Source organism: Ciconia boyciana, chromosome 8 (assembly GCF_034638445.1).
Source record: "Ciconia boyciana chromosome 8, ASM3463844v1, whole genome shotgun sequence".
In the NCBI taxonomy this organism is placed as follows: domain Eukaryota; kingdom Metazoa; phylum Chordata; class Aves; order Ciconiiformes; family Ciconiidae; genus Ciconia; species Ciconia boyciana.
In genome coordinates this window covers 5,973,889-6,045,315 of record NC_132941.1, presented here as the reverse complement: position 1 = coordinate 6,045,315, position 71,427 = coordinate 5,973,889, and the positions used below count along the sequence as shown (strand labels likewise).

The 71,427-nt window shown below is 43.3% G+C and overlaps 1 protein-coding gene and 1 long non-coding RNA gene across 8 annotated transcripts; one reads left to right on the top strand and one right to left on the bottom strand.

The window, feature by feature from the left end:
- Positions 1 to 15,256: 15,256 nt before the first annotated feature.
- Positions 15,257 to 48,548, bottom strand: LOC140656227 (uncharacterized). 4 transcript variants are annotated; one of them, XR_012044023.1, is made up of 9 exons: positions 48,406 to 48,548; positions 40,589 to 40,636; positions 34,070 to 34,318; positions 31,849 to 32,176; positions 28,782 to 29,080; positions 24,375 to 24,450; positions 23,663 to 23,836; positions 18,184 to 19,121; positions 15,257 to 15,569 (listed from the first exon to the last, which is right to left on the bottom strand). It is a non-coding gene; the product is annotated as an uncharacterized lncRNA (long non-coding RNA). The 4 variants fall into 4 exon arrangements; XR_012044024.1 differs by having other exon boundaries at positions 40,603 to 40,636; XR_012044025.1 differs by lacking the exon at positions 23,663 to 23,836.
- NR2F2 (nuclear receptor subfamily 2 group F member 2) lies at positions 47,584 to 59,753 on the top strand. 4 transcript variants are annotated; one of them, XM_072871697.1, is made up of 3 exons: positions 47,584 to 47,744; positions 55,669 to 56,196; positions 59,273 to 59,753. In XM_072871697.1, the coding sequence occupies exons 1-3, from the start codon at positions 47,702 to 47,704 to the stop codon at positions 59,545 to 59,547; spliced, it is 846 nt and encodes a 281-aa protein (XP_072727798.1). In that variant the 5' UTR covers positions 47,584 to 47,701; the 3' UTR covers positions 59,548 to 59,753. The 4 variants fall into 4 exon arrangements, with proteins under 4 accessions (XP_072727798.1, XP_072727794.1, XP_072727797.1 ...); XM_072871693.1 differs by lacking the exon at positions 47,584 to 47,744 and adding an exon at positions 52,108 to 53,838 and having other exon boundaries at positions 55,648 to 56,196; XM_072871696.1 differs by lacking the exon at positions 47,584 to 47,744 and adding an exon at positions 52,119 to 52,846.
- The last annotated feature ends 11,674 nt before the right edge of the window (positions 59,754 to 71,427 follow it).

Below are 71,427 nucleotides of genomic sequence, written 5' to 3'. Positions count from 1 at the left end.
GCAAATATTAACTCTTCCTTTTTTCTTTCCTCTTTTTTTCTGCTTCTATATAGAAAGCAGAGGCCAGGTTAAGCTTCTGTCCTAGATAAATAGGAAATGTATTGTTTAACTGCAGCAAACCTTTACTGCTTTTTTGCCTATATACTGTGAAGGAAAGTGGATGTTCAGGAAAGGACATATCCTACTGAAACATGTTTGGGGCTGGTGGAGGCAGGCTGGCTGTGCAAACAGATCTTTAGGGATTTATGATGATCAGTTTTTCAAGCATTATAAAAGCCTGAGAGCACATTATTTTTAAATGAGTTATATATTTAGCGCTATGCCCACCATTCTTTCAGTTCTAATTTTAGAGGGCAGGGGACAACTCTGGCACTATTGTAGCCTTGTCTAAATTTAATATAGTTGAGCAGCTGATGATTATCAGAGAGATTGCCTTTTTGCTCCTTCAGGAATTTTTCACTCAGGAAAAAAAGTCGCTGTGTAGTACTCTGCTTAGGGTATTGTACAAGCTGTTGTAGTACATGAGAAAAAAGTGTGCTCTGAAATAGTCTTTTAAGCCCTACCTCTTACTCCAGGTAGGGATTTCAGATACAGGAGAAGTGAATGAGGTTGTTTGGACAATATTTTCCTTTGCCTGCTGTAGAAAGAGTAGTAACTTGTTTTGGTGTATATCAGTAGACCAGTCCTATCCCATCTCCTTATGAGTACAGATGCCACTAGATAAAGAACAGAGCCAAGGATCTTCCAGTTCACCAGTTGCCTTGTGGAAGGGGTGAGGAGTGTTGTCCCCCTCTGCTTGCCCAATGCAAAGGTCAGGCAGTCCATCCAGAGCCATGGTTTGAAGACCAGAAGAGGAACTCTTCTGATCCTTCAGTTCAGTCTCTTACACGATAAAGCCCCCAGATGGTTCCCCCAGTTATGGTCATGGGTAAGTGTGACTTTTAACTCTTACATGAGCTTCAAGACAGTCTAGGCTTCAACGTGGTTTTTTTCTTATTATGGCCGTAGTGAGCAGTATCGTCTCAAGCAGCGTCTCTCTGAATTTGTCAAATGATATGCTATTCATATTTTATGGAAACAGGGACTTGTGACGCAGGGAGGTTTTTAAAGTGTTTTTAAGTGATTAAAGGTGACATACACAAACACTTTAGTATTAGAGGCAAGCTTAATCTGCCTGACTCTACACAGTGTCAAAGACTCATTCTAGACAAAGGGTGTTTAATGAAAAACTCTGTAAAAAGCGGCCTTGCAACTTCCTCTAAATATTAGGCTTTCTGCCTTCCTTCTGAAATGTATTAACAGCCTTGAGAGGGATTATTGATGCTGGCAAGTAAGTTTAAGCAGCCCTCAGAAGTTCCTGACACTGTGTACAGCATTAGATTTTTGCATATGGTTCCCCCCACATGCACTTAAGTTTTTTGAGGTTGGGGTGACTGCAGGTCTCTGAGAAAGCAAGATTGATAAAGCAAAGCAATCGGAGTTATTTCCTATGCATGAAATTGATTAAATGCTTCACTAAATGGCTTATAAATTTGGCTCTCATATTTCTGTCACCCACTGCAAAGATTACAGAAACTCCGTCTATAACCATGTTGTATACAATACCAAATTACAAAAGGTTGTAAAAACTAATGTTTTGTTTAAAGTTTTGAGCAGGACCATATGCCTTTGGTGACCTTGAGTAAGCTATTTTAATTCAAAACATTTTAAAGAGTAGAAGAGAAGGAAAAAAATCCATCTGCATAACAAAACTGAACTAACACAATTTAATACTTAGTATGCTGCATATCATTTTTTACTTCTTGCCAGAAAAAATGTTGAATCCCCTTCTACCAGAGTATTCTAATTTTATAGCTACTAAGTGTATGTGACATGAAACCTAGAAGCTCAGGTTTCCCCAGATTGAATTTGCTTTACTTATTTTATGAACTCTGTTATCAAATCTACCTGGGAACTTACATGGTCCCCTTTACTCTAGAACCCATGTACATCAGGCACTAGTGTTTTTTACCTCATCAGACCCTTTAAAGTGAAGCTTTATTGATTTCTGCCTTAGCATAGAGTTTCATTACCTCCCAAAAAAGGATGAGAAACTGAGGCACAGGGACACTGAGGATCTCAAGATGCCAAAAGCAAGTGTGAGCACAATTTGCACCCAGATCTGCTTGCTTCCCTTTCACATGGGACAGCCAAAGGACTTCCTACAGTTTGGGCACTGGGGTATAGCTGTATGAGCATAGTCAGCTGCTGGAGAGCTACTGGTACAATATTAATTTCCTGACTATGCTTAGTCACATGCAGTGTCCTGCTGCTGGTTACACCCAATTATGCTCTTGGTGTAACAGCAGCATAAACTTTAGACCAACTGAATCTTCTGTTATTTTAAAAACTTGTGTTGGCTTATGCCTTGGCTGTCCTGGTGTAAACACCTGACCTGGAAACTTGAGTTCACCCAAAGCTATCTAACTGTAGGAAAGGACATTACTTATAAAGTCACAGATATATAGTTAGCCATACTAACATAGGTGGATTGCTTCATAAATCCAATAAACACTGTTCTTCTGACAGTCATAAATAAAATTTTACAGGATCCTTTTTACATGCAGCTCCATTTTACAGATGGGAAAGCTAAAGTTCAGCAAGCAAACAGGCTTTGCCTGGTGTCAGAGAGTAAGTTCTCTGGCAAATCTTGAGGCTGAGCTCTGGCTCTCCTACTCCCCTGTGCTTTAAGAACTCAACCATACTCTCCTTAGCTATACAAATAAAGATCTTAAGCGATTAAATGTAAGGACTGAAGTGAAGCTCAGAGCGAGCAGGAGTGAATCGGCATGAAATGCAAACGTAAGCATGAGAAAATAATCCCTGTGTTTTAACCATAAATGCCTGTTTTCTACAGGAAAAGCTATGTTCTCCTATAACATTTACAAGCCATCTTGTCCCCAGCAAGGATTAACATTTGGCATCGAAGTACTGATCTGGCAAGGAGCTGCCAGTAATGTAATCTTTTTTACAACCAATGACATGCTTAAAGTCTTGACGGACTTGACCTCTGCCCATTGCTAATCCCTAACTTTCTTGCCCGTTCAGATGTACATCTTTAAAGAGATGGCACCGAATGTATAGCAAACAGCTAAACTTTAACTGCAGGTGAAACAAGAGCTGCCCCGAGAAAAGCATTAGGTGGAGGGAAATCTGAGCATTGCCCAGCCTCGTGCTGGGATTTTGTCCCCATCGTGGGGGAAGAGGTGCCTACTCAGTTATACATGGGCAGTGACTTTGTTTCTGCCCAGATGGGAGAACACACCTTCTGGCAACAGAGGATGTAATGTATTTGCTTGGATTACAGGAGCACTGAACAGCCCTAACTATAATCAGACTCTTTATGCTCAGACTGTCTGAACAGTCCTTGATCCCAAAGGATAAAGCTAAACAAAGTAGATGAAGCTCACACACAGAAAAAAATGAGGTATAAAAAGACCTTATATTTTACTGAATCAGTTTCTCAACTCCCAGTTCAGGCGTTCAGTTGAAAAACCAAAGTGAGAGATTTACACTATGTTCAGAGAAAATAACAGTCAATCCAAAAAGATTCCAGCTGTCTTTTCTTTCATTTGTGTGACAACCAGTCCTGGGACACACGCCAGCTCCTCAGATATTGCTGCTCCACAGTCTAGTTATTCTAACTTCTGGCAACTGGTTATTTGACCTCTCGGTGGCTTGTCGTTTTAATATCACTTTCTCTATGTGGATAATCTAGTGGGAATCCCTCCTTTATAATGCAACAGTCTACACATGCTAATTAGCCAGAACACTGAAGTATTGTGCTGTTAAGTCCAGTCTTGAGCTACAGCTGAGGAGCACTTATTGTGGTTGGGAAGCACAAAAATATGGTTTAGTCTCTTGTTCATGAATTAGTGGTCCCCAGGCTCTGGGAGAAAAGTCTAATCTTTTCTATGCCATGTGTTATATATCAGTTTTGGACCACTCTTTAAAGCCATGTGATAGCAATCTTCCCCTCCCAGATGAGCACAGCCCTGGCTCCAAAGGACATACAAAGAGGAGATCAGCTGAGTAGCATCAGCCCTCATAGCTTTCACTGACTTGTGGGTGATGAGTTACACCACTTTTGTGTGAGAAACCAGCCAGGTGTAAAAACTTATCTATATTCCTCTGTCGCATTACCAGTGATTACAAAGTGGCATAAAAACCAGCAGAGTGCTCTGTATCCCATAGAGATCCTCCAGTGAGTGGCCAGTGCTGTTGGATGAGGGTTGCTTTTCATTAATTTCGAAAGCAGCCTGAAAGCATCTCAGAAGAGCCCGGTGTCTCTAGACAGTCTAATCTTTTGATGCTGTACTCGGTGAAAAAGCATACAAGCAATCTAAATGAAAGAAGCAACCGTATATATTTAATTTAAGGTGATATTCCATTGTAAGCCCTTTGTCCACCTTGAGCAGTTAGAGCACAGCCATAGATTTTTCCAGTAGTCTGGGAATGGGATCTTAGAAAACAGTGTACTCAGTCTGATGTGGACTTAAATAGGTTTCAGAATAATCCATTATGCATCAAGTGTTTAATTGACATAATTAATATTTTTAAGGGGAGCCATTTACATTGTAAGTTCTATACACATTATTTACAATTTCAACAGTAACAGTTAATGCTCTGTGACAAACTATATTGTTTCCAGCTTGTTATCCATTCATAACAAGGTCAATCTATTACCATTATTTTTGTGAATGTAGCTGTTACCTTGAGGCAAAAAGTTAATTGTAAATTACAGGGGAGGGATTACTGAGTTGGTTTTTTGACTGTATTCACTGTAATGCATGGTAATGGTGCTATTTTATGAAACATTTACATTTAAAAGCATTTTGTTATTCATATCGGACGTGCTGGACAAATTCAGTTCCAAACTTTTCAAGAACTTACTCAATGGGAAGGGAAGAGCCATTTGAAAGGATCCAGCTGAACATTTCATAACCATTGCAGTTAAAACCAGATCTATTTTTCCCCTTTCTCTGAGACCAGTCCCTCTGCTATTACCGTCCAACACAAGTCTGAGAAGTGTTTAGTGCTCTGAGAAGCAGGAGTAGATTTGATTGTAATTTAGAATAACACTTTAGCCCTTACATCACAAAAGTGATCTGTAAGAGATGTATCTTAAGATTTTATTCAGTCCTTGATACACAGTAAGTACACAGTGCCAGTCTGATGTCAGAACTCTTCTATGTCCCTACTTTTGCACAATTTCTACAGCATTGGCTGATGCCCCAGCAAGCAAAGTTGAACTTTATATTTATGCCCTGCCTTGTTTGCTCCCACCTGAGCAAAAGTCAAAGGGTATGTGGCACCGCTGCTTCCCAGATTGCAGTAAAAGTTGACATTCATAGGCTACACAGAAAAGGATGGAGAACCATTATAAAATCTGTCTTTCCCACATCATTTTAATGATGCATTCAGGGCAAAACCCATGAGCTGTCCATTAGATCACGGACTTGTCCATCTTAATGGACAATGGAGAGCTGACACCATTTAACTTCACTCTAGACAATGCTTCTGCTATGCCCACAGATACAGCAGGTCTGCCTGCCACACTGATCTCCACCTTAGTTGTGTTCTATATTTGTACTTTGAATTAGGTGACTTATTTAACTGCATTTTATTCTGGCTTCAATTATAACACTGGCATTGAATCTTCACAATCACTTCCAGAATAACAGAAGACAAACTCATAAACACTGAATATTTTGAGCTGACTAAAGGAAGTAAGAGGATGATTACTGATCAGATGCAGAAATGCATTTCTAGTAGCACAGGAATAAGAAAAGTGTGTTAGAGTTTTATCTTCCTTTCTCTACTGCGGAATAGGCAGGTGAGAGCTATTGGGGTATGTGCCTAACCATCCTATAAAAGATATGTTCTAACTCCTTGGTGATGAAGTTTGTGTAGTATGCTAGTGGTGTTTGGGTGAAAAGAAATTGATTTCCTCTGAAATTTTATGGAGAACAATTTAAATTTGTTAGAATCCATTGTTCCAACACCCAACTGCTCACTTGAAAAATCTATTCCTTTCTTCATCAAGTCCTAATGAAAAAGAAATTTGTCAGACTTATGTCTTCTATTTGAAAGGCTTAATATGCTAAATCAGACCAAGTTTTCTTTTACTGCACGCTCTCAGAAACTTCAAGGCATCATCAGGTATTAGTGTATCTAGCTTGCAAAGGGTTAAGTACCATTATTTCTGTGGTCTCCATCGCTGGTAGTATGTTCAAAGTGCACAAAGCTCAAGATATGTGCATTCTTCGTCCAATAACTTGTCCAGTAATTGGTATATTGATTGCTAATGTCATCATGTTTTAGTATATATAAACCCTCTCACTCTATCATACAGCCGCCAACAATCCAAGAAGTCATTGTTTATTCATTGTAACTCCCAAACTGGCCGTGTCAGATTCTGCTTGAGGCCTTGCTGATAAAAATCAGCAGATGATTGGGCACACACATTCTTGACATGGCTGACCCATGACATCTTAGGGCCAGCAGGGAGCCTGTCATTATGTGTACAATACTCTTCTTTCTTTCCCCTTATCTATTCCCAGATGACTTTGAGATTTTTATTAACTCATTAATGACTGAAGATGTCATTAAAGAAAGTGGGGAGGAGGGGGAAGAAGGACATTTTGTTTGTTTGTTTAAAAGTGGGGAGCCGCAAGCCATTGGCTTCACAAAGAGAAAGGTGGAGGAAGCTTAAAGACAAAGCTGAAGTCTATCTAGAGAAAAAGATCATTAGTTCATTAGGATGACTAAAGCTAAACTTTGGAGGGAGAAAAAAATGTTAGGCCATATTTGAAACACAACTGAGGAAGGAAGGATGGATTTCTCCACAAAAAGAAACAGCAAAAAAAGACTGGTCAGGTTTATGTAGTACAACCAGTAGTCCTTGCAAGCACAGAAGGATATCTTCCTGGCTTTACCTAGGTGTTCACATACTTAAGTATTCACTCAGAATGAGTTTTGTGTTCAAGGTTAGCATTTTATCATGTCTTTAAAAGTGTGCTGTTTTATACGGGGAAATAGTACTGCTTGGTTTTAGTTTTTCTTGTAAATACGTCAATTGAACAGCATTGTATAGTAATCACACCTGCAGTTCTTTTCCAGTTGTTTTTTTTTTCCATCTTAAGTTTGCGAATTCTATCTGTAAATGTAGCAAAATACTGAATATAACTTTGCATATTTTTACTATGTGGTCAGGATTTGACTGCATTAAAATATACATTTGGAGCAGAATTTTCATGTGAGTTCGCTCATAGCCTGCTTCTGATCCCACAGCAGTCAGCCACTAAACTTCCCCTGAATTTGGGATAAACGACTAGTCCCACTTTATAGTCTTTTCTTCCATTTTAAAACCTCGCCTATATTTCTTAATTTCTCTTTGGAACTATCTCACAGTGGATATTTTTATTGGAAGCTGGATTCATGTGACAATGAAAGTCATCTTTTTCCTCCTGAAATTGGGTGTTTCCTATTATTAGAGGCCTGTTGGTTTAGAACCAAGGACTTAATATTTTGAGGATTGCAATTATTTTATTTTAATGATTGCCATTTGTGGATTGACTGAGGAATAGTGAATGCTTTTCTGTCTTAGGCAGCTGCCCTCCATATGGTTGTTGATCTCAGCCTAGAAATCTCTGACGTGATTTTAGTGGTACTGGACGTTAAAGTGACATAGAGCTAGATGTCATCAGCATTCGCTGGCCTTTAATAATCTTTGTTTCAACGTCTTTTTGATGAGGTGAGTGGAAGAAAGATGAGCCTGTTTCCCTGAGGGACCTGCAAGTATTGGTACAAAATAATAGAAGAAGCTCCCTGGATGGGACCTGTGAATTACTAAAACCGACTCAAACAGAAATCTGCTTATTCCATCACATAAACTGCAGGTAATGGCTTGGCAATCAAGCATATCAATCTGACCTTATAGACTGACTATAGTAAGTTTTAGAACTCCTAATAGGAGTTAAAAAAGAACAATTTAATTATGCCATACAGTTTCTGACAACTCTCCATTCTCTCGACTCAATAGATGATCCAGATCACCTGGGTCATAGGGCAAATATTTATTCTTAGGAATAATGATAATATTTGCTGTGTCCTGAGTCTCTGCGAAGGCAGTGGATGCTTTCTGCAGTATTAGCAGTCATTTCTGGTTTGCTTCTTTAAGAGAGATTTCTTTTCCTCTTTTGTCTCCTGATAATTAACAGAACATCGTTTGTATTGCAGTGGGAGCTGGGCCTCTCCATCAAAGATCAAGGACTTGTGCAAGGTGCTGTCTGGGGCTTTAAAAACCTACATATATATATTCCAAAGGAACATGGATGGGTTTGAAAAAGAAAAAAAATAAATGGCAAGAACACATCAGCATGTGCTGGCCTAATCAGCTATGCCCAGCTTAATCAAGGTGTGCCACTTACCTAACACACCTTTTTGAGAGGAACCTTTCCTTTCTCCTCACTTTCTAACATCCAGACTATCTTCCATCGTGTACCGAAGTGGGAACCTGTGATGAATCTTTGGATAATGGACTGTTGCTTTGACAAACTACTCCTCTAGTGAAACACATGCCTGTCTTGGCGACAATAATAGCAAAGCGCGGATTTTGTGGAAGAAATAGAGGCTTTGAGGGCTACAGCACCAGACTCTGAGTCTATAAATTGCTGGACTGGGATGTTAGATGCCTTTTAATATTTTCAAACATCCAGTAGAGTAATGAAAGAACTGTAGGACTATCCTGATGTAAGACCTCGGGAGAGTTGTTTTCAGAGATCATGGGAGCTCACAACTTGTTTAAGAACATGAAGTCCTATCCAAGTAATAGCTGGAAATAAGTTGCTTGATTTTTCTATCCCCAAAGACAAATTCTTGTAATAGCAAAAGTGTAAAATCCAACAAAGAGAGGCTTGATACTTTCAGATACTCCAGCCACTTCATAGTGGAAAAAAGGCATACTGACAGTGAAACTATTTGGGGTAAATAATGAGGACAGACTTCTCAGAAATAAACTGGCATGGATTTGGCCATGAGATGTCAGATTCATAACTTGGGAAATGAAAGCCTCTATATACTAGAGCGCAGGCCGTAGCCCAGCAGTGGCAATTCAGCCTTCTGAGCCACAGGGATTTCTTTATAAGCAGTGGTATATTAAATGTGGAATGGGGTAGGCCAAAGGGACAGCAGTAAAACAGAGACAACGTGCAGTGACCAAAAATGAGCTAAAGCCAGACACTAATTACTTTGCAGTAATTTTGTTTTCCTTTAGAGTTGACAAATACCTCTTGCTCCTGGAAGGTAAATGCTTTTCCTATCACTTAGGTTTTACATCTAGCACTTTTTTTTTTTTTTAGTTTAACTGAAGCTGGGGAGAAAGCAGGCTTTGTCTATTTCTCCGATTTAGTACCTTTATCAATGTGACGATGAGAGGTGGATTTTTATACTGTGCACATCGCTGGAGTGGGCTGAGGAAGAGCACTTTTAGACAGGCCTAGGTCAACAAAACAGATTCATCCGTCACATCTGCCAGAATGGAAAGATAGTTGTCTCGATGCTCGGTCAATCCGAGACCTTTCTGTTGAGTCAACTGACAAGATTGCAGATATTTGTGACAATGAGGACACTTATCCACTAGTAAGTGGACTGAAGACCACCTACACATTTGGCGGTGGGTCTTCAGCTTAGGAAGCTCTAAGCTTTTGAACACCAGCATATAGCTATTTGCAGTCCTCTTCTCCTTATCAGTTGAGAATCGTTACCAAAAACTAAGCTAGAATGAGATAAAATAACAAAAGAAAGGGATTCTGAGGTGATAATGGTGGAAGGTGCGAGAGTCAGTAGAAAGTACAGTAAAGAAACCCATGACAAGTCATGATAAATGGGTCGTTATAAAATTCATGTTTAGGCTGCACCAGTCTGGGGATAATGCCATTCGTCATGGCAACACTGGGGCACTAATGAGCCCTCATTGCATATTCATGGCTTTGGCGTCTCTCTTCTCTCTGCCTCCCTCCCACCCCGAACCAATGCCTGGTAAATATCTCCACCTCAAGCTGAAACTCGACTTAGGCTGCTTTTTTTTTATTTGTTATGTTGCAGCAATTACACTGTAAAAGTGCTGCACAAGATTGATTGCTCTGATCTGTAGTTCAATTGTAAATTAGAATACACATCCCCCTGGGGACACACGGCCCCTATTTGTGATTAAGAAAAAAGCCCCATAATAGACTAATAGCTAAAGTTCTCTCTCTTTTACTTTCAGGCAATTAGCTTGATGAAATGGCCTCTTTTTGTGTACCCTGGAAGTGTAAACCGATATCATAATGAAGTATATGATGTTTATTCTATTATTTTCACCTTGCCATGTATGCAGGAATGCATAAATAATGGCTGCTTTGTCTAGTACATTTACTGATTCAGAAGTAAACTATGTCTTAAAGATGCAGTGTATGATCCTGCAGCCTTATGTTAAGCTGGGCACTGTGACTAGTCCCTATAAAAACTAATGTTCTGCCTAAAGAAGTTGGACACCATTTTTAGTCAGGTGATTAAATACTGTTTGCAAGACACTTTCATTTATAAAGAACCTTAATTGGAAAATCCTCCTAATAACCTTGTGAGAAAAATAAGGTATCTCCATTTTACAGAAAGGAAAACTGATGGGGAGATGCTGAACATGTTGCACAAGCCCACACAGGACCTCAGTAAGTGCTTAAGAAATCCTAGCTCCTTGAACTTTTTTTCAGGCAATCAGAAGCTCCCTTTCCTCTCTCTTGTAAAGTGTTATTAATGTTGTCCTGGATGGTTCATGGAGTGGCTCTGACCTTAGCTTGCCTCAAAGACGTAAAGCTCCATGGTGTCACGGTTGCCTTCATTCCCATGTGACATACATGGCTAAAGCTCTTTCACCTGAATCCAAGGTGGATATGGTCATGCCCATACTCAATATCATGTGTAGGATGTTGGCTTTCCCAAGGCTCAATTTGAGCTGTCAGTCTGAGCAAATGAGTCATGTTGTGCAATAGCATTATAACACTGTGATGGTGTTCGTGCAGTTGAGCTCAAGATAAATATCTGGGAAGAAAACTGCCGTATGATGATAGCTCTGGGCATATCATCTGCTTTGTGACAAAAGGTGCCTCTGCATTAGCATTTCACTTTGGCCCAGGAGTGCCCTTTTGAAGTGAATCCTCCAAATGACCCTGCTTACCCCACAACGCAAGGCAGTCTTGGAGCACGCAAACTGAATTCTTTTGCGTGAAATTAAACCAGATTATGTGGTCTGGGAGCTCCAGCAGCTAATGGGAATTCAGTCCACAGGAGCATGTTAGAGCTAGTCCGAGTAAACTTCTGACATGCAGTGACCTGAGGCCAGTCCCTGCTCTTCAGCGCACAGTGTAGACGTACCTTTATTTGCCTATTTGTTAAGTGAAGTGGGGTTCCTATCCAAGGATTTATGAGAAGCTCAGATAGTAAGGGAGGACACGTGAAATAGCCTGCAAAACCTGCGTGAGAAAATACACTGGTTTATGTATAACCTGATCAGTTTATCTGCAGCAGAAATATTTTCATTTAGTTTAAATTCTGTGTGAGTGAGGTTCTGTAGGGGAATATAACAGAGTTTGGAAACATTTTGCTAAGAAGCACTACCAGTGCAAACCTTTAAAGGGTAACACTCTGTACATGGCTACAATACCATATTCTGTTTAAACTTGTTCATCATTGTCTTCTTGCATGACAGCCTTGGCATTTAAAATATGTTAGGGGTGACACAATACTTTCACCTGGTGCAGACATATATCACTGGAAGGATGTTCTCATAAACAAAGTGCTGCAGGCTATGATCTTATCATTCTCCTCTTCCTTCTTCTCAGTTCAGTTCAATGACAAACACGTATTTCTCTTCTTTGCTCCAGTTTCTGGTCTAGAGAAGCCTGGTGTTGGAGCAACAGATGATGTTGCAAATCAGGAATGACAAGCATTGGTGGTGGCAAGGAACCGAGGGGGCAGCAAGCATGCAACATAATTTATAATGCTTCAGCTGGTGCACGAATTCTATATGGCACTGCAATTTTATAGCATGAGCAAAAGTTTACTCACGTGCATGCCTGCACACGCATGTTTTTTTGAGAAAGACATAAAGCAAATTAGAGTGTTCACATGTAATTAGCTCACTATTAGTGTGGTTCAGCTGAGGCGATAGGTAGACAGTAAACTTTGAGATAGCTCGCAGATAAAAGGACTGAGGGTGTTCTGGAGAAAGCTGGAGGTAATAGTTCAGAAGAGAAATTCCTGACAAATTGAGCAGGCATCTAAGGATGTTCTTGCCCTACACCATTAGCACAGCACAGTGTAGCTACACAGGTCTTCCCTCTCTCCCCTGCAAAGCTTAACCCTTCCTGGCATCCAGGGCTCTTTCTCCTTGGATAGCCCACTTTTAAATTATTTAAGTATTAATCTTAATTTTCTGTTTAAACACATTTGTCTGGACTAAAGCTGTGAGAAATTCCCTGCTCATGCTTCCTGCCGTCCTTCTTGTAACAGCGTATGAAACAGGGACTATAACCCCTGTAGAGGCCAGAATACCTCCAGTTATTTATCTAAGTGTACATGACCAGGTCTAGTAAAAACATTATCAGATACCATACGTAAGCATCACACTTGGAAAGAAACTCAAAGTGTGTCCGAGTTCAAGTCTTTGCAACTTCTATGAAAATGTGGGTATTTTACTAAATCTTTGTGCTAAATGAAAATGTCATTATATTTTTCTCTCATTTTCTAGCTGGCAGGGAAGTGCTTTTTTCTGTCCTTTGGGAGTTTTCAAGACTTCATTTTTTTCAACTAATTCTCTGGCTAAACCAATAAGCTGCTAAAAAAATAAAAAATCAGATTGAGTCATTTGCTTCAGTAATTTCAAAATATTTCATTTTTTGCTTTCACTTATAAATTAAAAATTAAAACCAAAACATATTTCAAAGCAAATAAATGTTCATTAAGAAAAATATCTATGAGGACACTTGCAATGCTTTTGAAGCATCTTTAACATCTTTTTTTTTCAGTTGAGAAGCCTCATGAAAACCACATTTTTCCCTCTAAACCTTTTTGCCTGTTTGGCATTTTCCAATACAAAGTTTTCATGGAAAACCCCACACATAATCCACTTTTATCATCAATTTAGTATCTCAGGGTGTTCTTGTTTGGGATGGCTTCTGAGGAGGAATAATTGAGAACTTCATGCTCTGAGTTGATCCAGCACTGAAAATTTCAAATACTGATGAAATTATCTGTACTTCTGAGCATCTGTTCATGTAAAAGCTTACATTTCTCGAGACCTGTGTACCTCTGGCCTGTTGTTCCATCCATTACTCTCAAATAGGACTCATCTCAAGTGTTTCTGTGGAAGTAAAAATTTGTCATAGGTTTTGCACAACTTGTACTCTGTTTCTTTACCAGTGTGTAAACTCTGTAGCAAGTCTGTCAGGACTCCATCCTGCGAGGAAAACGCACACTTGATAGATCACAGGAAATTGTTTTCTTTTCTGTCATGCCAGACACAGAATTCACCAAACAGGCAGAACTAGCACTGCTGGAGTGGGTAAAGCCATATTCACTAAAGAACATGCTATTTTTTTGTAGACAAGGAATTGCTTCTCAGCGTACAATTAGCAACATTCAGTAAATAGTAATTCTTTAAGCCACAGAGAAAATTACCACTTCTAGTTTTAACGCTCATTTGTTCAAGGCTTATGTACGCATTTGTCATAAACAAAAGTTGGAGTAAATTCTCTACAGAAGAAATATTGAATCAAGAGTGCAAGATTGTGTTGATGTTTCGGTTCATCTTGAAGGAGGGAACCTTCTGCTGTAGATCTCAAGTGATGCTCAAGGGAAAGAACAGCACGTACGAGGAGGAGAGCCAGCATGCCAGTGGCCGAGAGCCTACCACTAGAGATAAAGCGTGGGGACTGTGACGAGGTAAGGGCCCTCACAAGCCACTCAGCAAATGCTTTCTTTGCAACTCTTGCTGCCCTTCTTCCCAAGGCCCATCCTGTTTGTTTTCCTCCTCCCACTCTGCAAAGTGACAAGAAAACCTGAGGCTTTTCACCGGTTTCTGGAGAGAGGAGCAAGCTCTCAAACAACAATTTGTCTTGCCTAGAAGTAGCTGTGCTGGGTTAGACCAAAGGTCCAGCTAGCCCCTCACCCTGGCTGTGGTAGAAACCCCTAGCAGATACACAGAAAAATGTCAAAAGTCAAACACAAAGTAATTCTTCTCCTGATGTATTTTCCTTGTTCCTATCACTTGGTGCATTACAGAGTCTGACGGTAGAAGCTGCATAAAACAAGAATGTTTAACGGTATCAAAGGAACTATCTTGCATGAATTTCTAGTCCTTTTTTAATCTGATTATATTTTTGGTATTCTGTGGCAGAAAGCCCCACAATTTAATTGTGCTACATAACAAATAGAAAATTTTGTTCACTTTAAATCTCTTTTGCTCCTTGTACTAAGATAGCTAATAAATATTCCCCTCTTCAGAAGATTCTTCATAACTTTTGTCATTGTATAAATCTCAGGCACCTTTTTTCAAAGAGTTTTAAATTTATCTAGTTTTTCCTCACACGGAAACAGATACATACAATTACCCACAAGACAACCACTATCAAACCCAACTGTTGTTACAGAGATTGAAACTCTTCCAAAAATTAATTTATTTAAAATAATCCTAACAGTGCAAATATCCAAAGATCAGGCAGATCTATAAAACCTGCCTGCAGCAAAATCATGCAATTAGAATCATGCTCATAAGTGTTGGAGTCTTAAAACATTAATAGATCATTTTAATGGAAGGAGTTATTAAAATTGTATTTGATTTGCATTATTACAACACTGAATGCACTATGGAAAACTGAGTTCATGAGAGAAGTGCAGCACAAAACAGATTCTTATTATCTGAGTCGGAACTTTAAAATAGACCATGCTTTACAGTTCTGCCTGAATTTTCTTTAGTTTTATTTCTCTTCTAAATTGATAAGAACTCCCATTTTTATATTAGAAATAGAAAATGAGGAGGAGGATAAGAAAATAGCTGGATTGAAATAAAGCCTCAGAAAAGTAATTTGAGGAGCAAAAAGTCCTTCCCAATGTAAGTAATTTTTATCATATATGAGATGTGTTGTTCTGATCATAACCACTATCAAAAGTCCCATGAATTGCAAGGTTTCTGTAGATGATTTAGGAAAAAGTTGCCCCAAATGTGGAAGCAATTATAAAGAAATTCATGACTCATTAGTAAGCATTCCTTGTTTTATTTCTGTTACAAGTAGACTGTAATTTCTGGATCTCTGACATATTTTCTATTTGGCACTTACCCTCCCTGATGTGTTTATAAAATCCCCCATTTCATTAGTGGGACATCACCAGCAAATCTGATGTACAAATGTCTTCCTTAATCCAGTAGAAAGCAGAGTTTGTTGGAGTCAATGGAATCACTTCCTTCATTTCCAACAGACTTAGGAATAAACCTGCAAGGGTTAAAAAAAAAAATATGCAACCATAATCACAAAGTGGAGGAAGGAGTACAGTGAATTTGCTCTGCCGCTGAGATATTTTTAGTTTTGTATTCTTTAGAATCCCTGTAAAGGTACATCCCTCATGCACAGTTGTCGAAAATAGCGTTTAGGCATTTAGACTTGAGTTGATTTAAGCCAGTACAGAAGTGTGCTCTAAATTTTTCAGGGCAGTGCAAATGTGCAAAAAGGGTGTCTTCATGTTCAAAAGCTCCGTATCATTTAGAAGAACTGTGCCAATAATTTTAAAAAAGGAGACTGTTTCTGTTAAAAACAGAAAGTGTCCTGTAGAAAAAATATTCTCCATCTTTTGAACATAAAATATGGTTTAAAATTCAATGATCAGACCCTTAGCAGGTGTAAATCATCATAGAAATGATGCTGTAACACTCTACATGATATTACCAAATTGTCTTGCTGGTAATTAAGAATATCCTCTATGGAATAAGGACCAATGACAAGAGAAAGTATAAGTTGATATTGTCTCAGCACACATAAGTGGTAGACAGAAATATTCATGTACATAATCTTACACCTAGCCTACATGATACCCAGTGGGCTAAAGTAATAGCAATAGTTATCCTGGAAAAGGCAATTCTCCACAGAAACTAAAAATCTTACGAGTTGTCTGTAAGTTCCTCATAATTATACATGACAAAAATGAGAATAAAACTAACAGGCATGCACTTGGAAAAGGTTTCTTTAAAAACATTTCTTTAAACTTTCTTTACAAATCCAGAGCATATTATACTCAAATGTTTTTCAAGCCAAATTTTCCTGTATTTCATCCCAAGAAAATCAGTATCTCCTCTTTTTCCCCATCTCTTTTCATGGGTTTATTATGTCTATATTCTACAGCCCAGGGAAACATATGTAATTTCTATTACTCAGGAAGGTAATGAAGTCAGTCTGATGAAACATGACAAACTTTTGCTCTGAATTCTGGTGTAAGTTTCAGGGGAAAAGGACACCTCTTAATTCAATAGCCACTTCCATGAAGAGCCATACAAGCCACACTGCCTGCTACAGTGCAGTTCCTTTAACATACCAACATAATGAGTCTTTTCCAGAATCAAACTTTTCTTTGAAAAGCAAGTGCTTCCCTTTCGCAGAATGAAAAGTACATCTCTTTTGATTCTTGTGAAAATTTCTAACAGCTTCCTTAAGGAGATGTCCATTTTGAGCGGTATAGTCTCAGGATCAGGATCTCAGATGTTCATGAAACCTACTCTGACCTATGTGTTCTGCTCATGGCTTTCCCCAGTATGCTATGGGGTTTTGAAATCACTTGTTTTGAATTCAAATTAAGTCACTATGGGGGTGGTAGGTCTAAATTCCATTTAACAAAACATATAGCTGATGATCAATTCCCTGTTTTCTCATTTTGGATATTAAGATCAGTTTTGGTTCCACTATCCCAAAAAGTTTTACAAATAGTCAACTGAGGGAGGAAAAGTGTAGTGCATAGTGGTGATGCTTGGATGCGTGGGTGATATGTCCTATAACTCCAGAATAACCAGATGACATTAAAAGGCCAAATATTTACCATATATGAAGATGAAAAAATAGTCTGTAGAGATTACTCGTGGGAATCTTTATTGCAGATATTGAAGGATATTTTAGGTTAGCAGAAATCAAGAAAGAATTAGGCATATATATATATGATTAGTCTTTGATCTCAGGTAAAATGTGGAAGGCAGAAAATACTGTGTATTAGAGGTCACTGAGCAAGAACCATTACCTAGGCATCAAGTGCAAACATATAACAATCGGAAGACTTTTTCTGAGGTATGAAAAAAATCCACTAACAGCAGGAAGTAGAAATATTTGAATGCTTCTCTTGAAGCCCTCAAAACCAAATCTGCATGCCTCTTTGTAAGGCAGGCTCCAGAACCATCATCCCTCCAGGAGATCTGATCAGCTCCTGATCTCAATATCTGCACAGTCCAAGCAGGGAGACATTGAATATTAGCATCTTTCTGAAGCTGCTTAATGTATTAGGCTCTTTTTTTACCTGTTGATATCCTGACTTCTCCTGTATCATGTAACATGGAGAAGTGTAGTCTTTTTCCTTATTAATATAGAACATAAAACTATCCACATATGAAGACTAGCAAAATGCTGCCTGTTGTAAAATACCAAATATTTTGTATAGAGGGAAAATTCTGTGACCTGTCTACTAAATGAGAAGCACAAACGTGTGTGGACCCCAGTGAACTCATCCCATTTTGTGCATATTGGAGCTTTGCAAATCTCCAGAGTTTTGTGTTTAGCAAAGCAGATGTGCAAATGGAGATCCTGGTGACCTCACCTCTGCGAATCAGGCCTTTGACATACATTACTCTCCTGCTGACAGCAAGAGAAGTTTAGATCAGTTGGCATTTCACACCTGCAACTAATGTAGACGTTGTAACGATATAAGTGAGCATTAGGAATAGAAACGACGCTTTGGATATGAACCAGCTATATTTAATGGGAAAGGTGCAAATCCACATTACGACTCAGGATATGTATTAGCTGCCGCCCTTCTTTAACCTGGAAAGAAAGAATTATATCGAAGGGAACTTACCTCAAAGAGTTTCTCTTTCCTCTGGCAGAAGTGATGATTAGGCTAAAATTGGCCATTGGTTTTATCTGTAGTTGGGGAATATATGATTTAAATTGTACAGCTTCAGCTGGTAGGCCAGTCTCAGCTCAAGGTCCTGATCTACTATAAATACCTCTTCACAATCAATAGAGGAATGAACTTAGAGTAGAGCTGAGGATCTTGCCCTGCTCCCTTGGCCTGGACTGAGCTGACCTGGTAAATATGCGGGAGGATGAGATCTCGCTGAACATCCCGAGTTCTCCGACCCCCCTCTGCCTTGGGAAGTCTGTGCCTCTAGACAGGCTCCTGGGGCCAGGAATTACAACAGCTTTTCACCCACTATTTTCTTGTTGGTAACAGATGCTCTGCACTGCTCCGTGGGCCATTTTGACTTCTACTAATGCTGCAGTATGTATTATCCTGTAATACTCATCACTGATCAGGCTTCTCTTCACTAAAGCACATCTACCAACTGCAGAGCATATGGGGTCGGATATGTTTGTCTGCTGCCTCATCTAGGAGTAACAAATCTTGTTTGGGTGGGTAGAAAGGCACCATCACCCTCTGTATCGGTTTGCTTTAGCCCTGGGAATTCATCTCCACTTGATGGGTTTTGGAGGTTTCTTTGTCAGTGTCTAACAGGTGGCTGCTCTGATGCCTCCCAGCCTACAGTCTGATGCCTCGTGCTTTCTTCCTGGCTGAGAAATGTCACAGATGGAAGTGAGCAGTTTTGTCTCCTCCTGCCAAGCACACGGGGTGGGAACGGGTCACACGGGCACATCTCTCCTTGAAAAGTCAAGGGATGCTACCGCCACCAAAACAGGCCCCTGGGCAGTTACGTGACATCTGGCTTGAGAAAGGAAACCGGTTTGTCACCTCATTGCTTAACAGTGTGATCTCAAGCCAGAGCTGCGGTGTACCTATGGGCGCAAGAGATAAGATTACATTATTAACACAATACTCATCATGTTCTGAAGATATTCTAGTTTCCGACCTCAGAATGTGACACAATATTAAAATGTGGTTACATGAATATTAATGTATAGGTCCTCCTACCAAAGAAAACAAAGCATCTGTCCCTACCCATCCTCCTGATTTCTGTTAGAAGACACAACAGCTCCAAAGTAGATGAGAGCTGTCATAATCCAGGAGCCCTTGGCCTGAAAACTGTATATACATGTAGGAAACACGTTCTTACCTAGAATAATGTAAGCTATAGATGAAGTATGTGTGAATATTGTTGTGTAACATGATTGTATGTATCTACTCTGCAAAATGTATTTTGGATGTAGTTGAGAATAGTAGTACATATGATTCAGAGTAATCGGGTACATTAAAGCATGTAGGAAGGGCATAGAAGAGACAAAGGGTGGTACAGATAAAGGCAGGGAAAAAGGAAAGAGAATCGATGTGGAGACAGCTAAAAGGATGACAGGTGCGACAGGCAGGGTCAGGTAGGACAATTCCAAATAGTTTGTAAGAAGATGGGAAAATGCCTCTCTGGCATTGTACCTTTGTGTTTCTCCACAATGATGTTATAATGCTTTTTCTACTCCTGATGCAAATGAAGCACTGAAGTTCTCTTGATTGTGTCCCCCCCTCCCGCTCCCGTAAGATGTCCTTTACGCTGTGGTGAGATCACTGATGTATTAGTCCATTTTAATCTTTTCAGAAAGAATCCAGGAACTGCGGTGAGATCATGACTGCAGTAATGTCTAAAAGGATGGTTTTATGGAGGAAAGGAGAAATTTTTCCTCTCATTTAGCAAAACTGTAACACAATTTGTGGCTCAAGTGTGTTGGACAAGTTAAGGTTTGTTTATTTTTCTGTTGCGTGTTTTTGCAAAAGGCAGTCTGCTTCACACTCTTTTTTCTAAGTATTGCATAAATGCAACAAAGCTTGCAGACAAAGCACCCCGCTAAAGCAGTTCTCTGTTTGAACAGTCATCTAGAAGCATCGTTACCCATGATACTTCCGCAGTCATACGGTCAAGAGGGAGGTAAAAAAATCAGGCTCCTGTGATGACCTGAACGTCCCCACGTTAGACCTTCTGCATCATCCAGAGGGCAGATGCCTCACTGAGAACGTCCCAGTTCCCATCTCTTTCAAGGAGAAAAATCCTTGGGGCATCCCCCAGGGCCATGGTATCACTGTCTAATATGATGTATTTGTGCCTCACTGATCAATGGAGTAATGCCAGGCATGAATTTGGACCATGACGTTTCAGGTAATGACAGTGATTCAGAAGTGCCAAACTTTCACTGTTACTCTGATTTTACCTCCAGTCTTTTCCACTCTGTTTGCTAAGTGAAGTGGCAAGACTTAATGATATAATTCTGAAAGGTCTCTGGATGGATTTAGTACTGGAAAGAAATATGTAGACAGATGGAATAATATGCCTTGCTTTACCGTGGCCAATGTATTCTATTTTAATGTGTTCTAATGAACTTAAAAATGACTCCCCAGTGTGCTTGCTGCCTGGGTCAGAGAGGTTATTTTGAGTTTGCCATCTTCCTGGATTCTTGAGATAATTCCCTCCGGATTTGTTGGGTCAACAACAAAGTGCTGATAACAAATACACTGTTGCTTTAATCCAGTGCTGTGCTTTCTCCCTCTTTGCAATGTGGATTTGTGCATACTAAAAGTTACACTGCTCCTAGTTTAACAACTTTAGGGCATTAGTGACATGCAGCATAAAACCAGTTCCCCTTTCCTACCTAGAGACCAAATATCCTGGATGATCTGTGTGACACAGCGGATGCCACAGGTTTAGCTTTGCTCAAAGAGTTTAAGAGCTTTAGTTACCCAGAGAGGAGTGGGAGATTAATGGCATTAATTGATAGTGATAGGGAACTGTGGGCTGTAAATCCCATTGCAAGCAAAGAAGAGCCCACCTCTACATACTACTAATATACATAACTATAGAAAGCCTTCCTATTTAAAAAGACTAATTAATAATGCTTAGTGGTCTGAATTTCTAAGTATGAATTGTCAGGGATTTCGGCGGGCTTAGAGAGGTGGGGAAATGGGTTAACATTGCATTGTTTAAAATTACAGGGGTTTAAATTGTTTAAAACGATAAGTAGATAGGGTTTCCATGCCAGATTTGAGACATTTGTTCTCTTTTATTTGTACTAAAACTTTGGCTTGAGCTCACATTGTCATTCTACCCAGACTGCTTCCCAGACGAGATAATTTGTCTACCTGTGTTCCATTTTAGGCCTTGGTTTTAATTTGAGGATGATTCCTGCTAATACCAAAGACTGGATAGGACATCCATTAAAAGTCTACACAGCAATTGAAATGGAAAATTCCAAAAGAAACCCTATTAGAGTTTTTCTCCATCAAATCAACATTACAGACTTCTTATGCATTTCTTAATTAGACATTGATATTAACTGGACTGTTGCATGATTTAAATCTAGCTCTTAATCTCAGCTATTCTATGCTGCTGTAGTTTTTATGACATCCAACTAGCGACTGCTTTATGCATTAATCTATCTGGAAAACCACCTTCACTTTTTTTTTTTGTCTTTTTTTAGAAGAATAAAGGCCCCAAGAAGGAAATGAAAGCTTTTGGGTTCAGCCATTAGTAATTTTCTGCTTAGTATTTGAAAAATTGCTTATTTTAATTGCTTCATAGAAGAAAAAGATATCAAAGCTAACGTTCTTTCTCTCCAAACTTTGTAATTATTTCTCTCAGACTCTTATTTGAAATGCCTTGAAAGGATTTTCATTGAAATGTAGATTTCTTCTCTTTCAAAAATACTTTTATTCCCCCATGCTTCTTTCCCTTTTTTTCTAGTGACTTCCTCTCTAGATTTAGAGCAAAATACATAGACTCCAATCTCTGGACACTGCAGCATGTGTCACACAGAAGTCCCTTAAGTGCCATCTTCTTTAAAACTAACCTTCCTGTGGCCTAGAGACTGTGCTGGCAATTGGCCATAGGTCTTAGACAGCCTGGTATCCTTGGGCTTCCTCCACGGACAGTAAAGAAGAGTCATAGGTGTTATAGGAGTTTGCTGTATCACAGTCCTACTCATTCTGACAATTGCTGTGCGATTTGCTTATTAATATCACTACCAAAATCAGGGAAGCCTAATGGAAAATTTTCATCAATGTTAGTGAGCATGTCAGTGAATCCAAGTTCGGGGCTTGTGATAAATTCTAGGGACAGGTAAGTTTTGTATAGTTTCAGGTTCAGTTTCCAGCAGTATAAATCCTAAAAATCCTAATCCAGGAAGGAATTTGCTCACCAAACGCTGTAGTTAGTTCTGTATTGTATTTAAATATCAGTAGCACAAAGCTTCAGGACCATGTTGGCCTCATCAGTAATCCTTGATACCAATATAGCAATAGTAGCAAGCAGTTCTTTATTTCTCCTATACATTTTCAGGGAACATTATTTACTAATAGATTATGATCTGGTCAAAATGATCTATACATTCATTACATCTAGAGTGGGCTTTCATAACTCACAGTATCTAAGAATGAGGCAAAACTCGCATTTGTTTATAGTGCAGCAATTCTGCTCAGCACAAAAAGGCACAGAGAAAATACTGTCCTAAGCACCTTGTGATCTGCTCCGAGTCCCAGGTGATTTCTCATGCCAGCTCAAAAACATCTTCAAGAGCCTCAGAAGAGTGGGGAGCTGGCTACCTCAGAGACCCTCAAAATATAGCTGTTCTCTCTGCAAATAAGTGGCCCCGCAAGCCTAGCGCGGTCATGGCTGAGGTTATCTCGTAGGGGCAATCTTCATAGTGGAACAAAACATTTTGAGAAGAGAAGATTGAAGTGAAGCTCAAGCATTCTCAGTATCAGATTTTACACACATTTTTTGTAATAACACAAAAGGAAGAAAGAGAACAAGAAAATGAGTTAGAGGAAGATGGAGAGAGAGGGGGTCTATTAAGAAAAGCTACTTTTTTACTCTCTGAATTTACAGTCCTGATAGACATCTTTATTCAAAAATACTCATTTTTTTATATTCAGATACTACAGTTTTCAATACTAGTTCCTAGATTTGTCTGGACAGATTACCCTCTTATTCCCACAATGAAACTTAATTATCCTTTTTATATCGTCAGATACTTTCAGTCATTTCCTGAGCTGTTTCTGGGGACAGAGAGCAGCTGATGGGTCAGTCAGTAAAGCAAGTACTGTGCATCCCTGTTGGCCACACATTTTTGAAGGCAGAAGCCCTTTGGCCCCAGGTCTCCTTAGAAAGATTTTGAGCACTAGTACAAGTATTTTGCTCGTATCTACTTTTGCTGAGCTTTTTTTGACTAGGCAGAGACTTGTAATTTTCTCAGCACCTTTCTGTGTATTACTTGGAAGCATCTAAATGTGAGTAACTCACCTGGAACCTGTAGAAGGATATTTGAATGATTCATCTCTGAGACAAGAATAACCCCTCATGAAATCCAGGATGGAAATGACTGCATGGTTTAAAACATACCTTCCCGTATCACTGCTGTTGCAGCAGGAAGGAATGGGTCCACGTAGTTAAAGTCCAAATGACTAAATAAATTGTTTCAAAGCAGCAGTAGTAGCACAGAGGGCTGTATAAGTTGCTGGTATTGAGTAGTTACTAGACTTCAGGACACTTCATTGATTTCGTCTGTAAAGAAACCTATAACACACATTATCTGTTATCACTACCTTCTATGTCTGAGCAAAACTACCAAAGAGTAAAGCACTAGTCAAAGTGGAAAAGTTGCATAAGGTAACCCAAGACTTGCAGGTACTAAAGAGAAAATTATAATGAGTGTCCGTTTGGTCTTTGAGAGTTATTTTTTAGCTCTTATATTTTTAAAAAATATTCTTTTTGTCTCAATTACTTGAATAAGAAAGTAGAGAAATATTACAATAAATTAAAATATAAATAGGCTTAAGAAAATCATCCATTTCATCAGAAAGTAGGGAGACAGCACAACTGATGTGTGTTATAGAATCCTTTATGAATGAAATGCTAAATCACAAAGGGCTGACCTGGTAAAATAATTTTAGTGTATAAATAGAGCAGGTGTTGCTATGACACACAGGTATGCTTTATTGGATTGAACAAGTAGTGGTCAAACACAGTTTCACAACTAGGCTGGGATTAACGACAAACTTTGTACAGACTTTATACATTGTATAAAACCCGAATTGAACAAAAATCCACTTACGCTGGAATAGTATTCATATTCCAGTCACATATCTGCGTGAAAGTTGCTTCTTCCAAATCCAACTTGTGACCCCAGCCTGAAAGCAGAGAACAGGATGCCACAGTATCACTGAGACCGCATAGTCTGTCATACCACAACCAGAGATTAAGATGGCATTGCGGAATAAAACACAAGTTTCTCCGTCACACCCAACCTACATTTTTTCCTGATGAGTTTATCGCTCTTAATAATCTCCACTAGCCTGAGAGAACAGATAATGTTTTCTATAAATACAATAAATAGTGCTTCAAAGGACATGGCATTTATTCAATTCGTCATTTCAGTGATTCAAAATAAATGTAAAAATAAAAGATGTCTAAAGCAACAGCAGCAGGATCCCAGGAGAGAGAGCCTCAGGCTGAGTCCCCATTTCTGCTGCTGATGGGTTCTGCCATCTTAGACCAGTCACTTCAACCTTCAGCCTGAGTGCATTTATGTGCCTCCATAAAGCAGATAGTTAGCACCTTTTATAGGGATTTTACAGTACAGTGTACTGTACAATCTGTACAGTGCATGGCAATAAACTAGGTCCTGATCTTAACTGTGCCCTCACTCCGTGTGACTGAAAAACGAGTGATAAAACATAATAATAAGCTCTGAATAATTATGCATTGTCTTTATAGTGAAGCAGGCCTTGAGCATTGTGAGCTCTCCACTGGGAGAAGTCCCATTTAAAAAATCTCCCTGGCATAAAAATGAATCAGATCCTGTCACATGAATGGCCTGCATTTACTATTCTTTCCATTTACCTTCTAGTCTTTCATTTTCTCAGTTGACTTGTGCCTGTTCCCTGGTTGTCAGCAGGAACTGGGTAACAAGAACTTGCTGGAGATGGAGTATTAAATAAATAAGCAAACAAACAGAAAGAACTGCTGACTCGGCAGATGCACTATTACAACCATGATGTAAAACTATCAAACAACAAATGCAACTTCTGAATGTCTCATGATTCACATCACAAACAGCAAGGGAGAAAAGCGAAAGAGGATTTTGCCCAGTGCTAATGAAATTGGAACAACACTGGATTTTGAGATCATAAGAAATTCAGGATGGGTCGAGGTTGAATTCTTGGTCTGTCTGAGCAGCAAATGTTCTCCTTCCTGTAACCGTTGCAACGTTAAGCACTGCATCCATCATCTGTAAAAAGGCAGCACTTGGCCTACCCTCATAGTAAGGACCACTCCACTATAGCCAGGAAAATCAGTCAGCATCTCAGGCCTAGGACATTGAAAATGTTTGGGAAGTTCAGGAGAACACTTCTCTCCTCCAGAGCTCCCGACAGGTCTAAGTGTGATACCCAGGCTGCCTATTTCATCTGGGAGACGGGGAAGGCACATGCTGCCTAGACTTTGAAGCTCTTGGAAAAGGTAACAGTTCATACCTGCTGCATTGGGCTTGCCCCAGGTATGGGACATCTCCCCCAGGGAGATGGAGCAAAACAGAACAGGGCAGAGGCAGAAACACCACAAGTAACCGAATGGATGTTTTGGTGGGAAGAAGGGGAGATTAATTATGGGAAAAATCTGCTGGCCATTAGGTGTCCTGGAGCAACTATTACGACACTGAAGCAGTGGGTTTCCATGTGGTTTTAAGACATCTGCCCTAAGGAAGCATTTGCAATTGAAACTGCGTCCTCTTTTTCTTAACTCTGATTCCCATGGGCCAGCAGTTGCCTTGCTAAATGAAATGTTTCTTTAGGGAGACCGGCTGGCCTCAGGGATCGGTAATGCAATATAGTGCCTTTCATCTCTCACCCATGAACCCAAGTCAAACAGAGTTTGGTAAACGGGCAATAACCCTTACCATCCCAGGGGCTGTTTGGTGACCTGTGCGAAATGAGGAGGGTCATCTCTCTGTCTGTTTACTAGAAGGCAAGTGTCAACTTCACCATAAAAAGGGACACCGTTACTACTCATTAGCACCCAATTTAACGTTTTTAAGCCAAGAGAATGAGCCCAAAAAACTCAACCAGCTTCTTACGCAACGGTGGTCCCAGTACTTCAGGGCTTGAAATACATTAATGAGGACAGTTGCATTGCAAACCAGGGTGTGCCTCTCCTGTGGACAAGAAATCCAAGTCTGAGCTACTCATAGCAGCGTGTGATTGCAGTTCTCCCCAGATCTACGTGGAAATCCCCAGGAAGAATGGTTCAGTTTTTCAGTGCAGCAGGCACCGAAGCATGGCCATGAAGTTACAGAAAGCTGCAGATTTCTGCAAATCTGCATAAATGCAGATTTAAATAGGTCTTAAATAGACACAGGTAACCTCCATCGGGACACAGCAACCAGCACTGATATAGTTAATGTGCTGAGAAATCCTTCACAGGAAGGCTCTGTTCCCTCACCCATCATGAATGTACTGTTCTGGTTACCAAAATAGCTGTATTTTGGAAGGGTTGAAGGCCAGAAACTCACTTTGGTACCAATTCTTGCCCTATGCACTGCTCATTTTAAGGTCAGACTTTTCACATCAGGAACCTGTTAGAAGAAAGAGGAATCACTTTAAAAGTTGTTGCCACTCTGGGGGTTACCCTGGAAGGTCTGAGAGGGGAAAGGGAAGGGCAGGGGCAGATGTGGCCAAACACTTGGCCACATGAAAAACCAGCTGCCCCTAAATTTCAATAGATCTGCATAAACCTCTGAAACCCACCCAAAACTCCAGCCAGCTTGTTCTTACTTACAGTGTTTCCCATCACCACTATCATTTTGTACCCCTTCGATGCCACAGCAATGATAACATTGTCGTTGTCAACTCTGAGTTACTGTTTAATCCCTACTATCTTGATTAATTGCATTGAATTGGTATACCTGTGTTAATTAAACAGAAGATGGCCGAGGCAGTTTTTACTTCCTATTCTTTTGTGTAGATCATTTCCCAGGGCTTCACAGGTTGTGGAAAAATAACAATACAGACACACCACACATCATATTTCAGCTCAGCTGATAAAGCTATTTTACTCATCCAGTAGCCCATGATTTTTTTTGCATATCACAGTATAGGCTTAATTACCATGCTGTTGCTGCATGGCAGCTCCCCTCACTTTTTTTTTTTTATTTGTATTACTTGCAAGTTGTAATCATGTTTTCCTGTCATCCCTGAGCAATGTGCATGCGTGCGTGTGTACGGGCAAATGCCAAGCCTGGAAAGGAAATTTGATGCGTGTCCATGAATTGGAGTTTTCAAACTTTGGCTGAAGATTAGTACATGTAAACATAGCTCTGCCCCCTTCATCTTGGATAATTGGTCACAAATGCTACTTGACACTTCTCAAATCAGACACTTTACATACTTCTGAGCATAGCTGAACTTTTTTGGCAGGAATTAATTTGCTTTGCAACTCAGCCGCTCATTCCTGGCCCGATGTCTACTCCAGTGATTTCAGTGCAATGTTCTGCCAGTGCGAGAAGCACAGAGGCAGGACCAGATCTGTTTGCTAGCGTTGACGAGCCTGGCTTTGTTGACTCCCTCAGAAATACAATTACTGCAGCTAACGTTCTGCCCTTTGCCAGCCTTGATTAACAGTGGGATTTTTACCTTCAGATCCCTCTCTCTATTCCAATTACTGTACAAGTTACATCGCATCAGGGGACATCTCAGAAAAATGAAGAAGGCAATGTAGCATCACCAGAAAATGCAACTTCTGACACACCAGGACCCTTCCACAGCAGCATCAGCTTTATGGGAGATGGCTACAGACACCATCCGCCCCCAAAGAGGTTGTCTCAATTTTCTCATACCTCTCCTGCAAACAGTGCATGCTCCAGCAGAGAAGGGGAATCCATTTCTGAAGTACTGATGAAGTTTGAAGTAGCTACAGAATTGCATGCTATTAAACAGCCTCCTGTTTGCTCTGACATTGCTGTGTGTTTACTCACTGTGCACCGGTACTGCAAGAGCTGAGCAGACCATATGCTCACTTAGAAGGGCTGCCAGGTCTCGGGGAGCATTACTGTGCCTATTCCAGGAGGGGTTTGGGGCAGGAACACGTTCCATAAAGGTTTTCACTAGGAATATTGTATTTTATCCGGTGATTTATTTCTGTCCAGCCTCTGGACTAAATGGCAGTTTATCAGCATATCCATGTACATCTATGAATAACCAATGGAAAATATCATTCACCCTTTATTCACTGGGATGTTGAGAAGCTGCAGCATATTAAAAATATTTGTCAGTTTGTTCTTTTTGGCTATCAAGTGGGATGTGTGCCAGCATGCCCTCCTCGTGCTGGCTGCTTCATCCAGAAAACAGAGAGAAAATGATGAAACAATGTCAGTTCTAGAAGAGGACAAAGGTTCGCATGGGTCATTTTAGCGTTATTGTCTTGCTCATCACTAACACTGAATTTGTAAATTAGATTAAGCTCCTACCTGCAGAAGCAAAGGATGAAACTTTGCGCTGTGCTTCAGGTATAGACCATGAGAGGAGCAAATGCCTGGTCATGCACTCATGTTGGCTTGGTTCTCAGGACTTTTTACAGCTGAAAGCACTATGAAGAGGAGCCAGGACAGGAACAGTCCATGCGATGTTTCTCCAGCCTCTGGTAGCTTGTGCCATGACTGAGAGCTGAACCACCGCCCAGTGGCAGTCAGGGAACCAGCTGCATCAACTGTCTCTCTGTGTGCTTGGTCCCCACACTTTCCAATCATGGTCTTGTGATGGTTCATCCCTAGAAAAGAAGGGTATCTGGTGTTACAAGAAATATGGCAGATTCACTGTGGAGAAGCAGATGCCCTTGTTGCCCCCAAATTATCCATGGAATAATGCAAGAGAAGACATTACATGCTAGTATGTCTTTAATTTAAGGTAAGAATCTATGAAAACGCAACAGACGGAGACCTATCTTGCTTCCTCCTGTTTAACACTGGTATTGGAACTATTATGGGAGTGGTGGATATGATATTTATAGGTGAACAAGGCACCAATTGGCAAAGAGATGCAACATAGCTCTAAAGCCTGAGCTAAGGAGGAGGCTTAGTTTCCGTTGCTATTATATATCACCATATAAATTTAGCTTTCAGGTCCTAGACATTTTAAAATAACATGTCTAGTGTTAGAATAGAAGAGTATCAGAAAAAGTGAATTACAGGTTACAGGCTTCTAGTATTTGCAGTAAAAGAACTGTTATCATAATTACACCTATAGAGTACTCATTTATGTTGTTATTAGGTGAAAAGGGTGGTAGAATTAGGATGTATGGAAAGAAAATCCTGCAGAAGGGGAGCCAAATAATTTAGCTGGGACAAAGAACTATGGTGGCTGCTCAACACACTTCTGTTTTCAGCACATGAGCTCACCGTGTGCGTGTGGATCTGCAGTGTCCAGTGATTTGGGAGAAACCACTATAGATCACTGATATCTGGTACAAATGGAAACAAACCACAACCCACAGAAAAGCCTGACCTCACACACAAACCACCCCCAGACTGAGAGCTGGGTGCCGCCTTGTGCCGTTGAACATCTCCATAGTCTTCGCTAGGTGAGAATGGAAATTGCCCAAATGATTCTGTGAGCTTGATACCTCGCAGACAAAAATCCTTCCCACCACCAAAAAAAACCAAAAATCAAACCCAGACTCTTGAACGTTTGAAATGAGACTAAAATTTAAAAAAATATTTTTTTCAGAGGAAAGGTGGACCTCCATTTTGAATCATTATTTTGTGGTTGGGGCTAACTGGCCATTATTAGTACATAGGTACCCGCTGTTGTAAATCCACTGCATTGCCTCCTGGATGTCATTACTGAAAGTAAGTGAACTGTTGCTTCAGTGGCTAAAGATTTACTTGCTTAATGCCTGGTGTCATCAACAAATTCAGGCTGGCAATGACATCCTACTTGTCTAAGCTAATATATAGCTTCGCACTCTCCTTGTTTTTCTTCCCATTCAAACTTATGGCTTAGTGTTAACGTCTACCACTAACCAACATCACAGCTGAGGTGAATGAAGTGATGAATGAACACAGTTTGCATGTAGGTAATTAGAAGTCCGGCTGAGTGGATCGCATTATTTAATGTATCATCTTTGTATTTAAAAAGCATCTAAACAATATTATCTCTTCTATAACTCCATCTCTCCAGTGCTCTGACACCAGGGATGAATTGTGCTATGCATTTTGGTAGAGATTTGTTTTCTAAAAAATGATGGAACCACTTGGAGCTTAAATCATTGCTATAATAAGTTAGTAAGTTGTCCCTACTTGAGAAAACTCTTGTGTCAGGAGTAAAACTCCTTGTTTGGCTGTGCTGCAAGAAATAGCATGATATTTAATTATGACAATTCAAACTCATCTGGTTTCTCCAAGTGCAGACTATATTGATTCACAGTACTAGTATAGAAAAGGTGGAATTAGAAAGCTGGTTTATTCAGAAACTTACTTACTCCTAAAAATGTCTGTTCAGCTCATTTTTAAATTTGATTTCTTATCCCACGTGAATTACACTGCATTTCTGAATCTTAAGAACTGCTTCTGCATGATAACAGCTGATCGAAGTACCAGCATAGTTCGGTTGTTTTGATTGTAAGATTTTTGTTTGTTGCTTTATTGGACAATGGTGTTTGCAAAGAGAGATTAGGAGCACCAGAGACAGAATTGCAGACCATGGTTAGTGTGTGAGACTTAATATTAGTATAAAACCACAGTCTGTAAGATCAGTGGCAAATGAAACCAGCTTTCAGGCAGAATCAATGTCTTGTTCTGAAAAAACAGTAAGGAAAATCCGCACCAGTGTTTCAGCATGACAAATGAACTGAGGCAAGTTGAAGATAATCATGATTATTTAATATTCCACAGCTTTACAACTCGATACTCTGTGGACAAAAGATCAGAAGGCTGCTGAGTCCAAAGTTTTGAATCTTTGGGTCAATATGCTTCTCATGTCTTCAGCATTTAGTTCAATTTAGGAGGAAACAGTTCTGAGCTAAGATAAGATCTCAGACAAAATTGACGTGGACTCACAACATGGCCTAACATAACAATTTAATCTATCCTGTGCTTCCCCTGAAAGAAGGCTTAATAACTGTGGTATGATTTCACCTGCTGCTTCTAACATTTACTCATTCTTTTTTCCTGAGTAAATTTGGATTATCAGATGGCGAGCAGCTTTGTTCATGGCAGACAAACTTGAATTCATTTAGGATTAATAACAATGGGTTCAATCCTGGATTTAATGGCAGTCTTAATGAATGGAGTCTTTGGAAGGCAAATATTTTTTTGTGTTAAAGAGAAATAATTAATTCCCAATTTTCCTGGGTATCAGGTGATTACAGCACATGTCACAAAATATTTTCCCTATGTATCTACCCTCGGGCATACGAACTGCAGGAACGTTCCCCAAGCCCTGGCACTGCAGATACAGGCCATTTTGACCGTGTCATTTCAAAATCTGAAGTTTCACAATGAATTATTTGGTGTGAGGAAAAACATGTCTCTTACTCACAGTATTTTCTCAGGCCCTCTTGGTGATCTGATGCCGGGGAGTAAGGAGAGAGAAAGGTCCATGTCACTGTGATCCATCGACAGTCGTAGGTCAAGATAGGACTACTCAGATGGAGGAACCCAGCCTGGATCTGGATTTTGGCCCGATCCTCACCATTGTCTTAGACGTGATCATCTTCCACATTCCTGTGGGAAATCCCACACTCTTCATTACTTTCCCTGTGTCTTGGGAAGCAACCGGAGCACACAGCACCACTGTGCCTGGCCAGGGAGCAGCTGGCTGAGCCGCCAGGCTGGGCTGCGCTGCCCAAAACTGCGTACCCGCTCACCTCGGTAAAAATTAGCAGACTTCAGTAAATTTACCCTGCAGGCAATTTTACCCTGGAAAAACATCGCCCACATTGCTAGAGTTTAGGACAACAAATTAGAGCTTTTCATACACACTGAAAGCTTTTTTCTTTTTTTCTACACCCCATCCCCCCCCCCCCCCAGTAACATCCAGTTGCTTAATTCCATTTGAAATCAGCCGGGGTAGGCACCTAAATACCTAAATAATCTTGTCCTTCATGCCTGTCAACATCTTGAGGCACCTAACCACCTTTAGAGATGTGGTGTGAAAGCTTGTGAACGATGCAATCGAGGAGGGAAACAAAAGACAAGTATCCCTATTTGCTGCCCAAGAATCCACAAAGAATGCTGCTTCAGCTCTGCTCTGATTTCTAATTAGATTATGAGTGATGTAGGACTCTGAAGCCAAGCTGGAGTTTGTGCTAGCACTTTGCATGTATGAATGACAAAGGGACACCACTTTCATATTGATTTAAGCAAGCCAGTGGAAGAATGTTTAAACATCAAGTGCTTGATGCCCCAGTTTGCCAGAGCACCTGGAAATATCAAATTAATTCCAGGTGTTCTTCCATTAAGACAGGCTTGCTGCTTTTACAGCCACACACACAAAACGTGGCTCCCAGTTCCACAAATAAAAACTGAGTGGTTTCTGCTCCTAATGCCTCGATAACTCTGACATATTGCAAGTTCTGGAAAGAATTTTAATCTACATAGTTTTTTAAATGGGGAGGGGAGCGAGGGGGGAGGGATTTTAAATATGCTGCATACAATTTGTGATGGTCATCTCTAAAATGCAGCTCCATTATCCTTTTCCATTTGGAATGAATGAGGCTAATTAATTTCAGGCCATACTTGATGAGGTCAGCACCATACGAAGGGTGCGTGCTAGACATTGCTAATCTCTTTCAGCTGAGAGTGATGAATTAAAGATGAAGCATTCCTTTGCAGGCCTAATTTAGAATGTATATCAAAAACCTACAGCAAATAATACTATACCCTACAACAAAGGAAAACTTGTTCTCTCAGGCTCCCATGTAGGGTTGATTTTAAAGGCATTTTCATTTCACTTTGGAATTCCAGCTGTGGATGGGTGAAACAGTTCAGAAAATTCAAGCTTTCTCTCTTTCTATTGCTTTTATGGACAAAAGTAGGCAAGGGGGGGCTAAGGGGAGAGAGAAACTAGTCGGTGTTTGATGCTGTATATACTGTGATTCTGACTGTACGCTCGACATTTAGGAAAGCTGCCAGGGTCTTGTGCTCCCCAAGTACCTGTGACGTGACACACACCCCGCCACGGTGCACGCAGAGATTTTACTGTTGGGTTTTTTAAGTTTAAGGGGAAAGCTATCAAGTGTCCCGTTTTGTTCAGCATCATCTCAAGGATGTTTTGTTGGACGTTGCAGGCTTTTCCCTGGGAAGCAGGACAGGTCCGGCAGTTCTGCTGGGTCACCCGATGAAGACACAAGAGCTTCCAAGCCAACATGGAGCTGTATTTCTCCATAGGGAAAAATACCTCCCTATGCAAAAAGGTCCCGTCACATCTAGGAGTGCAGGTAGCAAAATCCAACAGAAAAAGTCACCACGAAAGCAACCACACCAGGTCTGGAAGCAGTACGAATTGCTACAGAGCTCTTGAATTTGCTGGACTTGGGGCTCAGCCAAGCTTTGCCACCTTTCCCTTAGGCAAAGCCCCCCATAAAGTCCATAGGGTTTTCCCCCAAGTGAGGGACTGCAGGATTTGGCCCCGCGGACGGCGAGAAATTAACCTTAATTGTCGTTTCGGTAAAACAAGGACTATGAAATCCTAATCCAGCCTCTGAAGGAGACTGAAAACAACAGACCACCAGCTTCCCCACCACTTTGCTCTCTAATACCTGGCAGTTTCTTGAAATTCTTGACAGGTTGCTGCAGCGAGCCGAAGTTCCCAACTGGTGGCCATAAGCGGCTGCCGTCTTTGTATCCCAGTAGTCCTCATTAGAACAAAGCTGCTTCGAATTAAATCCAATCTACATGCCGAATCAATCTTTCAACCCTTTGATTGCTTCTGAAAATATTTATATTTCTTAATAATGCACATTTTGTCCCACAGCCTGTGATTAAACCCAGACAAGGTCCGGAGAAGCCTGAAGTATATGGAGAAGGGGTTATTTTGGACAGGAAAAGAAAGATAAAGAACACAGGTTTTTCCTATTGTGAAACCATTAGAGTGTATAAATCTAGCAATTGCAGTTGTATAAGCATCAGAGTGGGGTTGTAATAAATACAGATTGGAGTATTATAGTAACCAAATGGAGTTTATGGATTATGTTCACTAGTTCATATTTCTCAGCTACTACAATCTACCTAGCATCGTGCTGCACTCAGCTCTATTAATATTCCCTATTAATATTCTCTTTACATGTTTGCGAGGAAACAAAAGTTAGGAATCAACTGCTGCTCTGTGTAAAACAAACATGTTTAAAGAATCATGCCCTCCAAAGAAAAAAATAAACAAGGGGATGCTGTAAAGCGACTGTGTTAGAAGGGCACGGGCTGTGGCTGGCTGAAATCGGCTCCATTCTGCCTGAAGTTAATAACTTCCATCTGAGTGAGAATCTGGCCCTAATGCAGGGCATTTGCTGGGTGAAAATTAGGATGTAAAAATGAAGACAATAACTGCTACTATCCCTTACCCGGCTAAATTTTTAAAGTGGTAAATAATAAGCTTTGGCTGGAGATGAGAAACACACAAAGGCTTTGAAGCTGTGCTTTGTGGTAAATAGCATATTATTCCCTCCTCAAAAAGTAGCATACATCACAGGTAAGATCTGTGGAGTTGAAGGGAAGGATACATTCCTTGGCTGAGAAGTAGCCCAGATAGGGCCTGATCCTCCAGAGTGGGAATTTGCCGTCGATTAAGAAGGTGGCCGTGGCTGGGGACACAGATCAGATAAAGGCACTGTACCTGTCTCCCTCCCTAAACATAAATGACTGCCCTTGTCTATAATAAAAGGGAAAAACTGACTTCGGAAAACATACCACAATAAATCTCCTTGGATAAAGTAGTACGATGCCTGGGGGAGAGGGAAAGAAATCCTAGAAACTGAAAATATATAGTGCTTATTTAATATCATTGTCATCATCAGCATCACATGCTAAACACATCTAATATACTGGTAAATGCTTGTGATAGTTTTGCTTGTGACAGTATCCCCTTTTATAATGGAAAGAAGGAAATATTTTCAGTCAAAATATTATTCATTGATTCCTTCATCACATAGTTCATTATATTAAGCTGTAATTTCCTAAATATGTTGGGGCGGTGGTATTATTATTATACATATAACCTGAGTCTTGACAGCTATTTTGCATTAATATATGATTTGGATGCTCAGTCTTTAAGGTAGAGAGAAGTTTTTACTATCACCAAAAATAAGGGGAGAGGAGTGATGGAAAAAAGGTCTCATAAATAGGGACAGATCCAAACTCTAATGACATGCATGCAAATCCGTTTTGGATCAGGCCCCCAGCAGAACATTATATTGTGTAACCAGTATTTTCTGAATATCTTCTATTGTTTGACAACCCTGATTTCACACTAAACTTGGAGTTCGTTTCCGAACAGAAGCTTTTTGTATAGAAACTTTAAATCATATCCCTTCATGAACACACACATACCATAGAGGATATTGTCTTATTAAAGAGTTTAAGCCTAAAGGTGTATGCCTATTTTTAAAAGAAATTTTCTGATTGTAGATAACTGCTCAATTTGATTTAGTGTCCAATGATAGTGATGGGGTTGATAACTGAGCATTCATCGGTAATTCATCTTGTGCTAGTAGAAATTTACAGCAAAGCAGTGCTTTCCCAACACTGACAAGTCCTATTAATCTTCTTCAGACACATTTCAATAGGTGTCTCCATCTGTGCCCAACATCTAAACACTCTGGCATCACTGGGGACTCAGAGACACCTTCATTTCAGGTTACACTAGTGAAAATGTGATACTAGATTGTACTTTATTTTTAACCTAATTCTCTCTTTTCATTCAATTAGCCTTTCTTGCCTGCATTTTTCTACTCATGTGTAACATCCTTTTCCCAGGAAGAGCTTAAAAATGAGATTTAGTTACTTAAAGAGACAGAATCTGCCAGGGCAAGAGCAACCAAGAGCTTAATACATAAAAGCAGGATAATAAAGCTTACACATACAGTGTGGAGACTGAATTGCAGCCGCAAAACACGTCCTGCATTGCATGCCCACGATATTCCCCTCCTGATGCACCTCTTACAGGCATTGTTCAGCTAGGACAGGTCTGAAACTAAACACCCCACCTCCAACTTCCCAAATTTTAAAACAATTGCAGAGTATTTGGGGTTTGAAATCCAGTATGTACCAAAACATCTCTGTTTGTTCAGGCTGTACGGGGATCACCACCATACATCCCCACTTCGCTTTACATATACGGCTAATGCATGAACAAACACAGCACAGTCAAATTACAGCAATAACATTTATGGGTGGATTATGTTCCAACTTCCTCGCTTATTAAAAGCAAGTAAATTGCACAGCACATGGAAGAGGTACGGTGCAAATGCGGGCGAATTTCCACTCGGAACCAAATGTTGTTTTTTCACTTTCAAAGCTGCGATGAGTTTGCTAGCAGACGCAGCACAGCTTTAAAGCTTACTCATTCAAAAATGTGTGTTTGGGTTCTTTTCTTTCCTCCTCACTCCATTTACATTTGCCTTTCAAAGAAGAGCAGATGCACACCGTTTGGGTTTGGGTAGCTCCTCCTGCTCTGAACTTTCTTCCTGAAAAGAGCAAACCATGAGCCATGCGACTGCTCCACAACTCGGAGGCAGTTTCAAACTTTGTTTCTGGCTTTATGAAGTTCTCTTGTGAGTCTTATTATAGATCTAAATGACCTTATTGTAGGTGGCAAGTTTAAATGTGCCATATTAATAACTTGTTATCCAAGACAAATTAAGTCCTTATGTGTCAAAAGCACTCTGCTCTGGATTACCTACAAGACAAGTATTTATTGAATAAACGTTGGATCCAATTTCATTTTAACGTGACTGACTGTATGCTTCAGCCCCTTAGAATGAGATAAAAGCACTCAAACATATAACTGTGTTGCAACATTACACCTAACTTGTCTATTTCTATTATTGTCTTTTTAATGTGGGATATCAAAAGTGTTTGGGGTTTTTAAGGGTAGTATTATTATTATTATTATTACTATTATTACTATTATTATTATTACTATTATTATTATTACTATTATTATTCTGAAGAGCAAGGAGAGAGATAGAAAAAAAGACTGGCATTCAGCCTAAAGAGAAATCATTGAAACAAATTAATCCTATGCCGTTTAAATTGACATGGTAATCCATCATCAGCAAAGGGAAACTCTGAAAGCAATCTAGAATCTGCAGTGTTCTTTCACTGGCCCTCAGGCACAAAGACAGATAGTAAAAGAGGAAGAGAAAAAAAAAAAAATCATAAAAGTTAGCAGCGCCTTAGCAAAGGAAAGGGCTAGAGAGAGCAGCTTTCACTTTTTCCTGCTTTCAACCATCCAGTTCAGAAAGCAACGCTGATTAACCTTCAGCCGTTGCCTACTAACGTGTACTTCTGTATGTCAAATCATCTTCAGCTGCTGAGATATGAGTAATTTCAAATAGTGCAGAGCCCCCATCCTATATAAACTCTACCATTGAAAACTCCGCCAAACGTCAACTTGGGCATTTTTGCTTACAGAGGGCCTTTTATTAGCCTAAACTTGATCGTTCCAAATGGACAATAAATTCTATCTTCACAGCCCTGAAGAAAAGAGCTGTACTATCCTAGGGAGTTTAACAGCCAGGATATTCATACAGCTAGCATGAAAAATCGGGGGGGGGGGGGGGTTGGCTTTGGGGTATTTTTTTTTCCCTAACCCCTGCTCTCTCAGCAGGGCTGTCCACTATAACGTTTGTTTCCCAAGGGTTTTTTCAATCTAGTTTTAAATATCTAAAGTGATGAGCTTTTGCGCACCTTTAAAATTTTATTATACTTATGGTCAGAAGAAAATATAAACCTCTTGGGCCTTGAAAGCCCATTGCAATACAGCCATTATCCCTATAATGTCAGCAGAGCTACAAAACTCTCTAGAAATAAACCTTTTAAGAACAGCTTTCCCTGCCTCGTGTTTTCTTTAAAAGTCAGTGGTGCATCACTTTTTGGAAAACGTTTCCCCTCTCTGGCCAGGTTTAGCAATCTGAAACAGAATATATATCACTAAATGAATAGGTTTAATTTTAGATGCTGAAAAAATAAATAGAAGAAGAGAGCTAGGGCAGCAATAATACCTTTCAGTTAGAAACAGACATAGTAGAAAGAAAAAGTCAGAACTTTAGTGCCAGGGGCAAAGGGGTGAAAGGCTGGCTAATATGAACCATATCCAACATCTGCCCTATTTTAATTTAGCAGGGATAAAGTTTCTTCTTTTTTATTATTAAGAAAACTTTATGTGGCAGAGAAACCCATGAGCTGTGTTATCAAAACTGTTTTATTGTCACACTGAAACTTAGAACTATTAAGAGTTGGTGGGGCAAAGAGATAAAAACTCCCCTTCTCTCTCCTTTTATACTCTGTGACAAGCCTGGGCTCGGGTCCTGGTGTCTGGGATGTCCTTTTCATGTCTTTATGAAGTACTGCTCTTGGGGCCGTAATATAAAGGGGAGGTTAATTGTTCAGGATGGGTCCAAATGATTGATTCTCCAGGTTAAAATAAATAAATAAATAAATAAATAAATAAATCTGAAGCTTTAAAACAAAATACCGCTGCGAAGACGTTCGCGGTAGTCGCCCTCAGAGATGAGTGATGGTGGTGGTGTACAACAAGTGTAAAGAAGGGCCGGACTGGGGAGCTGTGTGAGGAACAGCCCAAATTGCCAGGCTGGAATAAGATCTCTCTCCATCTAAAAGCATTCCACCTCGATAGTGCAAATTCTACTATAAAATAACAAAGTTTACTAAAACACATGTGAGTAGCTGCAGGAGTAAAAGAGCAAATTGGTTTCTGACAAAAGAAGGATGAATACCTTCGGATAATCTAAAGTTAGAATTTGATTGAAAGCATAACATTCCTTTAAGCATCAATATGCTTAGGATCCAAAATATGGTTATTTTATTACCAGTTAATACTTAGATCAAAGCAAAACACTGTAGCTCGAAGGGATATTCTCTCTGGAAATAAAGTTCCATGTAATTATTTCCTATTAAAAACTAAAACTGGTCTTAGATTCAAAAATTTGTGCTTCCTTACATGTGATATAATGCAAGCTTGTCAAGAGAGAGCAGACGTGCCATTTTTCACTGTTCGCTGGTATCCCTTTGCTTTAAAGTTTTCAGTTTAGCTTTAACCCTTTGAATGTGAAAAATTCTCATCTGATTTACCTCAGCCAAACACAGGGGATTCTTTTGGATGATATTGACTAATTTCTTACAAACAGGAATTAGAATCTGATATAAATTAACAGAATTTTGAATGAAGTCTCCAAACATAAGGAGGTAAAATATAAAGAAAATGATATGACGATTGATAGGCAGTTGAAACTTAAACCTTAAATTGCAAACAAGTATTTTACTCTTGGGTAAAACAGCTCATCTTAATTCAATTCGGGACACGGAGTTTAAAATATGCACTCAAAATATTTCCAAGGAAGCTGCAACCTTTCAGAGGAGAGAGATAAGAATGTATTTTAATTATGAGGTTATAAATATGCGATCTATTTATTTTTTTTTACCATCCCCTACTGTGGTACGTAACGTTGTTCAGATGCAGTTATATATCTAACTGTCTGTCTCTATTCCTGTCCAGGGTTTTGTTTTTATTTTATTTTTTCACTTTTTTTCCCCCGATAGTTCAATCCCTATTTATGTCATCTCTGATGCAGGCCCTGGGAAAAAAGGGATCTATCTTTCTGTATTTATAAACCACCGCAGAATAAATAAGGAATGGTTCCTTTTTACGACTGGTGGGCTAGTATTAGAAGTAGCAATATGAAATATTTAGACACATTATTTCAAGCTTTCCAGCTGCTTCTGATTCTGCTAATTATTTTTGATCTGTCACTCAGAAATAAAAAAAAACTTTAAAGAGTTCATTAGGACTGCGGAAAGGAAGAGGAGTCAGATATAAGGCAGCAATTATAATTTGGTTTTAACATTTCTTTTTATTTTTTGCTGACTCCTCAACTATATTGTTTAGTAGAAGGATGGCTACAATATAATTCTATATTAAGATCTTGTTAAATAGGGAAGGAGCTGAGACATTCAGCTGGGATATTGTTTGCTAGCTCAATTAGTATCCAAAGAATTTGAAAGTACAATAAGTGTATCTGAAGATCATATCTAAACATACTTACCAAAAAGTACCCACCTCTCTCAGCAGTTCACATATTTCTGCCTTCTGTCTGGGAGAAAAAAAAAAAAAGCAGTTCAGATGTATAGGTTAAGATTGGCATATGGCAAGGTTTGTGTGAAATACAAAGAAACCTGTATTTCACTCAACAATTTCATTGCTTAAACATATAGTTTAGAAGCATCTTTTCCTTAAACATGTGGTTCAGTAGCATTTTCTTCAAAGGAACAATTCAATGTGTTAAAAGATTTAAGAACAAAGAATGTGCTGCAAAATGCAAATTCTTACAGTGTTATACTGTGTATGCAATTATGTATGTAGGCAGATAGATATAATTTGAGAGTTATTAACTTTCAACATCAATGATGTACCCTGAATCAATACAATGTAACTACCTATTAAAATATAAACCAGGTGTGTTACCAGGCAAATACAGTCTGAGAAGCTTTTCTAGATTTTTTTTTTCTTTAAAGATTACAGCTCTCCTATGGACAAGAAGCTCAAGAGATTGCTGCTGGTCTTAAAGATGGAGATTGCTTTGCTTTTTGCAATATCTGACGTTTCTAGAATGTTTCATTTCCTCCACGTTTGGGAAAAAAAATATTAAAAAAAAAAAAAAAAACACCAAACCTCTGCAACGGTGTAAAGGGAATGAATTGTCTCACAAATATCCGTACATTTGGGCACCTCCCGGTGCATGGGAAAGAGAAAAATTCCCTTTCCATTTTTCCTTTGGATCAAGGGAGAGGGATGAAGGCAGCAGAAATCATTTCAAGCCTTGCCCCCCCGTCGGATCGACCCCTCTTCCAAATGCCTTTCTTCTGCCCTCCCTCCCTCCTCCAAACACAGCCGAGCGCAGTTAACCTTGGAGCAGCGCTGGGGAAGGAAGGGTTAATGAAACCAAGCTCTTTACGACCTCCAGGGTCAGACTCTTCCTATCTGCAATCTAAGGAATTAGGTAAGGAGGTTATAAGATTATAGTGAAAGGAGTTATAGGCCCTCGTAGCCTCACACCTGAACATATTGGGCTAATCCACTGGGATTCTTAAAAATCGCTTCAGCTATGGAAAACTGTTAATTAGGCTGAGTCTATCCCGAGGTTTCCTGTTGCATTAGTGATCCAGCCGAGCTGCCTGCACTCTATAGGCTCACATGAAATGCGCTTAATATGCCTATATATTTTTTTTTTTCTCCCCCGCTTCTCCACCACTAAAACCAGCATCAGCCACTGATTTCGGGTGAAAGCAAAGTTTGGGTGAAATTCAGCCCGAGAGACGAACAAAAGTCATTCCCCCCCCCCCCCGGTCCCTGAGCCCCGAGTGCCTGGCAGGCTATTTGCAGCTGTTTCTAACTTCAGTGTTTGTTTACAGTAGCAAAATTAGCACTTGGAGGAGAAGTGAAAAGCTGTTTTCACATCAGTTTTACTCCTCGGTTCCTAGCTTTAGTTGTCTTTCCTCCCTCCCAGCAAATCAGCATCATTCAAAGTGCAGCTCGAACTTTCTCTCCCTGCTTTGACTTAGTTCTCTGCAGTCGCATCCTATTTTTCTGCTGAAGAAAAATACACAGAGAGAAGGGCGCGTTTGAGCACGGCCCAAACATCAGTGATTCCAGGCACAGAAAAAAAAAAAAAAAAAAAATCCCGAGCATCCCTAAAGAAGGTATTTTAACGTGGCTTGGCAGAGCCCTGCCCTGCTCCCAGCTTTCTGCCCCTTGGCACTGAGACATTTGCTGGTCTCCAGCAAAGTTTTCTGTAATCCGCCGAGGCACCCCAGGGCTGTACCTGAGCCACGGCCGAATTGCTCCCTGCGACCGGCACAACCCTGCAGCAGCAACTCCCCAACTTCGGTACTGAAAGCAGGGGCTGGTTTTAGCCATGTTGTCATTTGCAGAAATGCTGATTTTTTTTTTTATTTTTTTTTTCTTAATGCCACTTGTGGTCACCCTCGAATGGCAGTAATCTGTAGATTACATATTACGAGCCTTGTCATTACGTGGATAAAACGAGGTGGTTAAACGCTAAAATCCATTTTACTCACCACGTTTGCTTGGGGGGCGGGGGGTGGGGGGAAGGAGAGGGGAGAACAAACTTGTAGGAGAAGGATTTAAACCCCTCGCATCTGAGCTGGATGTGCCCTCGCTTCTGCTGCTAGAGACCTCCCTGCCTGGAGGACAGGCGGGGCTGGAGACCCCTCGACTTCACCTCCAAGGCAGGCGCCCGTTCACCCCAGCCCTCGCCTTCCCCTCGCTCCTGGGTCTTTTGTCCCCATTTTCGTGGTGTCTCAGCGTTGCTCTACAGAGGCGACTTTTCTCTGCCTCTCCTGGATTTGCTCTGTAGCGTTTCTAGGCTCCTGCTCGCCTGCTCTCCCCCCGTTTGCCTCTTTCATGTGTGTCCCTGATCCCTCTCCAGCTGATGTGATTCTTTAGCAATGCGGGTCTTATCCCGTCCCTACCTTTGCCGGGTCTGATTAGATATTATTTTTTCATTGGCTCTGCTACAATGGGTTCCTCCCTTTAATCTCTCGATATATTTTCCCCCTCCCGGTATAACCAAATCCATGAAATTCACAGCCTCTCTCTTTGACACGACTGGCTCGTCTAATCACTCCATATCGATTTCCCTAACTCTTTTCATCCAGCTGAAGACACATCTTAAAACACTCCAAGCCAGAGTGTGCTCTTTGCTTTATACACACTAATAAAATGATTTACCCTTCTCTCTCTGCTCTCCTCACAGGAGAAAATCGTTCAAGTCCCGGCTATTTGTGTGTGATCAGTAAATATTTAGTGTGGCGACATCTTCAGCTCCTCTCCTGATCAATACGCAACCCAACAGGAGGTGGACTATTGTCCGGGTAGTGACTTGCTGAGATCTCCTTTAGATGAATTCTTTGCCCCCCATACAGTCTGTTATGATTTATCCTCGAAGGTAACCGGCGAAGAGAAATTGAGGCTTTAAAAACGTCTGTCTCTAACCTGTTTACCGTGACATTAAAGCACCTAAGCAAGGAATGGCTCATTCTTCCCCGTCTCCCATCTCTCTCTGATGGGCTAACACATCCAAAGCGCTGCTAGAAAATGAATATCAGACCGGGCAGCCGTCGCACGGTTGCTTCGCATCCCCGTACCCCTCTGTCCCCTCTTCCCCGGCCCCTCCAGCAAAGACCCGTCCCGTCTCTGTGCTGCAATGTCGCGATAAAGGGGCGACTCCCCGGTCCCACTCTGCAGCATCTCCGGGCACTGGACTCGCTCCCACAGCTCTGCCTCGGCGGGTGGGTAACGAAGTGCCCAGGGACCGAGGGTGCCCCAGCAACTTCCAGCCCACCTCCCTCCTCCTCCTCATCGCATCCCGCAGCTCTGCCTGCCCCAGGTTCAGGCTGAGGCAGGGCTGGGGGCTGATTGCTTTTTGTTTGTTTGTTTGTCTGTGTAAGGGTTGTTGATTTTTGGGGGTTTTTTAACAACATGGAAAATCTGCAGTGAAAAAAAAAATATAGTGGAAATTGAGAAGAGCTTAAAGCCCAGTTCCTGTGGTTAACCATACACGAGAGCTTTCCCAGGGTGATAAAATGGACAGAAAGAGAAGTTCGTGTGTGTGTGTGTGTATGTTTTATCCTGATCTGTTATTTCACTCCTGGGAAAGCCCATGCCTCGAATAGGAAATATTTCCCCTTGTAATTACCCCAGGACTGCACGCCGTGTGCCCGGTGAGATGTCTGTGCAGCACACCCAGGCGAGACAGCTACGCCTTGTGTGCGTGTGTCTGCCTGGGATGCAGGGCTGGGTGCCTATACACAATAGATACACAGTTATATCTGCCGTGTGTGTGTGTGTGTGCTTACTCACATCATGTGCTGTAGCCTACAGAAGTGCCCAGCTATTTATTTTATTCCCGTGTGTGTGCATTCGCACCCGAGCTATAGGTCGAAGGCATTTATCGCTGTAAATGTACATTGCATGCATACGTGCTGCGTAAATATATGGCTGTGTATGAGATGTGCGACTGTTATTCAAATCTAAAACCAGCTACATCCACCTGTTAACTTTGCTTAGAAACCACTTTCACTAATGGCTTTTCGCTAACTTATTCAGTCCGTTACTCGAGTATAGGAGGCAATGGAGGGGAAAAATCCATATGAAACCCTGCTTACAGCCTCTCTTCGGGAGGACACTTTACACACCTTGCCTAGACAGGGCTCCTATAGAGCGCTTATCTCTCGAATATATCTTTATACTAATGCATACTTAATTGGTCTGTCTTGACTGTCCATATAAAACAATTTAATTAGGGTGCTTTCTGCTTTGGAAAGAAAGAAAAAAAATCTGCCCAGCATTTATTGTATTTAGCACCAATACAGGCAGAAAATGTTGCACAAGTTTTTGGTTGAAAGAGCACCTATGTGTCCATTGAAGGGCGTTGATCCGAAAAGACAGAGAGGACAAGTAAAATCGATTTGAAGCGACCCTCTCTGTCCCTTTCACACCATTCAGACACTCCATTCCTTCTAAGACAAAGACCCAGCGCCTTGGGAATGCTGGCAAGGGGGAAAAAAAGGAGGAAAAAAAAAAAAAAAGAAAAAAAAAAAGGCTTCAATCCCCCCAAGCCAAAGGGAGAGCTCTGAAATTCCTTCATATTGCTGTTATTTACCCCCCAAGATATGTTCAACTCCAGGATTTTCTTCAATTCGGCGTCTAACACTGCTGCTGCGAGGAATGTCCCTGGAAGGGGAGGAGGTAATTATGGCTATTAGTGCTGCGAGCCCAGCCTCAACCTTGGTCACTCACAGGCTTTTAGGGTTAAAATAGCCCTCACCTCTGACCCCTGCGGAGCAAAGTTGTAGCTATCGCCACAAGTTGGGCCAAAGTTTTCAAATCCAGGGCTGTGCAACACCGGAGGGGGGAAACTTCTCCCTGGAATTATTTTTGGTTGGGATTTAAATCATCTTTAGTCTACTTAATTGCCTTTCCCTCCTCCTTTTGCCCAACAATCCCTTTCGGGGGGCAGGGGGGGGATCTCGAAATGCCCTGCTCCCACTACCTTTTCCACTGCTCTTTCCTTTTAGGTTTAATTTGGCAGTTTGTTTTCAAGCATGAAAATGGTTATCATCAAACCGAGTTACTAGGTCATCCTTTCATCCACGGATCTCAAGAATAAACGGGGCGGGGGGGGGCAAGGGGGCTCCCCCCCTTTAGGCTTTCCCCACCACGACCCGTTCAGCTTTACAGAAAAGAAGGGTTTGGGAAAGGGGAGAAAGGATGAAAAGCTTGAATTTGTCTCCTGTGCTTTCTGCGCACCTTCACGATCCTCCTCTGCAAGGGGGGATTTTGGAGCTGGAGGGGGGGGGCAAAGTGAGGAGCGGGGAGAGTCCACAGATGCAAGTACCCCTCTGGCAATAATAAAAATTCATTCAAGTGGGCTATGTCTCCATCTTCCATGTACTGATTAGACTTAACAAGAGTGGAAACTTGTGTAGACCATATTTATGGTATTAACGAGCAGTTAAAAGATTTATCCTTCTGATCAATATTGTTGGTGCCCGGCCCCCCCCTCCCGCCCCGGCCCTCCCCGAAGGCTGCAGTGACAATCGCCTTCATACTTTTTCATCACCGATCGAGGTGGCAAAACCCTTTTGTAATTTTCATTAGCCCAGTAAACATGCAATTAACATGCAGCACTGTGGTTAACTTAATTCCTGTTTTAAGGCAAGGACAAGCAAGAAATGGAAGAGCGTTTGTTCCATTTGTCAAGTATGACACACTTCTTACCCTAACAGTTTCTTAAAATAAAAGCTCGGCTCCCCACCACCACGACCACCACCCCTCTTTCCAGAAACCCCCCACACTGATACACACACACACAAAAAGGAGCAGGAATCCATTAGTTGGAGAGTATTCTCCTGCCAAAGGCGGTATAATGTATTCCAAATTTTCCCAAGCCCTCACTGTACTGGGGTCCCGTTCCCCCCCCGGGGAAGGGGGCTGACGAGCTGATATTTCTCGTGGGTGAAAGATTCAGCCTCCTCCTAACCATATTTTTTTTAATAAAATAAAACTAAACGTGCTTCCCATGGCTAAAAGTTGCCATGTTTGTGAAGGGGGTGGGGAAAAATGTCTCCAAGGGTTTCAATTAGCAACAAATGATTATTGCAACGGATTTTTGGTAATGAAAAAATGTGGAGTACCTCTTTCGAGCTGGGATCTCAGGGGCAGTGAAAGAGAGAGAGAGGGGGAGAGGGAGAGAAGGAGAGAGAGAGAAAGAGATTGCTGATTAGCTCGGATTCTTTCCCAACTTGCTTTAGCGTGTGCTTGCGTTCCCTGCCGACCCTACACAGGACACTATATATTTTTTCCCCTTCGGTGCATGTGTTGATAGTTCAGCCTGTAGTTGTTTGCGGTTGGCTTTTTTTTTTTTCCCCTTTTTCTTTTTTTTTTTTTCTCCCTGCCGGGGAGGGGGGAGGGGGGAAAGGGGGGGGGGGGGGCTGAAATCGGTCGCATCCATCCTACCCCCACAGTCATTAAGTTAGGAGATTTCCCTCTCTTATTTTTTTTTTTCCTCCCCAATTGGAAGGGTGGGTTGTGAATATTTTTTTTTTTTTTTTTTTTTTTTAAGTCTCGCCTTTCCAGCTCCAAACAAGGTGTAGCGAGACGCTCTTCCTTCTAAGGAATGAAATGAGAGACAAGGATCACTCAAAGACATCTCCTACCTTGGGCTTGGGGATTTTTTCTTAAAGGCGAGGCGCACATTCCTAAGCAGCTATGTACAAAGCCCCCCCTGAAATCTTGTCTGTGTAAAGTTAGAGTGTGTTCAGGATTTTTTTTTTCCTCTCTCCCAAGGCTGATCGCTAATAATACATCGAAAGCACTTCCCTTTAGGTTGTGGGAAATCTATTCCCTTCACCTTGCCTCCTTTTTTTTTCCCCCTGAAGGCTGTAACTTTACTTTTTTTTTCCTTTCTTTTTTTTTTTTTTAATCAGTTTGCACAATCGCTTAGATAAACACCAAGAAGGAGACTTCTCTTTAATTACCCAACGCACATCTTTCTGGGGGGCAAACAGCGGTCTGATTATTTTTTTTTGTTTGTTTGTTTCACCTGCCAAACTAAAGGAGAGGTAGAAAAAGGAAGATGCAAGCGATTTGGGACCTTGAACAAGGCAAATATGGTTTTGGTATGTTTACTTATAGTTTTTTTTCTTCTTCTTTGACACTTTTTTCGGGCAATGTGTTGTGATTCTTGTGTTTCTCTTTTAAGGAAAACAAAAAATCCAAAAAAGCAAATGTTAGCTAACGTACGTCTTAAACGATCGTTTCTAAGGTTACGTGGGTTGCTCTAAGGAGGGGAAGAGGGGAGGGGGGGAGACCCAAGTATGTGTAATTGCAGCACCATCAGTTAGCACGTCCTTTAGCTAAATAAAGCAAGCAGCAAACAAACAAATAAGCGAACAAACCCAACGACCGGGATCGGCTTCCAGGTCCGAGGCAAGGCAAAGCGCCTCAAAGTCATTTCCAGAGCAGCGTGCGGGAGGCAGAGCCCGGCGGCAGCCTCCCCTGCCCGGCTCCCGGCTGCTCGGGGGGGAGCGGCGGACTGACCTGCTCGGGAGGGTGGGGAGGGGAGGACAAGTCTCTTAACTGAAGTGATAGGTATTAAACTGCACGGAATTGTGTCGCCGTGTGCAGCTGGCAGCATTTATTTAGGGGGGGGAAAAAAAAAAAAAAAGCCAACAACCAAACCCAAGAGGTCGGTGGTGAAGGTATAGCGCTGAGATCCCCTCTCCCCCTCCGGTTCTCTGGCTAAGCAAGTACAATGGAAAGAAGCTGGAATATACTCACCATCCGAAGGTGTGGTTGGCAGTTCGGCTGAGGCTTTAAGGCAATTATTTATCCTTTTTTTTTTTTTAATAAGTGTTATTGCAAAAGGCGTAGATCTGACTTTAAGCAGCAAAAGTGTTTTGCTCTGACAACAGCATGCGAGGCACGGTTCCTCGTTTTAAAAAAAAAAAAATCACAAAACAGGATTCCCCCCCCCCCCCCATCCCTTACCACTATCCCTTAAAAATACCTATTCGCTACAGCGCTCGCAGAAACCCTGATGCAGAAATCTTATCGTCCGGTCTAGGAGTGCCCAAGCCAATTAATTTTAAATCCTTAGGAATTAATCAGATTAAAACGTACAGAAGTTTCATTCTCGTATGCATACGTGAGCCAAAAGTCGTTTCCCTTTAAGAGATCCTTTTCTTTTAAAGTTGGGTTTTAGGCAGATGAGACTTACACTAGAGGGCAGCCGGATACTGTACTTGCTCCAATCTTCAGCAATTTTTCCCCCTCTCTCACAGCATATGCTCTGATTTAGCACTGTAAATTTTTCAGAGGACCCAACTCTGACAGCCCCTGGTGATTTTCAAAGTACCACAAGCCAGTGGTTAAAAATTGCATTGACTTGGAAGTTCAGAGGCACACAATAGGAGCCACTTTCCCTATTCATGGAACTTCAGTGTGGTGGAAGAGAAAAACACACACATACTACATTGAGGGAGAAGAGGAATTCATTGAATTCTGTTAGACGTAACTGCTTTCCACTGAGTTCAGAGCGAAACTCGGTATTTGTTCGATGCCGTATTCATATTGCGATTTAATCTAGAAAGAATTAGAGGACTGTTAGGCAGCTTTCTGCCAGGAAAGCAGCTTCCCCCTCCTTCCTCCTCTTTTCTAAAACCTCAAGATTTACACCGGCTCTATCCCCAACTCTATTTTAGCAAAATAAATCCTTCCGCTCCCTCTCATTAAAATAAATTTACATCTGCAGTAAAATGGCAGGAGGGATGCATTTGTTTATTTGGGAAACCAATACGGTCTTACTGTTAAAACAGAGCATTTCTATTGTCATTAGGCTCGGAGAAGGACAGTTGAGAATCTCCCCCTTCTTTGCGAGGCGCTCAGGTTTCGCGTATTATTTAGCGAAATTAGCTGCAGTTCATTTTTACATTCATCTGTTCTGCCTCAGCCCACTCGCAGGGGTGTTTTCAAATAAATAGCAAAGCATCTAATGGTGCTAATAGATAGTTATATTGCTGCATCCCTCGAAGAGCAAATAGTTAATCTGGGGCATTCTTCATTAATGCTTGAGCAATCAGCGTATACGGCGGCTTTTAAGCGTGTATCAATGGCTTTTCATTTTTACGATCATACGTTCAAACTATTAGTGTTGTACGTCCTGTTAAAACCGCTTTCTCTGCTGATTTCTGCATTTGTTAGGACGGCATTAACGTTTTTTCATATGGCGAATTAATCCTGTTTACTTTGTCAGATTCGAGACAGGAAAGGTTGGTGTTGGGTTGGTTTGGTTTGGGTTTGGTGTTGTGTTTTGTTTTGTTTTGTTTTGTTTTTCCTCAGGAAATTCAACATCAGCAACAATCTGTGACTATTCTGCATTTTGAACCCCCACCTTCTCCCACCCTCCCCGAAAGGTGACCGCCTCGGCTCTGGGTTATGTGGAAATCATAAAGCAGTTCCCCACATTTTAACGGGGAAAGATTCCTTTCCCCCCTTCTCTCTTTCCAGTCCCTCCTGGTCCCTGGTTCGGAGAAAGGTTATTTTCGCTCCGTCAGGATCAATGGGAAGGCTGCAGCCTTGTCTCTGCAGTTGAGCCGCAGTCCATCTTCCTTCGTGGGGTCTCTAAGCAGGACATTGTCAAGTCCAGGTGCTTTTTACAACTTTCCCATCCTCTCAGCACCTGCGGCTTTAGCCACATATATTATTTCTGCGGCAGAAAGGGGGGTGTGCATGTGGCAACATGAAAAAGTGCGTGTGAGGAGGTGAGGGGCAATTAATCCCTCGCAGAGTTGTGCACAGGTCTGTGTCCCCGCGTCCCTACTTGGTGACCAGCTCAAACGCGAGCGTACGCACACGCGTGTGTTTGCGGAGGAGGAATTGTCCGGCCGGGCATTTATCTGTCTATTTTAACATGTTTTCTTTTTAATCCCTCCGCCCCTTCGCCTGTTCGAGTGTCTTTTGGCCGTTTGTACCAGGAGATGAACTCGAAGTCCCCGTTCCGCTGCCCGGTAGCTGTATCCAGCGGGAAATAAACAGCTGTCCCCGCGTACTTAGATCGCTTACCTATTCCGCCGTGCTCCCACTGGAGCACAGAGGTTGCGTTACCGTCTCAGGGTACGCGTGATCCCCCCACAAAACCCCCCCGCGGAACCCCGAAATAAAGTTAAAGGGGTTGAGAGGAGCTGCGCTGTAGCGATGCCGCGGGGGTTGCGAGGGAGAAGACACGAGTGTCACACGCTGCGGGGCGGCGGGGCGGGTTTTTCCCTCCACCGCGCTGAGGGGAAGGAAGGGGCAGCTGGTGTCTTGCGGGAAACCGCGGTCCCCTCGGCCAGCCCGCCGGCTGCCCGGGGCGGCGGGGGAAGAGGCGCCCGCACGGGGAGGAGAGGGCGGGAGGAGCGGCCGTGCCCCGTTACCCCGCCGGGGACGGGGCTGTGCGAGCGGCCGGTGCCGGGGCACGCTCAGCCCCCCGCGGCTCCGCCGGCGGCCGGGGCACGGTGCGGCCGGGGCGAGCGCAGGTGCCGCCGCAGCTCCGTCTCCCGCCGGCCAGCGCGGAGCGAGGCCGAGGGGGCCGCGGGCAACGCCACCCCCGCCAGCGCCCGCCGGGACCTCGGGCGGGCGGGAACCCGCGTACCTGCGCAGCCCGACCCCTGACGGGGAGGCGGCGGCGGCGGCTGCCCTTCCCCAGGCGGCGGCGGGGCTCGGTTTTATTTTAGTCAGTGGAGTTTTGCCTCATTTTAGCGTCCATTTCCCGATTTCCACCCGCTGCCCCCCCCTCCTCACGACCCCCGGGGCCGTGCCCCGGCGGGCGGCCCCAGGTGAGGCGGCGGCGCTCCGCTCCCCTCGCCGGGCTGGCGTTAACCCCTCGCCCCGACGGCGCGGGGGGAGGGGGGGGGGGGGGCACGGCCCGGGGAAGCGGGGCGAGGAGTAAAGAGCGAGAGGAGCGCGGAGCCGGCGAGGGAGCGGCGTGCGCGGGCGGACGCCCCGGCCCCGGCTCCCGTAGCGGCGGCGGCAGCGGCGGCGGCGGGGCGGCGCCTGCCTCTAGGACCGCGCGGGCGGCGGCGGCGGCCATGGCAGGCCGCGCAGGGCGTCGCGGCCCAATGAGGGCCGAGGGGCGGGGCGCGAGCTTTTGACCAGTCAAACGCCGGTCGGGTTGCCTTATAAGGCGCGCGGTCGCCATGGCAACGTGCGCTAAGTTGCAGCAGTCGTGTCAAAGTTCACTCTCCCGCCAGCGGGGCGAGCGGCCGGCGGGGAGCGCGCTCGCCACTCGGCCCACACGCCGCCCGCCCGCGCCGCCGCGCCCCGCCCCGCCCCTCCCCTCGCCGCCGCCGGGGGGGGGAGCCCCCACTTTTTTTTTGGGGGGGGAGGGGCTGGCGCTCTCCCCCCCGCTCTCCCCGTGGTGATTTTCCCCTCTCCCCCCCCGGCTGAGGAGCGATGCTGCGCGCTGGGTTGTGATCCTTCCCTCTCTCTCCCTCCTCCTCCTCCTCCTCCTCCTCTCCTCCTCCTCCTCCTCCTCCCGCTCCCCTCTTTTATCATCCTGGCTGGCTGGGCGCTGCGCTGGCGAGTTGACTCCTTCCCTCCCCCCCCCCCCCCGGCCCCCCCCCCCCCGCCCGCGCCGTGAGCACCGGCGGCGCGGAGGCGAGAGCCCACTTGCGAGGCGGCAGAAGCAGCATAAGGCAGCGCGGCGGCGGCGGCGGCGGCGGCGGCGGCGGCAGCACCCGAGCGGCGGCGGCGGCGGCGGCGGCGGGAGCGGCGGCGGGAGCGGCGGCGGCGGCGGCGGGGACGCGGCGCGGCGGGAGCGGCGAAGCGGCTGAGCGGGGCAGAGCGGAGCGCAGCGCGGCGGGGACGGAGAGGAGGAACAAATAAACAATCACAATAATAATAATTAATAATAATAACAACAACAATAATAATAATAATAATAAAAAAGCGAGGAGAGGAGGAGGAAAAAAACCCAACAGCCAGCCCCCACCCCCGAGCCCAAAAGAGGGAGAGAGAGAGAGAAAGCGAGCAGCGCCCGGGCGGAGCGGCGGAGAGGAAGAATTAAAGCGAGCGAAGGAGGGAGGAGAGACAGAGGAGAGAGAGAGAGAGGAGGAAAGAGGAGGAAAAAAAAAAAAGCCCACAAAAACAAAGCGATCGCAGTTGATGTTGCTGCCGCAAGCTGGACTTCCAAAAACTACGGCGAGACCGTCCGCTCTCCGCGCCGAGAAAAGTCTCCTCAGCTGTGCGTGTTTTTTTCCGCTGTGTGTGTAATCTTTAACCTTTTATTCATTCTTATTTTGATGGCTTTCCTGAATGGCTGACTGCGAGCTTCCCTGGACCTGGCCCCCAGACACCCGCCTCTCCTCCTTCAACTACTCTGCTGCAGATCAGCTCTAAGAGAGAGAGAGGGAGATTTTTGAAGAGATTTTTTTTTTTTTCTCCTCTCTCTCTCTCTCTCTCCCTCTCTCCCCCACCCCCACCACCCCTTTACTTTGCTCTCCCGCAGCCCAGACAATCGACTCGCAACTCGCCCCCCCGCACACACACACACCTCCATCGCCCCGCGCTTCTGCACCTTCGCCGGTACCGGGAGATCCCCCCCACCCCGACCCTCCTAAAAAAAAAAAAAAAAAAAAAAAAAAAGAGGGGGGGGCAAAACAACAAAAGAGAGAGGGGGAAAGAGAGAGAGAGAGAGGGGAGAGAAAAAAAAAAAAAGACTGCTGCAAAGCTGATCTGAAAAGCAAAGCAAACAAACTTTGAAAATAAAGGGGGAACAGGAAGTTTGGCAACGGTGTCCAATAGATATGGCAATGGTAGTCGGTGCGTGGCGAGACCCCCAGGACGATGTGCCCGGAGCTCAGGGAACGCAGCCTTCGCAAGCCCCGCCGGTGCAGGGACCTCCGGCCGGGGCCCCGCACACCCCACAGACCCCGGGGCCCGGGGGCCCTCCCAGTACGCCAGCCCAGACCAACCCGCCAAGCCAGCAGAACCAAGGAGACAAACAGCAGCAGCAGCAGCACATTGAATGTGTGGTTTGTGGGGACAAGTCTAGTGGCAAACATTATGGCCAGTTTACCTGCGAGGGTTGCAAGAGTTTCTTCAAGCGGAGTGTAAGGAGGAATCTCAGCTACACTTGTCGTGCCAACAGGAACTGTCCCATTGACCAGCACCACCGCAATCAGTGTCAGTACTGCCGCCTCAAAAAATGCCTCAAAGTTGGCATGAGACGGGAAGGTATTGGGATTTCATTTGTTTTGCAATTTTTTTCACTCGCTGCGTTTTGGGGTTTGGTTTGGTTTGGTTTGGTTGGTGTTTTGGTTTTGTTTGGTTTTTTTTTTTTAACTATTCTTCTTATTTTTAACCTCCCTCCCCAAACCCCACCAGAACCTTTCCTCCCCCCCCTCCCTCCCACCCCCCGAATAAACAGAGAGAAACTTTCTCGGAATGAAGGAGAGAGGTGTTGGAGGGGGTGGGCAGGGGAGGCAGGGGCTCTTGCATGCTTTCTCCTGCACTCGTAATTGATTTGTGTTTGTTTTGATTTTGCTGATGGAGGTTTATTGGAAGTGGATTTTTAGTTTCACGCTGCTTAGGAGCCAGATGATTATCCTGACGTGCAGTTACTTTTCCTTCGTGTTTCCTCCCGCATGCTCAGCCTTCCCCCCCGTCCCCCGAGCAGCTCCGTGCGTGTCCGTGTCTCGGGGTGTCTCTGTGCGTGTACACACACACGGAGCCTCACGAGATGCTCGCACACACACACACAGAGGTCCCCCAGCACCCTGCCTTAGATTGCAATTTTACACAGGCGGTTCAAATTACTGTTACAATGGGACTCACCCTGCCGAGGCTCTACAGCACTCCACTGTGGATTCCCAGACGGATTTTTCCTCCTTTTAAAAATATATATACACACACATATCCGCGCGTGTGCGTGTGTATACATATATTGCCGTCTGCCTGCCTTTCCCGGTTGTTATTATCTCACTTTTCTCTTCTTCCTCTTATTTTCTTGTCCCTCCGGGAGAGACAGGAGGGGGGTAAGAAGGGACGAGGAGGAGGAGGGGGGGGGGGAGGAAGGAGCAGCCCAGAAGTAAGAGTGGGGTGCTCGGGTCTCTGCAAGTCGAGTCTTTGTGATATAAAATTAGACGAGAAATGTGAGCCTGCAGTTTTCCAGTGCGTGCTCTGTGTCTGGACGCGGCTATGTAGGTTAAGGGTTAGGGGGCTTGGGACTTGCTGGGCTCCTCTCTTTGTGTTTCTGCAAGAGTAACTAACCTTGTAATACGTGCGATAACAAATATAAATCAAGCATATTTTTAGGCGTTCTCCCTTCTTGCCGTCTCGCTGCCTCTCAGCCCTTTTTCTCTCTCCTTTTTTCTCTCGCTGTCACCGTGTAAATTTATTAACAAAATGAAAGGCCCACTTTCCATGGGCAGCTGAGGAAGGTGCCTTTGGATAATGCCCCCAGCCTCGCTGGGGGACCTGCCGGGGATGTTGTGGGGTGATCTGGCCTCCTTTGATATTTTTAATAAGGGGGGGGGGGAGGATATAATAACAGCAGCAACAATATATTCAGGGGGCGAGAAACGCGTGTGGGACCAGCGCCGGGGATTTTGAACTGAAGTGTTTCTTCCCTCTCCCCCGCTCCCTCCCCATCCTGCTCCCCCAGCCTCAAATCAATGAGCTGGCTTAGGTGTAATGAAGAAAAATACCCGGGCACACAAAGACGTATCCTGCATCTCTTGAAGGAGGGGTGGCGGTGGAGGGGGGGGGGGAAATAACTGAATTGTGGTGTGTTTGGGGAAGTGAGGACCTCGGGCTCCTTCAGGCAGTCCTGGCCGAGCGGCCAGCATTGCTCAGCTTTTATTGTTGCTTTTGCTTGACCCGGGAACTGCGGAGCCTTAAAAGCGGGTACGGGCCGAACTCTGGCTGGAAAAATGCATGTTCCCCCTTAAGCTGACTGGGTACGGTGTCACACACGCACGCACAAGCACACAAAGCAGGCTGTATTTGAACCGATGGTCGCAATTCAGATATTAATAGCTGTAGTTTCTTCTTTATTTACTGCAGCGGTCCAGAGGGGCAGAATGCCACCCACACAGCCAACTCATGGTCAGTTCGCCTTGACAAACGGGGACCCTCTCAACTGCCATTCCTACCTATCCGGATATATCTCCCTTCTTCTGAGAGCAGAGCCCTACCCCACCTCCCGCTTTGGCAGTCAGTGCATGCAACCCAACAACATCATGGGCATCGAGAACATTTGTGAACTGGCAGCTAGGATGCTCTTCAGCGCGGTGGAGTGGGCCAGGAATATCCCCTTCTTCCCAGACCTCCAGATCACAGACCAGGTGGCCCTCCTGAGGCTGACCTGGAGCGAGTTATTTGTCCTCAACGCTGCCCAGTGCTCCATGCCCCTCCACGTAGCTCCGCTCCTGGCAGCTGCTGGCCTCCACGCTTCGCCAATGTCTGCTGACCGAGTGGTCGCCTTTATGGACCACATACGAATCTTCCAAGAGCAAGTAGAAAAACTGAAAGCATTGCATGTCGACTCTGCAGAATATAGCTGTTTAAAGGCCATAGTCCTCTTCACCTCAGGTAGGCAGCGTTTCTTTGCTCTTCCTTTTTCCTCCCCCCGGCCCCCCCCTGAGAACTGTTTGCTCTTGCAAAGTGTTATTGCCTGCACCCCATCACCGCTCCCTGCCCCCCGAGAACCAGCGCGGTCTCTTTCCTTTTAGGAAACGGTGCCCTGTGGTCTCCCTTCAGGGCCTCGGATCTGAGCATCCCATCTTTGAGGGAGTGCAAAATTAAAAAAAAAAAAAAGAAATTAAATAAAACACACACACACACAAAAGGCAACCAAAGCACACCCCAACCCTAGTTGAATAATGCTGGGGATGGGGGAAGAGGGGGCTCGGGGAGAGGCACCCATTCGCCACGAGAGACTGCGCTTTTCCCATTGAAAAGAATATTTTATTTAACAGTATAGCTCTGGGTTGTTGCATTTAATGACACGCATCCGAACAGCAGCAAAATCTGTTTGATGTTGTTAAATACAAGTCGTCCTATCAGTGAAACCACTTTAAAAAGAGGATCATTTTATGGGCAGCCAGGAAGGGAAAAAAGCCCTGCAGGATTAAAAATTGAATTAAAAAAAAAAAAAGTTAAATGCGCAAAGCCGAGTTTAAAATATGTTCCCTGCCATCCCATAAAATAAAATAAATCAACTTTCCAAAGAGCTGTCTCTGATTTAAACAGAATGTGGCAGTGAGCAGTTCTGTGTCATTTAAGCTAAGGGGAAAAGTTTGCATTTGTACCCAGCAGGAACTGCATAGTCCAAAGCGAGTAGCGGGTGCGAAAAGATCATTACCATAAGTAGACAGGGATAGTATGGAAAAGTAAGAGGAGGCTGAAGCTGCCGCTCCGCAGTGTAATGCCGGGGTGGCACAACCATGCCTCTCCCCAGGAAAAGACCTCGAGGTGTTTCTTAGATAATCAAAGAGAGAGGGGGGAAAAATATGTGTCAACTTTTGCTGCCTAGAAATAGTGCATGAGTTATAAAGCAATAATTGAGTGCGTTGTGAAATCTAATTAGCTTGCACTAGAGTTTAACCTGGGTGAGTAATAAACCTGATATTAACTCTGGAGGCTAAATTTTTTTTTTTTTTGGAGGAAAAAAAAAATCTGCTTGCTAATTTGTGCAATACGTTATCTCAGATTGTTAACTTTAAGGCTGCATCGGCAACCCAATGTGCTGGAGCCCTAGAAGTTTTGGGATTAAGTTGAAAAATACATATATTTCTTCTGTAACTCATTTGAAAGCTTGGGAAAGTGGCCACGCGATAAACATATGAATGGAAGCAAGACCTGTAAAATAATTACTCATCGGAGTTTTTTAAGGCCTGATATCAGGAAACAGGAAAAAAATGTAGTTTATGTGGGAAAAGAAGGGCTCACAATCCGTTCCTTGTTGTGTTAAAGGGGGTCTGGGGAACGAAGTCATTTTCTGGACTTTGTCCAGGTTCTGGGTCGTGACCTAAACTTCCTTTTATATATTATTGCTTTACACATTAAAAACTTCTCTTTTTTTTTTTTTCTACTCCCCCCCCCCCAAATTACTCGTGCTAAAGTCCTAAGGTGATCAATGAGCAGGGCGCATCTAGCCACAGGGAGACAGGGATCCCGAGTGGGAAGGGGTGTACGTGGGCTGCTTATTTTATTTTTCTATCGTTTTCTAGGATGCATTTTCCTCTCCCTCGCTCAAACGCTCAGCAAGGATCCCACACACGCTCACATCCCTCCCCAGCCCCTGGCCAGCTCACACCCACACCGAGGAGTTTATTTCCAATCCTGCCTTTTCTCCCAAATCACTTTTTTTTTTTTTTTTTTTTTTTTTTAGCCTTCTGAGAAAACAATCGTCCGATCCTGTCGTAACTGTTTAATTTATTACTATTTTCAAAATGTGAGGCCTGGCGTGTAAATTGCCTCCCAACTAGATAAACGTTTCTTGTTATCTGATTCTGGGGAAGATAGCCGTATGCAAAAAAATAGGGTGATGCATGCAGCTTCTGCAGCACCCCAATAACACTCCCTGATGTAAAGCAGACGCACGTAGATGCATATAATGTTTGCTGCAGCCTCTTTTAAGAGGGGAAAAAAAAAAAAATAAATCTGGGTTCTAATGACTCGCAGAATATGCATGTGTTAGCCCTGTGCCTAGGAAAGCCACAGGGAGGTCAGGTCACAACCTGTGCTCTTTCAGCACAGACGTCTCTGATTTAAAGGGAACTTATTGTATTTTAGCGTATCAGGCAAAAAAAGGAAAAAAAATGTCCAGACCCTATCAGGGAGTTTTCTTCTTGTAAGGGCCTTTAGGTTTAAAAAGAAGAAGAAGAGGAAAAAAAAGAGGGGGGAGTGGAGGGGGGGGAAGAAAGAAAGAGAAAAGAAAAGAGGGGGGAAAAGAAACAGCTCAAATGAACAGAGAGATCACAGTTTGCATGGCTGCCTCTGAATAGGCTAAACTGACAAGATCAGTTTTAAAGGGCCACTTAAATCAGTTTCAAAGACTGAAGAAAAACGCGTTGTCTTCTTTGGGGGAGAATCTGTTGCTGGATCCGGGGCGCCATTATCTTTGGCTGGGCCAGTTTTTTATTATTATTAGGATTTCTATCACTATTATTAGTATTCCTTCTCATCACATGGTTAGGCTCTCCCCAGTTATTTTCCAAGGGGGGGCGGGGGGGGAGAAATAGTGGCTCCCTTTCCCCCCTTTCGCCTCAAGCCTTCCCCGCCCCCCCAGCCTTTCCCCCTAAAAATACAGAGATACGAAATTACGCTTGGCCAGCACCTCCTTGTCAACCCCTCAGGTCTGTCGTGCCATTAGAAATCTCGACTCTTGGAGATTCTCAATCCTAAAGGAGACCCTCCAGAAGAAAGAGAAATACAAACACACACACATCCACAGAAAGAGAGAGATTGTCCCTTTTGGTAAAACCTACTTAAACTCGGGGGGGGCAAGGTGATGGCGCACTATCTACACTTAATTCTAGCAATAAAAAAAGATCAAATTAAAAATTAAAAAAAAAAAACAACCAACTTTTTAATCTGATGATTGTTTTCTTTTTTTCTTTTCTTTCTTTTTCTTTTTTTTTTTTTTTAATACACTTTCTTCTAGATGCCTGTGGTCTCTCTGATGTAGCCCATGTTGAAAGTTTACAGGAGAAGTCACAGTGTGCTTTGGAAGAGTATGTTAGGAGCCAGTATCCCAACCAGCCAACACGATTCGGGAAGCTATTACTACGTCTCCCCTCCCTTCGCACTGTCTCCTCTTCTGTCATAGAGCAATTGTTTTTCGTCCGTTTGGTAGGTAAAACCCCCATAGAAACCCTAATCAGGGATATGTTACTGTCTGGCAGCAGTTTTAACTGGCCTTATATGTCCATTCAATAAAATATTCGAGAGAGAGAAAAAAAAAGTAAAAAAAAAAAAATTAAAAATTGAGAAGGGAGATGAAAGAGGGTGAAAGGAAAGCAAATGACATTTGGGTTCTGGTTGTTTCTTAAATTTCCTTCTGCTAAGAAAGGATGTAAAAGGATGTTACAAGTTTGCTAAGAGAAGACAGGAAAAAATTAATGGACTGTGAATTAAAAAAAGAGACTGTCAAATGAACTTTTACAGAATGCATTAAAAACTCCCGTGTCGTTCAGAAAAAAAAACTTGCTACTTATCATTTTTTGTAAAAAATAAAAAAGAGAGAAAGAAAAAAAGAAAGAAAGAAAAAAGAGAAAGAAGAAGAAAAGAAACGATGGTGGGCTTTTTCTTTTTTCTTCTTTTTTTTCTTTTTTTGGGGGGTAAACTTTTTAAAAAATCTCGCTTAAAGTGCATTTAAAGGAAATTTGGAGAAAATTAGCAGAACGGAAGAAAGTAAGTCTTTTTTTTCCAAATTATTAATTGTCCTATGTGTCTATGTACCTATAGCTGTTCTTTTTTGTATTTTTCTGGTTTCAAACCAGTTTATTCTGTGGTTCTATAATAATTTTTGATATAACCTTGGCTTCTTTAAAAAAAAAAAAAACTGTGTATCCTTAAAATATATGTTCTGAAAGAATTAAAACTGAGTCCACGAAAGTATCATAGGAAGAAAGGAAAAGAGACAAAACCCCCTCAACAACACAATGATGGAAGCGCACTTAAGGTGGTGACCCAAAATCTAGCTTGAAGCTGAGAGAGCTATAATTATATAGACCCGAATGAACCACACGTGTCACATAACTACCCCCAAATCTAGGTTTTTTGGTATTTCGGACAGAAAATGAACTGTGGGGATTTATTATAGGTAGAAGGAATTTGTGTCCAAGACACACTACGGTTTTGATTTAAAAAACAAACAAACAAGCAAAGTGAACTTTTGTAATTTGAATTGGGTTCCGCATAGTTCATCATGAATTGTTATTAAACTCCTCTATCTGTTTGTATATTTGCAAGCCCTTTGTATTATAATAATTGTTGATATTTTCCCTTTTTAAAAAATACCATTGAAATCAGCATGACAAAATAACACTGTTGGCACTTATAGATAACGTGATTGATTCAGTATCTTAGAGTTTACAGTTTTGTGTTTAAAAAAACTGAAGGTTTTTTTTTTTTAAGTGCAACATTTCTGTATACTGTAAAAGTTATAATAACTGAACTGTTTGGTCGAGTCTTTGTGTGTTATATTCCAAGGAAAATTGAAAGTATTCAGAAATTAAAATATTATTTGATATCTGAAACTTGTTTGGCTGTCATAAATGTCTTTCAGAAACCACGTTACTTCTCTATAGTTTGCAGTCATTTCAGTCCATAGGCGATTGATTTGTTTACTTGTCACAGTAAGTTTGTAGCAGATGTATTGTAGTGTATTTACCTGTTTAATTCCGGGATGGGGGTGGAGGACTTAAGTTCCTGGTTTATCTCTGGTTTTAGGAAGTACTATGCTGAAATGGTAAACCATCAACCCCCATTCATCTAATCCTCCTGTTAATTAAAAATGGATTTTCTGGAAAAAAAAGGCCCTTATTTTTGTCACACTTAAGTGCCTGCGTAGGAAAGGTATTGTTGTGAAAAAGTATTAGAAATCTGGAGATCAGTATCTATTTTATGATCAGAATGGGGCGAAAAATCTTTTGTAAATGTCTGACATACGCGCACAAGATCATTCAAGCAAGGTAATAGCAGTATTGTAAATATAGGTCAGTTGTTTGCAATGAGTTTTCTTTAAGTATGTGTGATTTTTTTATAATACTCCGTAGTTGCCATCTATCGTTGTCATTGAGAGGTCTTCAAATGGAGTGGCTTTAGCTTCTAGCACTGAGGAGTCGGGTTTTCGTGTATATATACTCTCAAGTGGATTTTTTTTTTTTTTACCTTAGACTGTGAAAGCATGACCACAGGTCATCTCTGTATTTTACATATGGGATATATGTCTGTATGTATACTGGCATACATACACGCGTAGGCGTACATGCATCTTTCCTGTGGAGCCACAGGGCCCTCTCTTGCAGCCCTGGCACAGGCACAGCTCCCACGGATGCGGTGGGGACCTGCCCGGGCCAGTGGCATAGGGTCGGACACCCCGTTTGTGAATCTAGTGCTATCCTGAGCAGGCAAAAAACCCCACAACCTGAAGGCAGGCAAGATGATGTGGTTTTGCAAGGGGTTGATATTTTGTTTTGTGTGTGTGCGTGTCATTTTTTTCCCTCTCTCCCCCCCCCCCCCGCCCTCCCCTTGGTCTGTAGCAGATGCTTTGTACGTGAAAGCTTGCAATTTTGTTCTTGTCTGAGGCTTCCCCCTCTCCCTTTTTACCACACGTAACTACACCATGTTGTGGTTTCACAAAAAGGGAGAGAGGGAGGGAGAGAGATCATTCTGTAAAGTCGATTAAACCCTGATCTTTAGTGTGTTCCAGTTAGACACATCTGTACTGGGGGCTGAGGGGCGTGTGACTGTGAATTTGAGCAGAGTTTTACATCTGAATCATGGCTCCTTTTCTATAAATATATAAATATATATAAATATATAAATATACTATTATTGCAGGGGATTGCTGACCTCTAGATTTAGCTTTTTCTATTGCAAGTGCTATCCATGTGAGTGTGTGTGTGTGAAGTTTTTATGCTTACTAAGAACACAGGATCTTGACTTGTTTGTTTTGTGTTAGTTTATTGTAAACAACCATTTGTTGTAAATTGTTATTGGCATTAAATTATAATTTATGATTTTCAAATCCAAAACATTCTCTGCTTTTTATGTTTTAAAGCCTGTAAGCTATCTCTGTATTTATAAGTTTCTCGCAGCGAGCTTTGGTTCACAGAGAATAATAGTAAACAGAAAATGCACCAGGGTTAAATAAAAACACACACACACACGCACACGCACGCACACACACACACACACACACAAGCCCCGTGTATATATGTTTGGAATGCTCAGAGGAGGATTTGTTTAGGGACTTCAGTTAGTTTTAAGTTTATAGCATTTAAAGAAAGTTTTTCTTTTCATGCTGAGTTAGAACAAAAGATCTATCCAAAGATTGAATTGGACAAAAGAGGAGGGTTGGGATCGAGAAGCTTGTTCTATGTGGAATTGAGGAGATTTTTTTTTTAAGGGGGAAAAAAAAAAAAAAGCTGCTAAACATGGCGACTCTTTCCCTTTAAGTCTCTAATTTATTTTTTTTCCTTGCGGTTCCCCCCCCCCCTTCCCAACCCTCCCTTTTATTTTTCCTTTAATCTGATCTCAGTTCGCTTCGTTCCTTCCCCACCGCCCCTGCCACCGGCGCGGGGACTGGCGGGGAAAGACCCACAGGCGACCCGGAACGACAGCGAAAGCTGCAGAGCCGCCCGCGGTGCAAACCACATCTCGGGAAAGGTCTTCTTCACCCCCCGCTTCCTCCTCCTCCTCCTCCTCCTCCTCCTCCTCCTCCTCCTCTTCCCTCCCCGCCGCCGCTCTCCCAAACCTTCCCCGACCCCGCCGGGAGAGCGGCGGCGGGGGGCGGGGGGGTCCGCCCGCGCTCTGCCTGCGCGGGGCGCGGAGGGGGCGCGGAGAGGAGGCGGCTCTCCCAAGTTCAGACAAAAGCGGAGGGCTGGGGCGAGAGGAGGCGCTTGGCGGGCGGTGCCAGCCCGCGTGTGGGGCTGGCGGGGCCGGGCAGCGCCCGCAGCCCGCGGGGCTCGCCCGTGGGGCCGCGCCGCCGGCGGCCGGGGAAGGGGCGGGGGAGGGAGGGAGGGCGGGAGGCAGGGAGGGGAGGGGGGCGCGGAGCGCTGCGCGGCCGCGGGGGCGACGCGTGGGAAAGTCCGCGGCGGGGTCCGATGAGCTCAGCCAACATGGCGGCCCGGCCCTGCTCGCTCGCTCCGCGCGGCGCGGAGCCGGGGGGGGGGGACCGGCGTCCCCCCTCTCCGCGCAGGGTCCCCGCGGCGGGAAGCGGCCGGGGGGTTGCCGGGCCGGGCGGCGGGAAGAGTTGCCGGGCCGGCGGCCGGGGCCGGCGGGCGTATCTTCCCCCGGAGCTCGTATCCCATCTGCATGTAAATGACCTGTGGCAGCATCTCCCCCGTGCGAGCGCGGCGCGGCGGCCGCCGGAGCGGAGTCGGGGCTGCCCCGGGGTGTCACGTCCCGGGCTTGCGCCCGCAGAGCCGGCGGGGTCCCGGGGACGGTGCCTTGAAGAGAAAAAAAGCCCCGGGAGAGAGGGGAAGGGAGGAAGGGGGAAGGAGAAGGGGACGCTTCCAGGCGCTCCGTGACCGCCGCCGCCGATCGCGGTGTGGAAAGGGAGATGGGTTTTCTTTTTCTTTCTCTGTTTTGGCTTTTTTTTTTTTTTTTTTTTAATTAAAACTTTAGTGGGTCCCGGGGATCGCGCTCGCTTCGCTTTGCTTTGTAGCATGGAAAGAGATACACGGAGAAAATCGGGCCTTGTCAGGATTTATTGAAGTTGGGTTTAAAAAACGTGCTTCAGATGATTTTTCCCATTTTCTCAGATTTCAAAGGCTCCCCGCAGTGCGGCTGCCTAATTAATGGTGAAATTCAACTAAATCTAATTATGCAGTAATTTTAAAGCAGTTAGTCCTGGGCGCTGCTTTGTAATAGGAACCCAGTTTTTAAAGTTTGCTTAATGTGTTGGTTTAGGGAGCCGGGGAGGAGAGGGGTGTAAGAGGCAGAGCTGTGGGGTTTGGGGATTTTTTTTTTTCCCCCTCTCCCCTCCCCCCTTTTTTTTCCTTTTGTAAAGCAAAGAAATGCAAAATATAAACCCAAAACACCCGGCGAAAGGCGAGGAGAGAGGCTGCCTTATCCATCGCATGTGATACGGGCATTGAGTGAGAAGCCCCAGCGAAAGTGTAAATAACACGGTAGTTAATGGGGTCCATAAAGGTATTCCTGGCCTGTGGATTTCCAAGTGCCAAGCTGTTTTAGAGAGGATCTTGAATCCTGCGGTAATGAAGGGGCAACGGAGACACACAGCGTCTCTTCTTGGAAAATAGAAACCAGATTTCTGCTATTGAACATCTATTGTCATTAAGAGGAGAGGCTTGTGCTCACGAAGTTATAAATCTTATCACCCTTTTGATAACACAGTTGTAATCAGTTAGCATCGCATTCAAACCCAATTGTAAAACTGCCTAATTTAATATGTCATACATGTCATTAAAACTTTATTTTTCCCCTTCTCTCTTCTTCCCCCCCCCCCATCCCTCTCCCCATCCCCTCCCCACCCCCACCCCCAAGTAAAATGTCAACAGCTCCGGCGGGGTAACGTGCCGCTGCCGTGCTGATGAAGAGGGGTTGCCTTCTTCCCGCCTAGGTAATCGGAAGCGTTTGTAGCAGATGAGAAGAAGTTGGAGAAAAAAATAATAATAAAAAGAGAAGGGGGGGGGCGACCAGGGAGAGGAAGGTGAAATCCTTCTCCTTCCTCCACAATTGCAAGCGCTCAATGAAGTTCTTTGAAAGAAACTTGTCTTATGATTAGCTAAGCAAACACATCTGCTTTCCTAGTTTGGGCTTAGCTAATTATCAAAACAAAGGGGCCGTTTCTTCTTCTACCTTGCTGGAAAGAAGATGTTATTTCAGGAGTGCTGTCCCTCCTCCCCCCCATCCCCATCCCAGCCCTTCCCAGCGAAGCACCACGCTCCTTTTCTTGGGATTACCGATGGGGAAAGGAGCTTGCGCACTGCTCTTCCTAACGTTAAGCTTTATCATTACCTTCCCTGGAACAATATTTTTCCAAGCCAAGGTCCCTGCGGCAGGGTGGAGGTGGGGTGGGAAGGGGAAGGGAGGAGGGGGAAGGTGGTTTTGAATCGCGGACCAACTTCGCAGCTATTTGAATCAAGCCTGCACTCGGTTGATTTTAGTTGACAGAGCGTGTGTTGAAGCTGAACTCTATAATTTGCACTTCTGTTCTTTTATTAGAGTTGGACAACGAACTAATGAGCTTTCCCCCAGCACAGTGTCACTTGTATTTATTTTCTTTTGGAAACTTTGAGATAGAAGAAGTGTTCTTGGAAAAGGGCAGAGGTGGGGGGAAGGTTTCGCGTGGTATTTCTTTTTTTTTTTTTTTACCCCTGGAGGTGCGGGGATCCGCTCTGTGTTTGTGTGGATGCGTGCGTGTGTCCCTGTCCCCCCGCGAAAGGCGACCCACGGGGTATTAGAGGAGGATAAGCTCCCAGCTAGATGTGAAATCCGGGCGATGCTGTCCTTGGGTGGTGGGAAGAGAACGCAGAGGCGATCCTCGCCAGACACCCGAAAAGAAAAAAAAGAAAATAAACCCTTGCTGCTCGGGCGGAGGCTGCGGGGTGCGGAGCGATGGGCGGTGAGCGGCGTGAACCCCAGTTTGGTCAGGTCTCTGCAGGAGCCGGTTCACTTCAGAAAAGCAAGAGGTGGCTGTAAAGACGTACCTGAGAGACAGTGGAAGAAGGGATTTTTTTAATTTTTTTTTTCCAGAAAAATGAGGGTTTTAAAAATAAATAAATAAAAGAGAGGGAGAAAAAGCCCAAAGGAAGGATTTCCACGCAGACAGAAAGCAGGGCGAAATGTTTGTCACTACGTGCCCACCAAGGCGTGAAACTGCATACATTGCTCCGAGCCTGCTCTACCCCTGTGAGTCGTGAGATATTTTGAATTTTGATTCCAGTGTGTTCTCTTTGAACTGGGCCTTTCGGTTTATTAAGGCAGGAAGAGGAACTCAGCAATCCTCTTTGAAACACGCTTGGTTTAACTATTTTACACAAGTTTGCCCAGGTCCCTGGAGATTCTCCAGTTGAAGAAGATTGAAATTAGAGTTAAAAGCTGGCGGGGGGGGGGGGGGGGTAAGGGGGTGGAGAGCGAGTGTGAAAGAGGGTGATGAATCTATTGTAAATGCTCTCCTGTATTCTGATGTGGTGGTGAACGGAACAGAACCGTGCCTCGCCTTGTTTGATCCATACGCACGCATCTGCATGTATGCGGGTGTATGTCATATACTCTCTATATGTGTACACGCACACAGATGTATAGGCCACGATTAATATTCTGAGAAATGCCGGAGAAAAAGCTGTTATTTAGCGGCCATACAGAAAGGCGCACGCTGACTGTTTCCCAGCAGCTTTACTCCCAAACTTTGCCTTTTCTTTTGTTTTCTTTTCTATTCCTTTTCTATTTCTTTCCTCCATTCTTCCCCCCCCCCCTTCTTGTAAATTGCTGTTAACGTGTGTCTTTATGTTCTGTCTATAACTAGGATGTAATCAGGCGCCCCATGTCTCTCTCTAAAAGCATTTAATAAATGTCTATTAAAGCGCTACAAATGTAAGATAAATTTAGTGGCGCTGCTGTCTCCCTGTATCCAAACGGTAATGATGGATTTATCAACAGGGATTCGCCTTCAGCGCAGTGAGAGAGATTTACTCAACAAATAAGTCGGAAAAGCACCCACCGAAATACAATCATTTATACGGAAACTGATTTCTTTACAGCACCACAGATTCGAGGGAACGCACCGCTTATTGCCTTTTTTCTCTTTTTTTTCCGCTTTTTCTCTCTCCCCCCCCCCGTCCTCCTTTTATTTCCCCCCTTTTTAACACAATCAGTGGAGCTGGAAGCGTGTGTCTGTCTCTGTTTTGGGAGTGTTTGCCTGCTTATTGCTAGTAGAAGCTCCCAGACTCGATCAAACCCGGATCAATGCCTAATTTCTCAGCATCACCCTCTCTCTTCTCCTCCCCCCCCCCCCCTTCACTAATTTATTTTCCTTCAGCCCCAAAACGTCGACGATATGTGTATTCGGTATCAAAAGTCGTCGAGTTTCGGAGTCCAAGATGGATGATAAAAGGGGGGAGGGGGGGGAATTATCTGTCCGAATTATCTGTGTGTCGCTTCCCAAACGCTGGCGAGCGGCTGTGAGGACCCCCCGCCCCGGAGAGATGTTGCCCACCTCTGCTGAAATGTTTATCTCCTTTTTCTCAGCCCTTGCTTTGAACCCTACCCGTTAGCCTGTATGAGAATAAAAGGAATGAACCCAGAAAGAACCACCATTCACTGTCGAATTCAAGCACTGTAAAAAAAATTACTGAAATGCGGCCACATAGCGCCCTTAAGATTATTTCCCTTTCCTAGAAAGTAGCTCCTAACCTCAGATTTCTCCACACACACACACACTTCCCTGCTCTTATTTCCCCCCTTGACCACATCTTTCTCCGATTCGCCTTGGAAAAAAAAAATAAAATAAAAAATGCATGTGCTGATTTGATGGAGCCCTTTAAACAAGGGGCATGCGAGAGCTGTATTCATTCTGAAATATTAACCCTATTTTCTGAATTTCCTTCCTTTCAAATAGCTGCTCGTATTTTACTATCCTGGATCCCCGATTTAAACATCCGCACTTCTAGGAGCTCGTTAGATACATCTATATTTTAATTTAATTTAATTTAATTTAATTTCGGTATTGTACTTAAAATAACAATAAATAAACCCGAGAACTTGTATTTTCCTTTGCAGAGAGTTTTTTATTCTCCTCTAGAAATTTCATTGAGATGTCTCTGTACTTTGTTTGTCAGTTATCTTTGTTCCTTTTAAATAAAGGGCTTTTAAATGGACTTATTGCTCCCAGCGTGGGTTCTTCTCTCTAAATGTTAGAAAATTGTGCCATCTACCCGCTATTCTAAGTACTGTCACACTCAGAGACCTCCAAGGACCTTCCAGCCCCAACTTCAATACGCCTGTGTCAAAGGGTGCCTAGTAGCGAGAGGAGAAAGGTTTGCGTGGATTTTACAGATTTCCAGCCTGAATCACTCTCTGAAGCGCCAAAATGATCTGCAAAGATGCAGTTGGCTTCCTTTGATGGCTGGCTCTCCGGCCCCAGCTCCAACCCAAGCCTTTGCAGGAGCTAATGAAGCCTCCCTGCCTTCGCTACATCGCGCTTTCTCTCCAGTGCATAGTTTTTTTCCTGCTAATTTTAGACACGAAAAGTGTGGGTGTGCAGGGGAAGGGGGGGGGAGGGGAGGGAGGCAGTGACTCTTCTGTCGTGGTTTTTTTTTTGTTGTGGTTTTTTTTTTTTTTAAGAGAAATAGTCAGATATTTATAGCCATGGCCTCTAATGATGAAAATACATTGTTGTTAATGGGGAAAAAAAAAAAGTTCGCTTTTTGGGGTTGGTTCTGGCTGATTAGCTAGGGATGCTGCTGGCTGAGTTTCCAAGTGAGGGATGAGGAAAAGAGAAATGTATATAAACTTTACAGGCCTTTTTATCTCCACCCAAATACTTTGCCCAGTAACCCACTTCTACCCCCTTAGCCGGACTGGAACAATAGGGTTCAGCTTTAAAATTAGATTCGGAAATCTTTCTTGCTCGTGGGCAAGTAGAAATAGTTAGGAGGGTGCCTTAATTTTTTTGTTCTTTTTCCCCTGAAAAATGAAATCAGAAACGCCTTCTAAATCAGTTAAAACGGATTAACAGTTTCCAAGTTTATGGTGTAGTTACACGTCTTCGAAATTATTTTTGCACCCCTTAGGAGTATTAGGAGGGAATTGCGAGTGTCGGCCGAGTATTTATGGGTGGGGGAAAAAAACAGTGGTAAGCTTTACGACTTTTATGACTTGTTTCACACTGTTCGAGAAATGGAGTTTTAAGCAACATACAATTAAAACTATATTGCTCTTTGGATAAATTCCAAGAAACTCCAGAATCAATTAGTTTAGATCCTTGGATACTTGTTGCTAAAAAAAAATAAAAGAAAATAAAATAATAAAATAGCAAAGTGTAAAAACGGCCAGCCAAGGACAGCTCTGCTCCAGATGTAATTTTTTAAGTCCCTGCTATATAGACCAGACAGGCTGCACAGACTCGCTTCTCCGATTTCTCATTTTGCATTTATTCCTCTCGGAATACCCAGGCATCACAGAATCATTTTTCTCTCCTTTTTTCCGTGGATTCCCCCGTTCGTTCCCTTTCGGGCTTTTCGGACAGCTTCGCGGGTTGGGTTTTTCCCCCCCACCCCCCCTCGTTTGATTCTTCCCAGTGTCTTTTTAACCATTCCGGTGATTATTTCTATTTGTCAGGTACCAGGGTTAAAACTTTATCCCTCGCTACCCACAAGCTACCTCCCCGCAGGCGAAGCCGGGTCCAGCCGCTCTTAATTCCCAGGTTTAAAGATAATCCTAATTTTGAAAGCGGCTTCACCAGCCGCTCTCTTCCCTTGATCACAAACTCTTTACTCATCTAAGTGCGATCTTTCCCCCTTCCCCCTTTTTTTTTTTTGCCTTGTCCCACAGCCTTTTCCACCCCACGTTTCTCGGAGCTGCGGTTCGCCGTGGGAGTGGGGCTGCTCCCCACTGCCTGCAGCCGCAGGGCTGTGCCTCAGGTCGGGCTCAGCTCCGGGCATCCCAAACCATCCCACCGCTCGCCATGTCTTCCTTGGAGATCATTGTCTGTCCCTATTCTTTGCAACGTTTATTTTTCTGGAGAAGAAAGCCGTCCCCGCTTGCAGATATACTGGAGTCCACTCGCAGGTTTTCCTTCGTACAGAATCTAATCTCGGCCAAGAAGTTTCTGCCTTAACTCCCGCAACATTAGTAATTAACAACCCCTGGAAATTAACTGTACAGTGACCTAAGATTTCATCCTCTCGGCTGACAGTTACACCTAGCCTTAAAAAGAAACTTTAAAAAAAAAAGGGGGGGGGGTGTCACAAAATTATTATTATTATTATTACTACTATTAATAATAATACAGAACAACTCTGGGAGAAGCATATGCCAAATATCTTGCGGGAAAAGCCTTAACAGAGACATTTGACATCCAGACTAGTTTCACATCGACTCCGAATGAAGCTCAAAGGAGGAGGGAGAGGAAGGGCTGCCATCCAGCAAAGTTTGCTGGACTTTATTCAGCTTAAACTCGATCTTTCCCTCGCTGAAGCCAACGGCGGACTTGTACAGTAGGAGGCAGGTCAGAGCACATCACACTGCCCATATTGTCTCCTGGAGCATGGGGAGAACCCTGCTACCTTCTTCAGCTGCCTTTTTTGAAAAATTATTTTTATGATGCTCCACGCCTGACAGACACCCCCCTTCCCCGCTCGGATTTTGTACTTCCTATTCCCTTTATAGGAGGATGATTCATTTTGCACTGTCACTATTTCCAATTTTGTGGGTTTACTGATGTCTCACTTAAAAAAAAAGCAAGTCCACTCTTCCTACCCCAAAGGTCTCATTAGCCTCCGCTGGCTGCTTTTAAGACAGCAGCTCGCTCGCTCTCCTCCAGCCGAATTTGTCCAACCCCTTCATCTTCTCATGTTTTATTTCGAGCTTTCCCTGGAAAACCTTCCACCCCGGCAAGGTCAGCCTCTCCCCGCTCCAATACCCCCGCAGTCCTCCCGCAGCCCCGAGCTGCCGTCCCTCCTCCCGCTGCCCGCGGGGCTGCTGCTGGCTGGCGGCCCCGGGAAGGGCCGGGGCTGCTCCCGCACCCCGCGCACCCCCGCGGGAGGCCGCGCCCCGCCGGCCCGGCCCCGCACCCTCCCCGGGCGTCCCCAGCCGGAGCCCCGCAGCCGCCGGCGCTCCGGAGCCCGGGCGCTCCTTCCCCTCTTTATCTCCCAGCTCGCTCCGGCGAGAGGATCATTGCTATTATTATTATTGTTATTGTTGTTATTATTATTAAAGGCGATATTCAAATGGGTCCCCGTTTGTCTTCGCCACCAGCGTGTTTCAGAGCGATTATCTCATATCTTTCCTACAGAAGTAAGCTATCCCTCAGCCCTGGGTCACGCATTGATCTCCCTGCAATGTAACAAACGGCCGGGTTAATTTTCCCTCATTACCATTTCCATAGCCCAGGCTCACACACAC

What these genes read in the sequence shown, in the direction of transcription:
- NR2F2 (XM_072871693.1), top strand. Translation starts at nt 53,409, where the DNA reads ATGGCAATGGTAGTCGGTGCGTGGCGAGACCCCCAGGACGATGTGCCC. An exon ending in AGTTGGCATGAGACGGGAAG is followed by an intron (nt 53,839 to 55,647) that starts GTATTGGGATTT and finishes TAATAGCTGTAG; the next exon opens with TTTCTTCTTTATTTACTGCA. An exon ending in CATAGTCCTCTTCACCTCAG is followed by an intron (nt 56,197 to 59,272) that starts GTAGGCAGCGTT and finishes ACTTTCTTCTAG; the next exon opens with ATGCCTGTGGTCTCTCTGAT.